General features: G+C 31.7%; 1 pseudogene; it reads right to left on the bottom strand.

Moving 5' to 3' along the window:
• Positions 1 to 46,869: 46,869 nt before the first annotated feature.
• LOC149528457 (CST complex subunit STN1-like) lies at positions 46,870 to 48,330 on the bottom strand (annotated as a pseudogene).
• Positions 48,331 to 72,089: the final 23,759 nt, after the last annotated feature.

Below are 72,089 nucleotides of genomic sequence, written 5' to 3'. Positions count from 1 at the left end.
AGAGAACACAAGACACCAAGATTTAACGTGGTTCACCCAATCCCTGGGTTACATCCACCAATAGCAAGTCTAATATTATTATTATCCAATTATTACAACTTGATTACAATCTGTAATCCCTTACAGCTTAATACCATTTCAAGAAGCGACAATATCACCATCACATTATGAAATTCCTAACCCTAAGCCTTTTTATACAAGCTTCTTTCGCTTACAAAATTAGGGCTAGAATAATAAAAAAATAGTAGCTGACACCTTTTACAATATAAGAGCATTTTTGGCTTCAAGGGCATTTCCCCTTGACCCCACCCTATGTTTCCCCAAGAACCCACAAGGATGCCACCCCTTGACCCCATCTTGGGGGTGTTACCCCCAAACCCTTGTAGAAATAATATAAGGAGAAAAACCCATGCCGACTAAACCTCTAAGTTTGATTAGGCTCCATATTACAACACTAGTCGCCACACCCCAATAGATTATCACAATAGTTTTGCATCTAGGGAAGATTCGTGGGCAGATTGAATAGCTTTTATGTACAACAATGAGTTATTAGTGACTTGGAGAAAAACCTCTGTATTGGTACTTTCATTGCCATTGATGGAGGAGAAGTTTAATGGAGTACATCGAGGAAAACCACTTGATCACCACTTCTAAGAGCACTAGGTTGTAGCATTTCTCAGCTTGAAACCATCCATACAGCTGCATGACTGTACACTTTCTTGCTTCGAATGGTTAACATGAAATGATCTGTGGGGTGTGCAGAATTCCCTCACGCAGTCTCATAAGTGTACCAATGTTCAGCATTGAAACCATGAATGCATGTATTTGTTGATTATCATTACTCAACCAAATGGCTTCTCCTTGCAAGTTAGAGATAGTGAGATAACCAAATTTAGATAGAAAGAAAAGGTGAGGTATGCTTTTTATGGGAGTTTGTTGCTTAGCCACCCAAATGGTGGTCCTGTCAGAGATTTGAAATGATGGTCTACTTTGCTCTCGTAAAAGCCCCAAAAAGAGGGTATCTACAATTATCAACAAATAAATTCCAATTATGTTGGAGAATAAGCAAGACAAGAGATAAAATGAAATGTTTTAGAGGATCTATTTTCTTTTACCTATGATTTGATACTGTTGGGAGTAATTCATCCACTATCCCAAAATTTGACAACTGAGATGGCACTACTCTTTATTAGTTTTTCTGAATTTGATAAAAGTTATAATGCCACCAAACCTAGGAGGCCCTCAATACTATGTCATAAAATTATGTACAATTCATTTAATGAGCTCCAAATAGGGACTATTGAAATGATATTTAGTTTTTATAATTTTATAAAAAAAATTCTTTTATAATGTTAATGTTATCTATTATTATGAATTAATGAATTTATAAATTAATAATAGAATATATTGTTAATTATACAATATAGATCATTATTTTTCTATTTAAAAAACAATTATTCTTTGATTTTCTAATTGCTAAATCTCTATTAGAGTGCAAATGTTGTCAACGAGTGATGATGCATCATAATGTTGTCAACTCTATGTTAGAATTCTTTTAGAATAACTGAGAGGGGGGGTGAATCAGTTATTCAAGGTCCAAATGCCCTATTAATACCTTTTTACTACTTTTAATGAATCCATTCTTAAATCAATCATATAGGTAAGTTACAGTAAATCAGCATGCAAAGATAAAACACTCAAGATCAACACATGACACAATGATTTACGTGGAAACCCAATTTGGGAAAAACCACCAGGAACATGCTACTTGATTCTCACTCTTCTGAAGTGATGCCCTGTTAAAAGCCTGCCCTGTTAAAGGCTTACAACACACTATTAAATGTGACCTTGTTAGAGGATTTCACCAAACTATTAGGAATGGGCCTAGTTAAAGGTCTTTAGAACATTCACTTGGAATGTCACCCTGTTAAAGGATTTTTCTAATGGCTGTTAAACCAACCTAAGTCCATAGGATTTAGACTTATAGTTACAATTTCTAGAAAGTAACAATAATGGTCTTTTTGATCTGATATAACTTACAACATACTTTGTAAATTTTAGATCACACTTTCAGTTCAATCCTTATGCTTGGCTTTAATCTCTTTAGTTTTGACTGCTTGTCTTCCCCTCAAGCTTTGTCTCCTTGAGTTCTCTAACTCATTCTGCAAATGCAATCATCTTTGTGGTCGTCTATACAAATAGAATTTCTGTGCTATCTTCTCCTAGGCACATTCTTCAGCATTTCATGCTTTTATGCTCTGACCACTGTCTCTTTTCCTTCTATCCCCTCTCGCTCTCTTTCTTTTATTAACTTATGTCTTCTTATATAGAAGTCTAATTTGCCTTTACTGCTCAATTATCCTTCTTTGATTTTAGGGTTTCAAAATTGATTAGGTAGGATACAATGTATCTAACCCATATCTTGTTTTCTTCTTGAAACTTCGCCAGTTGTATCTTAAAAATGTTCTACATGGTATTCTGTGCCACCAACTCATCATTCTTATCTTCTTTTTAATTCACAGATTTCTAGATAACAACCTTGTCGGCTTAGATCTGGTGAATCTTCGATTTCCTAAATAATGTAGCAACTCGGCATTATTGAGTTACTAGTGCTCGGCACCTCTGTGTTACTTGGCACCTATACCAACTTGGCACTTGAACTTGCTCGGCACTTGAACTTACTCGGCACTTGGACTTACTCGGCACTTGATTCTACTCGGCACCACTCGACATCTGAAGTTTACTTGGCATTAACTAGAACTTTCTCGGCTCTTACTAGCTTGCCCGACTCCTTCTCTCTAATGAACTTAGTTTGAGCTTTACAAAAGAATTAGTTAAAACCTTAAATCTTTGATATGTTTTAGTGTGCCCATTCTTTGTAGTATGTCATCAAATACATTCTTTCATCAATGGCTTAGCTGATCCTTGTACTTCATTCCAACATCATAACTTCAACATTTCTCTAGTTATTTTGGTTACATCTTATTAATTTCTTCCACCTTGACAATCAACTAATTGATAGTATTTGGATCACTAAAGCAGTTGTCATCCCTGCAAGTAGCAAGTTTGACATCAATGACAAAACATTAATTGAGGACATTCTTTACTAGTTCCATATTTTATTCTAGCAATCTCCCTCAACTTTTCTTATAATTATGTCAATCATTTCCAACAATCTCCCTCTTTGGCATTGATGGAAAACCAAACTAATCAAGTAATCAATTCAGTTACCACCAAGATTGTATATGTTGTCTTGCTGTATTTCACTACTGATCTCATATATCTCCCTCTTTCATATATATATCTCCCTTTTTCTTTGCATTGATCAGTTTCCCTGCATATTTCTCCCTCTTTGACATAAATGCCAAAGATGTAGCATTTTTATCATGCAAAATATAAGCTTTGGCTTCTTGTTGTTTTTCTCCCTCTGTCACCATGCTTGTGACTGATTTGGAGTTTTTGTACCTGCTGTCATCCTTTGCATCAACCTATTAATATTTCAATGATTTATTCCTGTTGATGCAAGGCAGCTTCCTTGTTGCCTTAAACTACTTGGGTTAGGGGTATGACCCCCAATTTGCCTCTAAGATATTCATAGGCATCCTTGGGCAATGGTTTGGTGAAGATATCTGCAATTTGTTCCTTTGTGTGAATGTATTCCAACTTCACTTGTTTGTCTTCTACCAATTCTCTGACATAATGATACTTGATTGCGATATGCTTGGTTTTTGCATGCATCATTGGATTTTTCGATATGTTTATAGCACTTGTATTGTCACAATACAATATCACCGGTTTTGTTACTTCTTCTTTCATTCCATTGAATAGATGTGTGAGCCATACAATGTTTGTACAATTGACTGCAACTGCCACATATTTTGATTCTGCAGTGGATTGGGATATACATGTTTGTTTCTTGCTAGTCCAGGTAACCAACCTTTTGCCTAGAAATAATGCACCTCCACTTGTGCTTTTTCTGTCATCAATGTTTCCTCCCCAGTTTGCGTTTGTATATGGATTGAGTTCAAATTTTCCATTCTTTTTGTAGTATAGACCAAAATCATTAGTCCCTTTGAGATATCTCATTATTCTTTTTACTGCTATGAGATGATTTTCTTTAGGATTAGCAGAAAACCTAGCCACTATTCCAACTGCTAATGCTATGTCTGGTCTACTATGCACAACATATTGTAGTTTTCCAATCATGGATCTGTACATTGTTAGATTGACTTCAGTTGACTCATCATTTTTGGACAGCTTATTTCTCGTGGCCATTGGTGTGCTTACTGGTTTGGATTCCTCCAATCCAAACATTTTAAGAATTTCTTTGATGTACTTTGATTGTGTAACAAATATTCCATGTTTAAGTTGGTGTACTTGCAATCCAACAAAAAATTTGGTTTCTCCAAACATAGACATTTCAAATTCATGTTTCATTTTGTCAGCAAAGCCTTTGCAAAGTACTTCCTTACCACCAAATACTATGTCATCCACAAAAAATTTAGATATAATAATGTCTTTACCTTCTTCAGCTTTGATGTACATGTTGCTGTTATCATCAGTTCTTTCAAATCCAATTTGCACTAGATACTTGTGAAGTCTCTCATACCATGCTCTAGGTGCTTGTTTCAAACCATAGAGTCCTTTATGTAGCTTACACACCATATCCTATTGTTCTCATCAAAAAATCCTTCTGGTTGTTCAATGTAGACTTCTTCTTCTAATATACCATTTAAGAAGGCAGATTTTACATCCATCTGATAGACTTTGAAATCTTTGTAGGCAGCATATGCAAGTAAAGTTCTTACTCCTTCCATTCTCGCAACAGGAGCGAATGTTTCTCCATAATCTATTCCTTCTTCTCGAGCATAACCCTTGCATACTAATCTAGCTTTATTTCTGGTAATCTCGCCATTCTCATCTAGTTTGTTTTTGAATACCCATTTGGTACCAATCACATTTTTGTCAGTTGGTCTAGGAACCAAACTCCAAGTTTTGTTTCTCCTTATTTGATTAATTTCTTCTTCCATAGCTTTATACCAGTCATCATCCTGTAATGCACCATATATTGTCTTGGGTTTAGATTTGTTGATCAGACATGATTCATGTCTTAGTCTATTCCTTGTCATTGGTCTTGCATCTTTGTCACCAATTATCTGTTTAGCAGGGTGATGTCTTTTTACATATTTGGATAATGTTGGCTCTGTTCTTGTTTCCAAGTTTGATCTTTCGGATTCAAGATCACTATGCACTTCATTTTCAGGTTGTTCTTCATTATGTGTACTGTCTTCAAAATCAGATTGTGCATTTTCTTCATTTTGTAACTCGGCTTCTAAATGCAACTCAGCATTCACTGGTTGTGAATCGGCTGAAACTGACACTTGTTGTTGATTTTCAATTTGATTTTCATCATCCGCATCACTAGTCATTCCTTTATAAGAATATACAAAGGTTCTGTATTCTTCCATTTTTTTTGGTTCTTCAGCTTGGACTTCTGTGTGCTCATCAAAATTTACATTTCCACTTTTCACAATTTTGTTAGTGTTAACATTCAAACACTTATATGCCTTACTTCTAGTGGAGTAACCAAGAAATATACCTTCATCACTTTTTTGCATCAAATTTTCCATTTCTAGTATCCTTTAGGATAAAACATTTGCAACCAAACACTTTGAAATGTTTTACATTGGGTGAGTAACCATATCATAATTCAAAAGGTGTTGTATTTATACCTTTCTTGACTTGTACTCAGTTCAGTGTATGAACAGCTACACTTACAGCTTCTCTCCAGCATTTTAGAGCAACATTCTTTTCCATCATTAATGTTCTGGCACAGTCAATCACAGATCTGTTTCTTCTCTCAGCAATTCCATTCTGTGGGGGAGTTCTAGGAGCTGACGTTTGTCTTTTGATTCCATTGTCATTACAGAATCTGGAATTCATTTGATGTAAATTCACCACCTCTATCTGATCTTAGGCATTTCAGGCTTTTTTCAGTTTCCTTTTCAACTCTGGCCACATACCATTTAAACATTTGAAAAGCATTAGATTTTTGTTTTAAAAACATGATAGTCATCATCTTGGAATAGTCATCAACAAATAGCATTATGTATTTATCTCCTCTATAGCTTTGTATTTCCATTGGGCCACATAAGTCAGTGTGAACTAACTCAAGTATCTCTTTAGATGTATAGTTCTTGCTTTTGAAACTTGACTTTGTCATCTTTCCTAGCTGACATTGTTTGCACATGATATTTTCAGGCTTTTTTAGTTTTGGTAGACCTCTGACTTTCTTCATTTTACTGATGTTGACTAGATTATCAAAATTGACATGACATAATCTTCTATGCCATAACCATTCATCGTCAAATTTTGCAAATAGACAAGAAGCATCATCCATATCAAGGTAAAACAAATTACTCTTTGTTTGATCTCCTTTTCCTATTAGTTTACCATCAGTATCATAGATTTTTGCAGTTTTGTTTCCAAATTCCACTTTGCAACCTATATTGCCTAACTGTGAGACACTCAGTAAATTGTAGTTTAATCCTTCAACATAGTATGCATTATCACATGAGATCTGTTCTGTAAGCTTAATGGAACCTTTTCCTTTGATTTGACATGGAGCATCATTACCAAATCTAACACTATTTCCATCATACTGAGTAAAGTTGAAAAACTTACTTTTGTCTCCTGTCATGTGATGTGAGCATCCACTGTCTATGATCCATCTGTCATTCTTGTTTATACATGTCACCAGTGTTGTGGTTTCTTCTTCATCAGATTTTTCCTTCATGGTGATATAAACAAATTCATCATCATTCTCATCAGAATTTTCTTCAACAATATAACACTTCTTACCTTTTTCTTTGTAATCTTTTTTGTCATCATCTCTTATGTTCTTGTATTTATTGCTTTCCTTGGAATCCTTTTTCTGTGGACATCTTGCAACAATATGAGCTACTTCATTACAATTGAAACAGATGATAGGCATCTTACCTTTGAATTTTCCTTTGCCCCTATGAAATCTTCTAGCGAGCAATGCTTCCAATTGTTCCACATCTTCCTCATCAGTGCTACTGTCACTAGATACATACTTCATTTTTCTTCCTTTCTTTGATTTTACCTGTTCGACATCTTTCAGTGATAACTTTGCCTTAAAAGTAGATTCAACATTTTTAGGTTTGTAGTTGTCAAAGTTAGATAACTCAAATGCTGTGAGTCTACCTATTATGCCTTCAAAGCTTAGATTATTTCCTGGTATACATCTTAGTTCTTGTATTGCTGATACTCTAATAGCATAGATAGGGAGCAGGGTTCTTAAGAACTTACTATTAACAGTATTCTCATCCAATTGACCATTCAGGCATCTTATTGCACTTACCACTTTCTTTATTCTTGCACCATACTGAGCAGCATTCTCATTTTCCTCCATTTTCATGTCATCAAACTTTCCTCTGAGACTTTCTCTTTTTGCTCTTTGTACATTCTGATCTCCTCCATAGATGTCTGATAGTGCTTTCCACATTTTGAATGCAGTATCACATCCTTTGATATCATCAAATTCAGCATAGCTGAGTGCAGATGCAATTTCCAGCATTGTCTGATTGTGTTCTTGTTTTTTTTCATGTCTTCTACAGTAGGAGCACCTGTTGGATCTACATGTCCAGTGACAATTGAATTTTGCGCATAATCTCCTATGGATCCAAGATGTAGCTTCATCAAACTTTGTCATGCAACAAAGTTGTCTTTGTTGAGCTTGGGAACTTCTCTTTTTGGCATTTTGATCTTTTCTGCTAGTAGTCCCTTTAAACTGAATCAGTAATCAGGCTCTGATACCAATTCTTAGAATTCTTTTAGAATAACTGAGAGGGGGGGTGAATTAGTTATTCAAGGTCCAAATGCACTATTAATACCTTTTTACTACTTTTAATAAATCCATTCTTAAATCAATCATATAAGCAAGTTACAGTAAAGTAGCATGCAAAGATAAAACACTCAAGATCAACACATGACACAATGATTTATGTGGAAACCCAATTTGGGAAAAACCACCAATAACATGCTACTTGATTCTCACTCTTCTGAAGTGATACCCTGTTAAAAGCCTTCCCTGTTAAAGGCTTACAACACACTGTTAAATGTGACCTTGTTAGAGGATTTCACCAAACTGTTAGGAATGACCCTGGTTAAAGGTCTTTAGAACATTCACTTGGAATGTCACCCTATTAAATGATTTTTCTAATGGCTGTTAAACCAACCTAAGTCCATAGGATTTAGACTTATAGTTATAATTTCTAGAAAGTAACAATAATGGTCCTTTTGATCTGATATAACTTACAACATACTTTGCAGATTTCATATCACACTTTTAGTTCAATCCTTATGCTTGGCTTTAATCTCTTTAGTTCTGACTGCTTGTCTTCCCCTCAATCTTCGTCTCCTTGAGTTCTCTAACTCATTCTGCCAATGCAATCATCTTTGTGGTCGTCTATACAAATAGAATTTATGTGCTATCTTCTCCTAGGCACATTCTTCAGCATTTCATACTTTTATCCTTTGACCACTATCTCTTTTCCTTCTATCCCCTCTCGCTCTCTTTCTTTTATTAACTTATGTCTTCTTATATAGAAGTCTGATTTGCCTTTACCACTCAATTCTCCCTCTTCGATTTTAGGGTTTCAAAATTGATTAGGTAGGATACAATGTATCTACCCCATATCTTGTTTTCTTCTTGAAACTTCGCCAGTTGTATCTTAAAAATGTTCTACATGGTGTTCTGTGCCACCAACTCATCATTCTTATCTTCCTTTTAATTCACAGATTTCTAGATAACAACCTTGTCAGCTTAGATCTAGCGAATCTTTGATTTCCTAAATAATGCAGCAACTCGGCATTATTGAGTTACTGGTGCTCGGCACCTCTGTGTTACTCAGCACCTATACTAGCTTGACACTTGAACTTGCTCGGCACTTGAACTTACTCAGCACTTGAACTTACTCAGCACTTGAACTTACTCGACACTTGAACTTACTTGGCACTTGATTCTACTTGGCACCGCTCGGCATTTGAAGTCTACTCGGCACCTTTACTAGCTCGACACTTGAACTTGCTTGGCACTTGAACTTACTCAGCACTTGAACTTACTCAGCACTTGAACTTACTCGACACTTGAACTTACTCGGCACTTGATTCTACTCGGCACCACTCGGCATTTGAAGTCTACTCGACATTAACTAGAACTTGCTCGACTCTTACTAGCTTTCCCGGCTCCTTCTCTCTAATGAACTTAGTTTGAGCTTTACAAAAGACTTAGTTAAAACCTTAAATCTTTGATATGTTTCAATGTGCCCATTCTTTGTAGTATGTCATCAAATACATTCTTTCATTAATGGCTTAGCTGATCCTTGTACTTCATTCCAACATCATAACTTCAACCTTTCTCTAGGTATTTTGGTTACATCTTATTAATTGCCTCCACCTTGACAATCAACTAATTGATAGTATTTGGATCACTAATGCAGTTGTCATCCCTGCAAGTAGCAAGTTTGACATTAATGACAAAACAATGATTGAGGACATTCTTTACTAGTTCCATATTTTATTCCAGCAATCTCCCTCAACTTTTCTTATAATTATTTTAATCATTTCCAAAACTCTATATTTAATTTATTATAAAATATTAAACAATATAAGTTAAATAGAATATTTTAAAATATATCTGATATAAATTTCTATTATTTTAATAATAAATTATAATTTAAAATCAAATATTAATTAAGTTTTTACTTTACTTTCATTGGTAATTTATTATCTTCTCAAAATATTAGAAAATATTAAATATTACACATACCTTATACATAAGATTTATATATTAATTTTAAAAAATAAAATTAAACATATAATTTATTTAAAGAAATATTTCACCTAACAAAAATATACTAATAATTATTGTTTCTAGATTTTTGACATCCCCAACTATTACAATCTAAGAATGTGAGTGTGATTGAGTAAGAGGTGTGAATTTAAGTAAGAGTTTATTAGAGGAACTAGAGGTCATTCATGGGTTAATACTTATTGTTGTTCACACAAAGAGTACAATATACTTGACAACTATTAGCAATAAATTTGACATCATGTTGCTTACTTATTTGAGTGACACACAACTAAAAGTTATTATGGAGGTCACTGTCAAGGTTTATGAATCAAAACAAAAATATAAATTTTGTATAAGAAAACATAGTTTCATAATGACATTAAAAATTGTGAGTAAGGGTGACAATTTTGGCAAGGGGTGGGGGAGTTATATGGGAGTGGAGTGAAACAACGAAATAATGAGATTGAAAAAAGGGGTTTATGGAAGAAGAAATGAGGTTAAAACAAGGATAGATTGGTGATAGATGGATCAAAATTGAATATCAAAGTAGGGGATCATTATGAAGGGAGAGATAAAGAGGAAGAAGTAGGAGAGGAGAGGAGGGAGCAAGAGATGAAGAGATAAACTGATTACGATATATGAGGGAATAGGTAGATAATAGTTAAATAGATTTAGATATATAGTTAAGGAAAAATATTTTGACATACATGGAAATCTTGAAAAGTGAAAAATAGGATAGGAATAAGACTTTGTGAGGGAGAAAGGGACATTAATGTAGGATAGATATTCAGATTGACGCTTAATATTATCAAAATAGAGAGGCAAGGAATGACAATTACAAGTGTGTCTAGATTAAAATCTCTGGATGGTGTCTATTTTCAACCCACTTGACAAGTACTCTAAAATACAAAATAATCCAAATAATCCATATACAATTTTATAGAAAATAATAGAAAATTGCCTAAATCAAATGACATTTGAAAGAAAATGTAATTTTCTTGTATGTATTGATAAAAAAGATGAAGTCAGCCCATCAAATCATTTAGTTTATAACAAAAATTATTACAAACAAACCTTCTATATCATCAATATAGTGAGTTTGTTTAATATATATAACACTATCAAATTAACCACAGTGGATACAACTTGTACTTGTAATTGACTGAGCTAGTAGCCACACCCCAATAGATTATCACAACAAAATTGGAGCTTTCATCTGATGTGGTAAAAAAAAAGTCACCTTTTTTCAACAGACCTACTCACAACTTCACTGTGTAGAATTTGTGGAGTATTCGATTGACTAGTTGAAAAGAGCAAAATTTGTGATTAAGGAAATCAAATCCTGGCTACGCAACACTAGCATAAAAATATAGTTGAAATAAAATATTATTGTTGAAAGTGTTTATCCATTAGTAAAATCTTAAAAAGATAATGGATTTGCTAGTGAACGTTATTAACTCTTATCTATTTAATAAAATTGAATGGAAGCTATTATTATTGACATGCTATGTTTTGTTTTGTGAGAATTATGGGAAATATAATCATATCAAAATTGGTGGTGTGTTGAGGATGCTGTGAAAGAGAAAAAAACATAGTTATTGAGTAGTGCTATAATTTGAAAATTAATAATATAGTGTAATGGGTAGGAAATCATTGATTGAAACATTAAATCAATTTTAGGTGCCCAACTTTTAAAATGATAAGACTAATGAAAAAAACACTATGGAAGCATTAATATTTGTTTGTCTCATTTTGTTGGGCAAAATATATGGTATATATTGCTTTTTAAAAGATATAGTTTTGAGCACTTTGAATATCCATGAATATCCATGAATATCGACTATACAAATGGGACCTTTCACCCTATTCTCACCATATTTTGATTAAAATTTATATTTTAATATTTAAAAAAATCAAAGACAACTTAAGATAGTAAGGAAGAAAAATAGTATAAAGTATTAAATATCATTCCAAAGTAGTTATGCTTAAAGATAATAGAGTGCTATTGTCTTCTTTTATTTTGGAAGAAGTTAAGAGTACAATTTTAACCCTCTCTAAACAAAGCCTCAGATTCAAATTTTTTTATGATAATATTTTATTAAAAATATTAAGATTTTGTTGGTAAAGGTATGTAGGTGCCCTTATAGGAATCATGTAGAAGTAGGACAATAGTAAAAGAGCTTGGTATCACCTATATTTCCCTCATACATAATAATTGGACTCCATCTAGCTTTATAGAGTTTACTCCTATATCTCTTTGTAACTATTTTAAAAACTGCTTACCGATAATTTTTCTACAATTGATGAGCCTAATTATAATTATCATATGATAAGCACAGACTAATTTTATTCTTGGAAAGGGGATAGTAACATTAGTAATCACACCTCAAAAAATTCTTCATTCCATTCTCGATGAAAAATCCTTAGAATGATTATAAAATTAGATAGGATGAAGTCTAGATGCTAATTTAATTTGGGAATGACACCTCAGACATCACCTTTTCTTTGGTTCTAGCTCTTGATCCTCAATAAATGGGCCATGATCCTAAAGTGGTCAGTTAAGAGTTGGGTCATGATTCAAACTAGGTTACTTATTGTTTTTACTAGTGATAAGACAACTACTCTGGGTAAAATTGAGTGACATGGTCTTGGCCCTATAATTCTATGTGAACCACAATAGTACACTTTATGTCTCCATAGCTCTACTTCTCTAAGGTTATCCCTCAATAGCAATTAAGAATTTATTTTTTTTAAAGTTTATAAATGTGACTTTCAACTATTAGTTCTATCCTACAAAGTTACATATTCACATTTGCTCCAAATAACCAAAAATAATTGCAATAGTATTTAGCCTATGGTAAATATTAAAAACAACACTACACATTGTGTAATGCCCCACTAAGGGATCCAAAAGAACTAAGCTAAAGTTTTAACTAAGTTTTCCAAACATATATTTTTAAAAAAATGAACAACATACACATAGAACATAAAGTAGTGGAAGCAATAACATACAATAATAATGAAGCAAACATCATAGATTGCATTCCTTAAGGATCCCAAGATGTTGAGTCATATTTAAATTTAATTAATACTAAGTCTAACAAATACCAAGTCCACGTGACAGAATAATTATAAGTCCAAGTATATTTAAATAATATTCATTTTTTCCAAATGCCACTTGGCAATAAAATTCAGAATGCACAATCATCCATTGTACATGTGATAGGGTATGATAGGTTGAAAGAATATACATTTATAAAAATAGATACATCATCCCTTTCCAATCCATGAAACAAAGATACAATACATTAAGTGAAATCATCCATCATAAAGATATAATCTTCCATCATAATACACAAGATTGAATGTAAGGAAATGTAGACAAGGAACTCTAGACATGGCATCAATAGATGGATCTTGAAGGTAAGAGTAAAAAGCACTACTACTCGACTACATCATAACCCAGAAAGGCCCACTCCCACTGCACTAAGGAGATAGTTTCAAGTCCCAAATAGGATATCAATCCAAAAATCAAAAGTAATATCTAAGTAAAGGAAACCCTAAAAGTAATCTAACTCAAAGGTTCCAAGATAAATCAACATCTAGACCCAGACGCAAACATAGACATGTAGGAAATCTATACTGCTAGTGGGCAAGTGTCATCACATGAACCAACTCTAGGGTTACCTAGCTAGTATTTTAATCCTCCTACCCCCTAATGACTCTATGCAACACTAGTATCCTTTCTTACTGATAAGACATACTAACGAGTCAACTCTAAGGTTACTCAACTAGTCTTTTAATCCTTCAACCCGTTAGTGACTTTCTATGGTACCAATATCTTATTAATTCATTTTAAACCCATTTAATGAAATGTTATCACGTATTAAACTACTTACAATGGGTTGCCCTGGTAGCCACTTTGTACCCCGACCTCCATTGCAAGCCACTTCCCAACTTAACATATAGATTACCTACCCTAAGCTCATAAAAGTACAAATAAAAGAATCACAATTTTCTCCTCAGTCCTATACAAGTGATTGGAAAGAATCAAAAGATAATTCACAATGACCCATCAGTTCTTTACAAAAACCTGGAAACATCCCAAAAATACTGATCAAAGACTCAAAAAGGTTAAGTCAAATATGTCATGTAACATCCATCTCATTATCCCATAAGGACATTGAAAGGAAGAACCAACAATATAACTAAACTCATCATAGAGCATACCAATCACATTACCATGGTTGAGTTTTAAAGATCAAGATCAAATAATCTTAACATCACAAATGCAAAATTCCCAAGCCTTTGGTAGACATCCTAACACTAGTCAACACTCTAGTCAACCCAAACCCAAAACATAGACAACTTACAAATAACAAAGTAGGTTTATAGTTGGTTTGATTTTGAAAACACATAGTTGAGTTAACAGTAAGGTAAAGTTTTTATTTCAATGTATGTTTCAAGTAGATGAGATTCACAGTTTATCCCTACAAATTAGCCCATTCTCTTTTTAGAACAATTTTCCCAAATCACCATAAAAATCATTTTCGTATAAAATTCATCTAAGAAAATTCCAAGTTCACCCATTAATCATTCACAACTTACAATTCTAATTTATTTTAATAATAATATAATTAATTACTCTAAATAAATATTAGTAAAATTCGATAATCATTTCTACTCCCCAATTATATTTTAATAATAAATGATTAAAAATTTTAATTAAATATCATTAACTTCTTTAATAACTTATTTTAAAATTATTAATGAAATAACCATTATTTTCTTAATAAAATTATAATAACATTAATAACAATTTAATTAATTAATTTAATTAAATAAATTTACAACTAAAAAGCTAAAACCTTTATTAATTATTAAAATTTAATAATTTTTAAATATATACAAAATTATATATATATATATATATAATATTATTAAAAAAATTTAATAACAATTTTTTTAAAAAGAATTAATTACAAGCACTTAAGGCTCGCATGGCCATATCAAATATGGCTACTATCCACGACAACCCCACTACCATGACAATAGATAACCCGGTTGTTCATGGCAGGGGCCTACCATAATAGTAGGTACTATTATTCATGGTAGGGGCCTACCATGACAGTAGGTACTGTTTTTCACAGTAGGGGCCAGTCATGACAACTGGTACCCTATTGTACATGGTAGCCCACTACCATGGTGAGAGGTGTGGGTTTAATGGCCTCACCTCCCCACCATTATTTTATTATTAAATTTTGTTATTTTTTTATTTTATTTTTTTTAAAGTCAATTTTGTTTGAAATAAATCCCCATGTTATATATATATATATATATATATAAGTCCTAGCCATTCTTTGATAGGAAAAATACGGTCAACCATACAAATTTTCAATATAAAAATTTCCATTCCATTCAAAACCCTTCTTAGTTTAATTTTCAACTTTAAATCTATTGAAAGAGGGTTCTAACAATATTTTAAATCTTCACATATACAGAACAAACCTATACACATTCTAATAAATCCAAAATATAATATTGAAAGATTCATCACAAGGAAATCTAGACAAACAATTCACAGACACAAAGAAGATAGAATATTTAAATAATGTAATTATCTGGGTGATCAAAACATGAGGATCTACCTAGTTTTGATGCTAAAATTGCAAACACCCAAAAGATTGTGAAAGAAATCTTTCTCTCAAAACCTTCTCTGAAAAATTCCTTCTTCGAAATTCCCCAGTCCCTTGAAAATGAACCCTCAATCATTGATAAGGAGTTGTCTCCTATATTTGGGGCACTAACTGTGCAATCACCTGAGAGGACTCCTTGCTCACAACTTTTTAACTCTTTATCTTTTTTGAAACTTCGTGCACACTTTATGCATTTTTAAATATCTTTATTTAAATTTACTCACCTTCTCTTTTTAAATTAATTTATTATATTTTAATCTCATGCATAATTTATGCAATTTTAAAACTCTTTAATAACTTAATATCTTTACCATTCTTTAATTTCTTTTCAAAGTATTAATTGAAAAAATATTTATTAACTTAAATAATAATAATATTTAGCATTTGTTTACAAATGACCTTCTAAATATATTATTATTAAATTAATTAAATATTATTATGCTCTAAAATAAAATTATAATTTTATCTTTGAATTTAATTATTATTTTTTAATTAATTTCCCAATTAATTAAATATAATTAAATATTAAAAATATCATAATAATGTTCCATTAAATTAAATTATTAATTATTCTTTTAATTATACTTAATTAATAGAAAAATACCAAAGAACTATAAGATGAAATTTGAAAACCTATCATAAATACCACATACAAAATCAAACTAAAGGCTTATAATCATAATTTTATGTCATACAACGAATTTGGAAGGGTAAACATCTCTGATACTTGTCCTAATTTTCTAGGAAAAATGGGTTTAAAGGGTTAGGATTTGGACTCAAGAATTTATCTCCTTTCTCTTACTAGTGAGATAATAAAATAGGGTACACTCATCCTAGCAATTCAGGGAAGTCGATACCCGGTACCTATAATCTGCATAAAATCCATGCATGTACAAACACAATATTCTAAACTAAACAAGCAATGGCAGGAAGTGGTGCATCATGTAGATCCTGACTAGCAGGTGACTATGTCTCCCTTCCTTAACCACATCAGAAATGTCATACATAAAGAAAAATATATATTCACACCATACACATGCAAGTATGGGGTAAGTATCTCTAGAAACCATATAAAAATCATTTATCTAACTAACATCATTCAATAACTGAAATAATTGGCACTAAGTACCTCAAAATACATACATACATACATACATACATACATACATACATACATACATACATACATACATACATACATACATACATACATACATACATACATACATATATATATATATATATATATATAGGGCGGGGGCCCTAGCTCGGTTGGCTAAATCTTCCCTGTTGTAGGGGGTTGGTCACGAGTTTTAGTCTCCCTCGTTCTCATGGTACCAGTGGGCGTGTCGCACCAGCGCTACCGGTCACGTTAAAAAGTTTACCAGGCGCACTGCAGTTTATAGGGGGGCCGTGTTGCACCGATTCCTGCAGTCTAATATATATATATATATATATATATATATATATCAACTGAATATGAAACACAACTAATCAATTCCGGTAACCCAACACTGCTAATCATAAAACATAATAATAGAATAGGCCTAAAAGAATCCAGTGAAAACAAATTAGAAAAGTCAAGTAGGGGTAGGCATTACATCCACTCCCCCTAGACTTAGGCTTACTTCTAGAAGCTTGCTACAATGACTATGGTAATTAAAAGTCCAAGAGTATTGTCTATAATGTCAAACAAAAAGCTCATTTAAGAAACTAATAAAATAAGTTAACTATGTATATACCTCTAGTCACTTAGAGCAATATGATTTTGGTTTAATAATAAATTGAAAGCCATATTGATCCAGCATTCATCTTTTTAACAAATACTGAAATAGATCCCCTAAAACACTCCAAACAAAAGATCAACATCTCTAATTCCATTGAAAAACATAAAGGTTATAATGCATAGACATAAATCAAAAGTCAAGAACATAAATGTTATGAGTTTCCAAGTTTCATGTTAAAATGTTCCATTGCTTATAATTTTTTTCCTTGTTTAAACTATTTAGGTTCAAGTTTGTAACTTCACTGAAGACACCCAAACAAGAACAACACAATGTTTGCAAAAATAATCAAAGGTTGCATACTATATTAAAGCATAATCATAAGAAAGTATGTTTGAAATCCAACTCATGAGTTTTGCCTTTTTCTATGTTTCAAGTATCAAGTCTAAAGTTTCAAGTTTCAAGTGTTCAAGTTTGAAGTTTCCAAGTGTTAAAGTTGCAAAAGATACATAACACTATTTACATTTCATTTCAGTTTGGAGTTCAAGTTTGTAAAAGATACTTATAATATTTCAAGTTTTGATTTTGGTTAACTAGTTCAAGTATTCAAGTTTGTAATAAATACATATCATAGTTTAGGTTTTGTTTTAGTTCAACTAGTTACCAACTAGTGGCATTCCAATATACCCAGAGCTCCCAATGTAGAAACTTGGGCTCTGATACGTTAAGTGAATTTTGGTAAAAAATTTCAATCATTTGAATCATAAGAGTAATGTTCGCATTAGCCAATGTTCTTATTTCATTCATTTCTCTCTAAATACACTTAAGAATTCATTTTTGCAGTCAATGACATGATTTTAAATTTGTGAAGAATGAATTTATGAAAAATCAAAAGGTAATAATAATTTTTAATTTTAATGATAATTATAAAATTGTTTCTGACTTTACATTATGTTTTAGAGATTACTTGAAACTTCTCATGAATAAATTAGGAATTTTACACTTATTTCTATGTGTATGTAAGGTACTCCCTTCAACACTACATAATTTGCATATTGTATTATTTATTCTAATTAATCAAGTATTAGTATTTTACTAAAATTTCTTAATAAAACATGAAAAATAATTTTTTGACAAAAAACCATAGTCTCACCATGACCTTAAGAGTGATGCATAAAGGTGATGATTATCTAGAGAGAGAGAGAGAGAGAGAGAGAGAGAGAGAGAGAGAGAGAGAGAGAGAGAGAGAATGGGGAGATGAAGAGATAGAACTATATATATGGGGGGATAGCTAGATAATTTAATATTTAATATAGATAACACTATCAATGTAATCCTTGCACCCTTCAAAAGTGCAAGTGCTAGTATATGTTATCACTAGTTCTAGGGGACATGGGACAAGGAATTGGGTTTTTTGAGGATGGACTTTTCCCTCAAAGGAAGGGACCACACTAGAGATAGATATATAAAAATAATGCCAATTTAAATTATAAAGAGACAATTTAAGAGTTCACATAAAAATGAAAGGCAAACAAATTATTAAAATTTAAACATTAATTTCCAAAAAAAAAAGTCAAAAAATATATAAATATACATCATAATATTTATGATGTAATATTATTGAACATGAGATTTAGGAAATGATCATAATCATGGATGATAATTTCTATAACATGTGTTATTCTGTAAGGAGCAGCCACCATTTTTCCTATGGCAATAATTGTGCTAAAAAGAAAATGGAAATTATAAGATGCATCTATTTCTATAATTGGAAAATTTCATCTTTGACATATAAAACCAAACCAATTGACCAGATTTTAAGTGAAAGCATACATCGCCCATGCACCACTGCCTTCACTGCATCACTCTGGAATTTCCACTCATGAAGGCATGGATTGGTCATGCATTGAATGCATTCTCAATGGAGCTCTAGTTCAACATTGTTTGAATCATTTTCTTAATTTAGTTTATTTTATTTATTTTATGCTTAATAAAACTGCATGTTGCAGTAAGCTTTGTAGGCATTGTTTTTATTTTTATTTTTAATTTGTTTGCATACTATGCAAAACTATTGTTTTCATGCAATCTATTTGCATGTTATTGTTTAGGATTTTTTATTAGCTTCTTTGATCAGCAGTCAAGGTTAAGTGTTTTAGTTTTTCTTTATAATGTATTCTGTATTTTTAGAATCGTAACACATTCAATAAAAAATAATGTTTTTATTCTAATTTTAGTTTTTCGTTGTTTATGCTTTGTTTTTTAATTTGTTTGGTTATTAATATAACATAAGAGCCTTTATTTTAAGATCTTCATTAACTTCATTGTCAACACTATATGGAACCATTATGCATTTTAAATACTTGATCTCTCTGTGTCAGTGATAAGTTCTTCAGGATTAGCCAAAAAAATGTTTCCCAATTAGCAATGTCTTCCATAAGAATCCAATCATTCAAACCCTAGAGAATTCAAGAAATCAATAAAGCACATTTCTTGTTTCCTTTTATTTCAACATATACAATTGTAGAGTTTTATTAAACTGGAGAGGTGTTTCTTCAAAACTGAATTTTGAAGTTTAGTGTTGAAGGTTTGGGATGTTAGGTATTTTGAAGAGGAATCAGTGATTTCAATAGATTTATTAACCCAAATAATTGAAGAACCAGTTATGCTCCTTGAGGTAATTGATACGGGGAATTATTTTTCCTAGTTGAAATGGTTTGATTTGGAAGGGCATGAGAATGCCACAAAGAAGGTACAAAAAGAAATTATATTTGTATTTGCAAAAAAATGTGGAGAAACAATTTAAAGATAAGGAAACATAGGAGAATTGGTTGATATGATGATCTCATAGGCATAAAGTATGGTGAAGTAATTCCTAATAAAGATGCCACAACCATTGTAAGAGTTTTGACTTGAATTTTTTTGATATTTTTGGTTTATAAATTCTTGAGCATATGCTGCTAGGATAGTCTAGAGACTAGATTATTTGACCTATAATAGAACTCATAGAAGTGTTCGTAATGCACCTTATAAATTAGTCAACAACTTAATACAGGTGACATGAGGTTTGTATTGACAATTATCAATGGGGCATTTTTAACTAAGGGCCCATTTGTTTTGTGGAAGATGATAGGAATTGGCTTTTTCATAACCCAGATTTGAAAATTTTTGCATTTGTTTCAAAATTGGCAAATTGGAATTAGAATTTGTGACTTCCAATTTTTTCTCAAAACTAAGTTTTCTGACTTCCTATTAGCAAGTAGGAATTGAAAATCATAGCTTGGTTATGTTTTTTGAGGAGTGTAAAAACAATAGATTGCACTACATTTTGAAGTCTACCTTCAACTCCAAGTTTACACATAAAAATGTATCTTCACACATATCTTCCGAGTGAAACAAATAGTTCAAGTAAAATCCCAAAAATAAGAATGAAGGTTTGCAAAACCTTGATTTGACAAAACCAAGATTTGAAGAAATCTTGATTCCTACAATTCCACAAACCAAATGGACCCTAAGAGAAATTTTGTATGCTTGATTTGCCTTTTATTTTTCAAGTTTTTCAACTTATTTTGTAGAAATATCTATCACATATGATGATTGAATGAGTAGAAAAGATCATTATTCATGAATTTCCTAAGTAATAAAGGGTTGGAAGTATTTGTACAGAAATATATTTCTTGCGCTAAAACATCTAGTATTTAGCATCAAAGATATGCAATTGGCTTGACTTATAGGTCAAGATAAAGATAACAATTTAGCCCAAATGATAGGTCTATATAGAGATAGCATTTAGGCACTCAAGAAGAAAATATTTAACTATTATTAATAATCTAGCATTGTGGGCTATGTTTGCTTAAGGGTTGATACATCTTTAATTGCCCTCATTAAAAATATTTTTGTTCATGCATATAGAATAAATTTTCCTTGTCTTAGGTGTACTCAGTATGTCAAATGGATACAATATAGTCAGTATTTAAAAAAAAGAAAAATATTGAACAAAGAAAATAAAGTAATTACAAACAAGAGCTCTTTGAGAGCTGGAGTCCCTACCTTCTAGGGTCACACTTAGGGTTGTATTTGTTAGCATAATTTGTAATCTAGTAATAAAAATTTTTAAGTTGAAGATTTTGTTGGAGAGATCTATGAGAGTCAGTGTGGAAAGAATATATGGATAGTAAATAGGTAGATGGTAATGGCGCTGAGAGAGAGAGGAGGTGATAAATGTAGACGGCTGTGGAAGAGATAGTCAATGTTGAACTTGAACTACCGCGCTAATGGGTTGTCTAGTGCAACGAAGTTGCGCTTGGATTGTAAGGACAAATAAGAATCAATATTTTATAAATTTTATCAAGTATTTCAAAGGTATGTCAAATCATTATCTTTTAATTTGTTGGCCCATTATGAATGGCTTAATATTTTGGAGGATGGCTCTCCACAATTGTTCGAAGAACGACACCCATTTTTATTCGTTGAGAGAACGGGGTCGAGTCAATTCTTCACACCATGGCTTGCGAAATTTAAGACGCGTTCGATTCGAAGCTTCACTAATAAAAGAGATCAGGCTGTATTTCTTGATTCTTTCATTGTTGAACTGGTAAAGTGAGACAAATTTATGGTCCATATTTCTTGTTACATTGCTTCTGGAGGGAGTCGACTTTCCACTTATTACGGCATGACTTTGAAAGTCGGGATTTGTTTGATTAATATAGTTGGCCATCACTGTTAATCTGTGGTGGCCATGACTTGTGAAAGTCACGAATACTTGGACCAACTGTTCTAGCAAAGAAGATTCACGTTAAGTTGTTTTAAGATAATATTTTGAAATGGAAATATATTACTGTCGTAATTTTGCATTTTCTTGTTACTCTCTGTCTCAATGGCGGGGACTAATGTTTTCACCTCTCTTTTGCAATTAGTTTGTGCCTGAGAACTTGTGCTACCTCTAATATATTCCTTCTAAGATCTTCATTATTTGCAAATTAAACAAAAACTAATAATTTACTTCTCTCCTCTGTGCTTGGACGTCCCGATAGTCTTTTTGATTTACTTGTTCAAAAAAATTGGAAAAAAAGGTCAAGTCTTGTTAGGTCATTGTGGTGTTATGCACTAAAAATGCTCGCCCTAGCTATGAAAGCGTGGCACTATGCGTGTCATCTAATAGTATAGTCTTGTGTCACCCTGTATGAACATTCGGCCAGAAGCTGGGTTTACACTATTTTGTTTGTGTTGGATTTACAATTTATGTACATGGTTACAAGACTTTGATTACAAAATATTTAAGAATGAAACAGAGCTCAGTGGTTACAAAATTTTGCTTAAATTATTTGATGACATTTAGAGGCCACAAAAAAATGTTGGGATCAGGTAATTTGGATCTTAATGAATCAATCGTTTTCTTTCAATGTTTTAAATAACAGATTCCCCAGTTGTTTGATGTAGCAATTCTTAAAATTGTGTCTATCTAGCGAGGCACATTTATTGGTGTTGGATGTATTAAAAAGAATGCAGAATGGAGAATGGAGATTGGGTTGCAATTCTTTCAAGTTATCATACTAGTGTAGTGCAAGGGAGTGTAGTGCAAGGGAGCCTCTTGAGTCGGTAAGGCATTTTTTTGGAGAAAATTTGAAAAGTTCCGTATTGTGTTTTTGTTGGTTGTCTCACTATGAACATCCACGTCAATTGGTGATTATGTAATCATGCTTGCACTTTCTGGAAAATTCTCAAACTGAATTTTTGTTGGAACTTTATTGCATTGTCATCAATCTCCTTCAATTTTCTATATTTTTTGATGTTAGGATTTTCTAATTCATTACTTTAGCACTGTGGCAGTTATTTCAGTTGTCCAAGGTATTAGAGTGAAGGTCCCTAGTCTATTTGAATGAACTTAAATTATTTTTTGGGATTTTCAAATTGTAGGAAGCTTGATCTTTTCAGGATCCTTGAGAACATGGAAGGTTTTAATTTATTCAATTTTAGTTTTGAAAAATTTAGGTGATAATTTTGGGACCCACTTGATTTTGATAGGTATTGAAATTGTTTTCGAGTTTTTGAAAATTGAAATTGACTATTTCAGGATCCAAATTCTGATAATTCCTTGGATCAATTCGAATTTTGATAGCTTGCCTTAAATGATTATTAAACTATAAAAAATTGTGATATAGCGTATGTTAATTTTGACTTTGAAATTTGTGGTTATTGTTTATGTGTGAACCTCTTGAGGTTTTTTACAAATCTTCGTTTAAATTTTTAATGACTTGTCTATTTCTTGAATATGGGGATTTGATTTGGGAAAGTCACTATGTCAAATACTTTATTGAGTGGTGATTATTGAATTGGAAGATGGTGTATGGTAGTCAATTTGAATATTGATAGGAGATACATTAATGCTATGTAAGGAAACATAATTTCTACCATTCAAACTGAAATTACTTTGCATGCAAAAATATGCAAGAGTCATGCATGGAAGTTAACATTAATATTTCCTAGAATAAGGAAGAATTTATGTGAAGATTATTTTCATCATGCATATATTTTGGAATTGCACTTACGAGTTTAACTCGAGCATTAACAATAATTTCAGAATTAGAGTTCAGCTTAAAGCATGTTCTATTTTTGAAAAACATTTTTTTTTTTGTAGTCTTCCATGTAAAGAAAGCCTCTAGAATCTAGAACATTGTAGACTCCTCCTAGCTATGGTGTTTTACAAATAAATTGTAATTGATTTATATTTGTATTGAATAACATGAATATATTTTCCTCTAAATTATTTGTTGCAATAGTTCTACTTTTTTTGGATTTTAATTTGAACTCTTACTAATGAATAGTAATTGATTCAATAATTTCAATTGAAATTTATATAACCGATTGCATATATAGAAGAAATTCTCTATACATGAAGGACAAGTGGAGTAACTACTGCAAATATGTAGGGTAAAAATTCCTTTATTCTAACATCCACAATGGTTAACCAAGAAAAGAGGCAAAAAATTCCTAGAGCCCTTCTAATTCTATCTACTTTCATTGCAATAACATTAAGATAACCATTTCCCCAAACACTAAGAAAATCATCTTTCGAAACATTGATATTTACATTACACTTCAAGAAAAAAGTCTTCATGGAGAGCTCAGTTACTTCGCTCCCTATGAACATCATGACTATATGTTGTTTTTAAGTTTCAATCATCCCCTTTACAACTAAGATAAGTATCTATGCAAAAATCAATCTTAAATTAGAAAGTTGTGAGCAAAATTTATTTATTTTCCACATCTTGTGTCCTTATTTTCATTTTACAATTTTCTTCCATGTAGGGAATAAACTATTTCAGGCTTGCAAGCCTATTATGATACCACCTATAGGTAGCCTACATGAGTTAGCCATCTCACAAGCAATCTATGTTTCCCAGGCCAGATCAATACAATCTACTACACCCTTACCTCTCCTAATCAAGGCATGGACTGATGCTATGTGCAAAACTTGTTTATTTTATTAATTTCATTTTTATTTTATTTTGCCTCTCCTCATACTTAATTATAGATTTGCATATACTAATTTATAGATTCTTTCATACCAAGCTCTAGGAGCTTTCTTGAGACCATATAATGCCTTGTGTAATTTTAAGACCATGTCTCTTTTGCTAGAATCTAGAAAACCTTTTGGTTGTTCAATGTAGACTTTCTCATCAAGAATTCCATTCAAGAATGTAGATTTTACATCCATTTGATAAACATTAAAACCTCTATGACCTACATATGCTAGTAAAGTTCTAACACCTTCCAATCTTGCAAAAGGGGTAAAATTTGCACCATAATCAATTATATCTTCTTCTTGAGAATAGCTTTTACATACTAACCTTGCTTTGTTTCTGGAAACTTTTCCATCTTCATTTAGTTTGTTTCTAAACACCCACTTTGTGCCAATTACATTTTTATCCTTGGATCTAGGAGCAAGAGTCTAGGTTTTGTTCTTCTCTATTTGTTCTATTCCTTTATTCATTGCTTCAATCCAAATTTCATTTTCCAAAGTATCTTTAACATTTCTAGGTTCAAATTCAGCAAGTAAGCATGTACCTTTTAATTTTCTTCTTGTCATTATTCCATCTAATTTGTTTCCAATGATCTTATCAGGTGTATGATGCCTTCTAACATATCTTGTTAATACTAGCTCTTTGGATACAAAATGACTTTCATTAATTTCATCATGAATTTTAGTGTCAAGCTCGGGTCCCATTTTCTGTGACTCAGGTCCTTCAAACTTGGCTTGCACTTGAAGTAGCTCAGTGGCCTCTGACTATGACTTGAGTCCTTCAGACTATGACTTGGGTTGTACTATCTGCAACTCGATAATTGTTTGAGATTTTGGAGATTTTGGGGGTGAGGCCTCCTTTGTTTCAAATAGATTTGGCTAGGTATCAGGTTCATAGTAAACAAATCTTCTGTAATCCTCTAGCTCTTTGTTACTTTCTTCTTCACTCTTTTTTTCAATCTCATCAATTCTCACATGTGCACTCTCTATGATTTTATGAGTAGATAGATTGAAACATTTGTATGCTTTACTTCTACTAGAGTATCCTAAGAATATGCCTTCATCAAATTTTACATCACATTTTCCTTTTCTAGATTCTTTCAAGATATAACATTTACTACCAAATACTTTCAAGTAACTTACATTAGGTTTGTAGCCATACCATAGTTCATAAGGATTTTGATTTGAGTCTTTCTTCAACTGTAGTTTTTTCAAGGTATGAATTGTACTTCAAATTGCTTCCTTCTAGCATTTGATAGCAAAATTCTTTTTTATCATTAGTGTCCTTGCATAATCTATGATGGATCTATTCCTCCTTTTAGTTATACCATTCTGCTAAGGTGTACCATGAGCTAATACTTGTCTTTTAATTCCTCTTTCAATGTAAAATTCATTGAATTCATTAGAGATGAATTCACCATCTCTGTCTAATCTTAAGAATTTTAACTTCTTTCTAGTTTCTTTCTCTACTCTTGCTAAGTACCACTTGAAATTTTGAAAAGTTTCAAATTTTTCTTTTAGATACATTACAATCATCATTCTAGAATAATCATCAACAAAAAGAATGAAAAACATATCTCCACTATAACTTTCTATTCCGATAGGTCCACATAAGTATATATGCATAAGCTCTAAGACTTCTTTAGAATGATAGTTTTTTCTTTTGAAACTAATCTTTCCCAATTTTCCAATTTGACAATTCTTGCATAAACCCATATCAGGTTTCCTCAAGATAGGAATACCTCTTACCCTTTTATGTTTTATAATCTTAACTAAATTATCAAAGTTTACATGACATAATCTTTTCTACCATAACTAGATTTCTTCTACTTGAGCAATAAAACATCAACTTCCACTTAGATCAAGATAAAATAGATTACCTTTTGTTTGTTTTCCAGACCCAACTAGATTTCCTTTTCCATCCAGCAATTTGGCCTTTCCATCCATGAATTCTACCTTGAATCCAATGTTATTCAGCTGTGCCACACTCAGTAGATTATACTTTAGTCCTTCAACCCAATAAGCATTATCACATACAAGTTAATTGGTTAATAAGATACAACCTTTTCCTTTATGCAACAAGGTTCATTGTTTCCAAATCTTACACTACCTCCATTATAATGTTCCATCTGTTCAAATTTTATTTTATCTCTAGTCATATGTTGTAAACAACCACTCTCAATAATCCATGTATCATTTTTGCTAACATGAAAGATAAGTGCCATCTTATCTCCTTCATCATCAGATTCATCTTTTACAACAATATATACCATTTCATCTTCACTGTTATCATAATCTTTAGCCATAAAATAAGATTTCTTACCTTTGTCCTTGTAGTCATTGTGGTTTTTGAATTCCTTCTTGCCTTTGTACTTATTACTTTTTTTTTCATCCTTGTTTTCTCTTTTTGGACATCTTGCAGCCATATGACCAATTTCTTAATAGGAGAAGCAGATTAGAGGCATCTTTCCTTTGTACTTTCTTTTACCTTTCGAATATTTTCTTACAAGTAGGGCTTCAACAACTTCAAGATCACTATCAGAAATTTCCTCTATTTCTTGTTCACTTCCTGATTGAGTGGCTTTTGATTTCTTTTTCTTTTCTTTGAGTGAGAGTTTGGATTCAAATGCAGGCTCAATATTTTTGGAGCTAGAAACATAGTTATCATAGTTATCCAACCCAAAAGTTGTCAACCTTCCAACTAGAGCATCTAAAGATATTTTATTATTTGGATCACATCTCATCTCTTAAATAGCTAACACTCTAATTGCTTCACAATAGTTTTGTCATCAATGTCTCCGGTAGATGCTTTAATTGCACTCACATTTTCTTTGATTCTTTCAACATATTTTGTAGTGTTTTCATCTTGTCTCATCTTTATCTAATAAAAATGAGCTTTGAGACTTTGTGCTTTAGGTCTTCTTACAATTTCATCTCCTCCAGAGATATATTTCAGTTTGGTACACATAGAATGACTTGTTTTGTAGTCTTTTACTTCATCAAATTCAACATAGCTAAGAGCAGATGCAATATCAATCATCAGGATGTTATGATTCTTCTTTTCAGTAATGTCTTCCACTAATAATGTTATAGTAGGAGTCTTGTATTCAGAATCAAGATATTTATAGCCTGAATCATTGATAGTTACCAGATGTAATCTCATAAGTCTTTTCCATGCTGCAAAGTTGTTTCTATTTAACTTGGAAATCTCTCTTATGTAAGGCATCCTGATCTTTAGCTTAGGTCCTTGAAACCTTCTTTGCAAGCACCAAGAGCTATGATACCAATTATCAAAAATATAAGAGGAGTAACTAAGAGGGGAGGGATGAATTAGTTACCATAAAAATAAATCCCAGATCCCTTAGATGTCAGTACAAAACAAAGCTTTGAAAACTGTACACTGTTGATGCTCAGCAAACATATAGAAAATTTTGTAACTCGGTAGATACTGAGAATGCTCAGTGACTACTTAACATATAAATCTTTATATGTGATTGTCTTAGTTTGCAAGAATAGAAAGGAAATAGCATGAACACATTTGACACCAAAATTTAACATGGAAATCCAATTTGGGAAAAACCACCAATTGTAACTAGCTATTTTTTTCACTCTTCTAAAGTGAGCCCTATTAGGAGCTAACCTTGTTAAAGGTTACTAAACACACTGTTAGGTGTGACCCTGTTAAATATTTAATCACCTTGTTAGGAGTGGCCTTTTTAGAGGTCTTTAGACAATTCAAATAGAACTGCGACCTTGTTAGAGGATTTACAAATGGCTGTTAAGCCAACTTTGTTAAGAGATTTAGATCATTGCTACAATGGTTAGAGAGTAACAATGAGATGACCTTATTTGGATGCAACTAAATTTTTTATTATAGATCTCTATTCTTGCTTTTATAATTGATCAAATATATCTTTTCAGCTCTATAAGGATATTCTATTTATCCTTTTGATTCACTTCCTTTTTTCATCATCAAATCACACATACACTTCTCATACTTCCACACTTTCAAATCCTCAACTTCACCTTTTACTTATATCTGTCATATTGTCAAGTCAGTTGGAATACAACTTAGAATAACCAATATTCATTTCCTCATCCAACTGGAACCATCAAATAAATCAATTAAACTCAATATGACAAAATAAGAAAATCCTTCGTTAGCCTACCTAGCTTGGTAGATACTAACTCAGAAATGATTTTCCTATGTTAACCAAGTGAACTCAGTTAACATTGCATACTTGTAAAGTTCCTTTGGTAAGCAAGTGAACTTGGTTATCATTAGTTCTATCCAACATTTCCTTCATTAGCTAAGTGAGCTCGGTTAACACTCATCTTCTACAAACTTCCTTTGTCTCCCAAGTGAACTTAGTAGACACTGTCTTCTAAACTTGGAAAACTCTAGAATTCTCGATAGACATAGAAAACTATCTTCAATGCCTGAGTGAGATCTCCATACACTGACTGGTAATGTTATGAAATTTTGTGTAACATCAAGGAAAATACATAATAAATCAATTTTTCCAACACTTGCCACTTGAATATCTTTCTATACATGTAATATTATGATGAGTGAACTTAGCCATGTCATCACCAACATGTCTTCTTAATATACTCAACCTTGATTCTTATAATAACAACTCTGCTAAGAAATATAACAAGTTTACTAAAACATGCCTCTGTAACTCTATCTTATAATAGACATCACCAAAACTTACATAACTTCTTCCAGACTTATCATTTCTTTATCTGACATTAATTGCATATACTAGATACTCAGAAGTATCTCCCATAACCTTGAATAATGAGATTACTCAACTAGCTATCTATACCAACTTGATCTTTTCGTTGTTCTTCTATTAGATACCACATAAGACTACTATGTTGACATCAATGAAAAACACAGTCATGAATGTAACATATCTACAATACTCCCCCATAGGAATATCATCAACATTCATGCTTCCAACAAGAGGTACACCATTGGATCTACAATAATCTTAGATATCTCACCTCAATTGATGTCACAAGTTCTGAAGCTTTCTCCCAACTAGACCTCCTTGTCCTTTTATAATACCAACATGAAAACATAAATATGAATTCTAGTGATAAGATAGTGATGGATGCATTTCCATGGCCTCCAAATTTGGTGGTGGTGGCATTGATAGGCTATGCTGATTCCTAAGATTGTTGAGACTGGGAAGGCTTAGTTAACATTCACCTTGGTTGAACTTAACATATGATATGCAAATGAGCCCATGTTGGTATAGGAATGATTAATAAGAGGGGGGTGGAGGGTGAATTAGTAATCACCAAATACAATCTTAATTCTTATTTTTATTCCTATCTCCTAATTTACCGATAAGTAACAATTATACCTATAGGGTTTTTATCAATTATAAGAACAGTAAAATCAAAACATAGAGAAACAAACAAGAAATTTATGTAACACTAGAATTTATCTCATGGAAACTAAATTATGGTGAAAACCACAATGTGAGAACTATTCTCACAAAAAAAGTACTCTTCTAGAATACACTCTATTCGGAGCTTGCCCAGTTAATGGTTACAAAACATTGTTATGTGTATCTCATTATAAGATTTCCCTTTAGATATGTTAGGATCTTTACTCTGCTAAGACTAACCTTGTTAAATGATTTTAACACTCTAATCTAATAATACCACCTTTTTAGAGGCTTTATAGTAGACTAATTAGAGCCACCCTTTTCAAGGGATTAGACATTAACTGCTTCTTCTTTCCTTCTTGCTTTGCCCCAAAAACTCTAATAACTAATTTAGTTGCTATCCACTCTCTTTCCCTTTCCTCCATCTTCTCCTTTTTATCTTTGCATTTACCCTAAACCTAAACTTTACGATTCTCAAAGATATCTCTTCCATTAATGTAGAAAGTTACCGAACAATCTCAAAATACTTAACCTAGAAACTTCTTATTTCAACTTAACTGATAATTCATCACCAAAAACTATTTCCACTTACCATCCCATCTGTTACCCGATAAAGTGCTTTTTAAATCCTTCTTAGTTCCTTCAACTAATAAACTCCTTATGATATAGTAACAACATGAAATGATATGTCAATTGTTTGACATCAATAACAAATAGTATAATGATGAATAAGATAATTCATTACTCTAGCTCTCCTTGAGTTTATCAACAACTTGTGAATTAGTTGTGCCAACAATCTCCCCCTTTGGCATTGATGGAAAACTAGTTAGCAATGTATAGGTGTGTTGATCTTCCTATTCAATATGATCCATCTACAACTCTTTACTAAACTTCCTTTCATCTAATATTTGTCTTTTTTCCCTTCCTTTCATCTAATCTTTTTATTTTCCCCCATACCTTTGCTATATCTATTGTTGTTCTTTTTAGCTTTATGTTCTTTCTTTTCTTCACTACTCTGCTCTAGAGAAGCTTCATATTACAGCAGTTTATATAAAAATCATCTTTTGATTTCAATATGAATTGATGCATACTACATCCTCCTAGTTAACTCCCAATAGGGGTAGAACCCCCAATCTACTCCTCAAGTTCTCAAAACTCTTTCTCAATAGTGGCTTGGTAAAGATATCAACAACTTGTTCCTTAGTTGGTATGTATTCCAATTCAACTTCTTTTTTCTATACCTACTCTCTTAGAAAATGATACTTGATGGCTATATGTTTTGTTTTAGAATGCATTACTAGATTTTTTGAAATGTCAATGACACTAGTATTATTATAGTGTATAACAATAGGTTCTTCAACTCGTTCTTGTATACCCTCTAGAATTTGTTTCATCCATACAATCTACTAATAATTGATTTTAGTTACCACATATTCTACTTCTTCTATTGATTATGATATACAATTTTTCTTCTTGTTGATCCATGCAACTAATGTTTCTTTAAGAAAAAATGCTTCCCCACTTGTACTTTTTTTATTGTCAATGTTGCCTTCCCAATCTACATCAGTAAATACTTTCAAATTAAAATTTCCTTTCTTTTCATACCATAAGCCAAAATCTAATGTACCCTTAAGATACCAGAATATCCTTTTAAAAACTATTAAATATGACTCCTTATGTTGTGAAAAACATGTTTCCATGATTCCTATAGCTTGATCTATATCTTGTCTAGTGTGAACAACATATTGGATTTTCATAGTTATTAACCTACACATGGTTTCCTTCACCTCTTAGAACTCATCTTCTTTTGATAGTTTACAATTGATAACCATCGGTGTGTCGACAGGCTTGGATTCTTCCATGCCAGATGTCCTCAATATCTATTTTATGTATTTTGATTGTGTAATATAAATACCCTTGTTCATATATTGTACTTGGAGTCCAATGAAATTTTTTCTCTCTCCAATCATGGACATTTCAAATTCATTCTTCATTTTCTCTACAAATGACTTACTTTGTATGTCATCACCTCCAAATATTATGTCATCTATTTCAGCAATTAGAATCTTGTCTCTACTTTCAGTTGTGAGATATAGATTACATTGTCACCTATTCTAATAAATCCTATTCTGATTAGATATGTGTGGAGTCTCTCTTACTATGCTCTTGGTGCTTGTTTTAATCTATATAAGGATTTATGTAATCTACATACTAGATCCTTTCCATATTTGGCACCAAAATCTTTAGGTTTCTCAACATACACTTCCTCTTCAAATATTTCCTCTAGACATTTTTTCATCTTCTAAGATGAATTTTCGTTTTTGTCTTCATCAAGTTTGCTAATGGTGAAGTGGGCATCTCTAAAATTGCCACCATAATCTTACACATCTTCTTAGCTTTCTAACAATATTAAATTTACTATTTTTGGTCAACATTAACATGGTAAACTTTAATTACTTTTACCAATTGTCTACCATTTCTTTAATAACTAATTCTGATATACTTCAAAAAATTTAAAGTAAACTATTATTATTGTTCTACACTTGATTTTGTACACATTTTTAAAAAAATAGTTTCCATTTTTTATTGTTTTGGTGTTAGTTATACTCAACACATGAGTAAGTAACAAAGTTTGAGGATGTAATTAGTTCAAAAATTTCATAAAAAAATAAACTACTCATTAGAGAATTAAAAGAAAAATAAAAAATCCTAGATATGAATCTTAACTATCATCCTACCAAAGGGATGTGCAAAATAGTGAATATAATTATTTCTTTTGTGCTACACACGAAAATAACTATATTATATTTTTTTCTTAAAAATCAGGAATAGTTTTTCATGTGCACAGAGTTTGACCTTCCTAATCTTATCCATTTTTCAAAAAATATAGTAGTTTAAAAAGTAGATTTATAGTACTACAATTTATATGTTTTACACATCTTTTCATTTTGAGTGGATGACCCTTAAACTTCTCATCCAATTTTAGGTTTACCTAATTTTAGGAAAAAAAAGTCCACTTATACCCCCTTTTGTACACCATCTTGGTGCACTCACCAAAAAATCTTCTATGGTGTCAAACTCAACTTTACCAACCTCTCTCTCTTCTTCTTCCTTTTCATCTTTCTCAATTAGAATTAAGCTATATATCTTTTTCCACATAACTTTACTAGCTTCCACAACATTCTCTAGCTTTGTTTTTCAAACCTAGGTAAACTCTCGTCTTTGCTAAAAAATTAGTTGTGTACTCCCTCAAGGAAAAAATGATATGTAATTTATTTAATTTAGGCATTAATTTAGCCAATGTGGCTTCCCTTATCTTCATTTTAGTGGTTAGAACATGCTTCACTTATTATCTAACTTATTATATAATTCCTCTAGAATTTGCTTTCATAGCTCTATAGGAATATACTTCATTTATCAACATATCTATTATTGCCTCTTCCACTTTTTCCTTGTCTTCTTTACTCAATTTTTCATATTTAATAAAATGAAAAACATGAGAAACCTATATTTTTCCTAAGGTCATCAAACTTGATCCTTTCTGCTTCTTCTTCTTCTTCATCCTTCTTCACTACAAAACTTCTTGGTTTCTTCCTTTGTATTCTCTGCTCTAATTCTCTAGATGTTTCCTTTCTCTTTGATATAATTTTTGCTAGTGTATGCTTGGTTATTTTCATAACTCCTTTCTTTAATGGTTTAGAAGCTATAGGACTAGCTACCTTGGATCTCTATCTAGTAACGCTTAATGGTGTGAATGTTGGCTTAGTAGCATCTTTCTTCAGTTCCTTCTTCACTTTGAGTTCAATTGAAACAATCCATTTTCCTTTGGTTTCCCTAGGCTCAAAAAAAATATTTCATTACCTTTTCCTTCTTGTTCTTCATCATTATCACCTTATTCTTCATCTTCATTGCTAAGGTCTTTTCCTTTTCCTTTTGCAATCTATAGTGGTGACTCACCAAATGCACCTTCCAAACTTTATATCATCTTCTTTCTTTTCCTATCCATCTTAGGAACCTTATTTTGCATTAACATCTTGATTTTGGCTATCTCATACATACCAAAAGGTTCAAAATTCTTATTAGTCTCCTTGGGCAATAATGCACTAATGTCTACTGAAACTTCATCAACATTAACCTTAAAATGAAGATGTCTTAACCATGAAACTAAAGGAATAACATCTTGAACATATGTATAGTTAGTATCCACTAAGAAACACATGTCATCATAATATTGATCAACAATGACTTAGTTATTTAGAACTTGTTCTTCATCTTTTGATTAAAGTTTTCAAAATATTCATCCATAATTGTTTCAAAATTGTCACCTATTCGGCTGATAAACTCATTGATTTTCTTGATGACTGGTTTCTTATTATCTCATACCACATCTCCTATTGTGGCAAAAAAAATTTGTACATAAAATAATATACAAACCATGAGTGAACCAAACTTACATGAGCATTTCTTCCCTTTTCTTATTGCTCCTAGGTTCTCTGCTAACTAAATAAGTTGTAGCTCAACTAGATCATAGCTATGGAATTTCTTAACAATTTTTTAATCCATGGACCTAAAACAACACATGATACACTATTAAGTCGACTCGACTGGTAGAACTTGTGCGCTATGACTTGAATCTTTGGATCTTTAATGGTAGAAATTGACATGACTTTGTTGTTCCATTTTTCCTTAGTGTTGTTCTCAATTACATCTCTCCCTTGACAAAAAATAGTCTTTGCCCTATCAAGAATAGGATATCTAGTGACATGATAAATGATGGATTTCATTATCTTTACTAGTTCGTTCTCCAACCAAAGTTTCATGTCATGAATTTGGCTCAACACAATCTTGATCCATTCTACTTTGAAAACCTTTAGGAAACCTAGGGCAATAGTTAACTCTTTCTTGACCAGTCCCTTATGTTCATTTTTTAACTTGTCATTATCACATAATTTTTCATACGTGCTCCTCAACTCAAAATCATCAATTTCTCTAATATTACACATATAAACATGATATGACATCATGAACCATGATAATCCTTGGTGGAATAGTTAGAAATGCTGCTAAAGAATCTTAATTTAATGCAACTTTTGGACATTCCTTGAATTTTGGTGGAAGGCATGCTTCGTTATGAAAAATCTAAGAATTTCTACCCTTCAACACATTCTTCTTCTTGCTTGGAGATGTGTTTGAAGCCATCTATTCATATTGGGGTTTAAAATACAAAAAATTTCACAACTCAGTTTAAATGCAACTATGCACAACTTACTTAGGATGCCAATGGAATACACTAGATCTTCAGGAACTTCACAAAAATTTAACTCTACAATCACTTGAACACTTTTCTCTATAAATTCTTGAAAACCTATGAGTAAAATGAGCTTCAAAATCCACAAAATAGGTTCAAATGGTAAAATTAGGTTTCCATAAATGCTTCATACATGTATTAGGTGCATAAAAACTATCTCACCCAACCAAGTAAAACACGGCAAACAAACTTCTTTCAACTTTGCTTAGTCAATACCACAGCTTGGTTCATATGAACCAAACTTCAATAATGGAACTTGATCTTTACCAAAAATTTAACTTGGTACCAATGATTATTTTTCTTTTCAAACCTTAAACTTGTCCTTGTACATCTACTATGATGTTGATATGGACTTACACACATATATTGTTAGTAACTAATGTATGATTTATCAGTTTGAAACATGGTTCCATACATGCCTTATCATTTAGTTTGAGGTGGGGGAATCACATAATCCATTGAATTTAGTGATCACAACTTCACCATTTCAACTATTGCCTCAATTTTTTTCCATTCATTCGGGTTCTCACTTTCTTTGCATTGATCTCTTCATTATTATGTACTGGTGCTTGGTTCCTACACTCTTTTCTTAGATGACCAACTTTTTGACAACGAAAACATACAGGACCAAAAATTTTCTAGTTCTTTCCTCTGAAATGTACCTTTACATAATTTTTTACAATATGTCCATTCTTTCCACAAAATTGACAAATGACCCAAGTGTTGTAATCCCAACCTATAGTATGGCCTTGTCTAGGTGCATTCACTTGATTCCTAGCTGTCCAATTAGGTTTAGTATTAGATTTTTCATCTTTTTCCTTGTTAGCATACTTTTGACATGCATAATAATTACCTTCAAATCTAGATCATTTACTAACCTTTGATCTACACTAATGTTCTTGGTATCCATGCTTGTTGCAATTACAACAATTTCTATTGAATTTAGTTTTAGGGTTTGACTTACCAATTTTTCTGCTACAAACATCTTCTATATGGCCTATTTTTTCACAATGATAGAAAGTAGGCTTCTTGTTCTTTTATTTTCCATTAACATTCCTTTGTTCTCCTTGCTTATCACCAAATAGGAACTCAAATAGCCTAATCAAGAAGTGTCATGAGGTCTTCTTGGTGTATTTATCTATTTATTAAGTAATCTCATGAACTCTTTAGGTTTGTTCAGCTTCTCAATGAATTCCTTTTCAGTTCTTAACTCATTCACCAATCTATCATTATGAAATTTTACATTTGCAAATTCTAGTTCCTTTCTTACAATCTCATGATTTTCATTTAGTAAATAATTAACCTTGTCAAACTGATTATGGGTCAATCCATGAATTTCATTGATCCTCTCATCAAGTATTATAGATATTTTTCTTTTTGACTTCCTCATACATTGCCTTCTCATCTTCAACTTTCACTAGTACATTTGACCTCATTTTTTGACCAATATTGGTCAAAATTTGGACCCAGGTTGGTCAAAATTTGGACCAACCAATTGGTTGAATTTTTTCTTGTTGAAATTTCAACCAACTTACTGGTTGGTCAAAATTTTGACCAATCTATTGGTTGAAAACTTTCTAGAGCCCTAGTGCAATTTCTACAAGCATTGGTCAAAATTTTGACCAATGTGTGGTCTAAAACTACCAAGCATTGGTCAAAATTTTGACCAATGCTTGGTAGAAAACTTCCAAGCATTGGTCAAAATTTGGACCAATGCTTGGTTGAAAACTTCTAGGCATTGGTCAAAATTTTGATCAATGCTTGCTCGAAAACTTCCAAGGATTGGTCAAAATTTTGACCAATGCTTGGTCAAATTTTTTTTTGAGGCTTTCTATAAAATAGTTCACATGCCTTGCCTATGATTTGACATTTTGCATGCATCCTACACTCTCTCATCCTGATGATGCTAAAAAATACACACAATCAAATCCAAAATGAACTTGCATTACAAATGGATTGTGGAGATATGATATTGTTAATTTTGCATGCATGTCTACCAGGACAATCACAAATTAAACATATATATAATAGATTTGATGAGATTATATATATGTTTAAGTTGTGATTGTCCTGGTAGACATGTATGCAAAATTAACAATATCAGATTTCCATAATCCATTTGTAATGCAAGTTCATTTTGGATTTGATTGTGTGTATTTTTTAGCATCATCATTTCAGATCACTCTCTGTAATCCATCATCAGGATGAGAAAGTACAAGATGCATGCAAAATGCCAAACCATATAGGTAAGGCATGTGAACTATTTTATAGAATGCCTCAAAGAAATGTGGTCTCTTTGCAAGCCATGATTGTAGGATACACAAAAAATGGATTAAGAACTCCTCCTCCTCACTGATTAACTTGCATCACAGATTAACAATCTTCATCTTTGTTGTGAGCTCATGTGAGTGCTAATGTAGAATCTGAAGTGGAAAAATAAGTGAAAGTGTGTTGAATAAGATTTCTAATCTCAACTTGGTCAACATTGTTTATTTAAGGGCTATGGACTGGGCAATTCTTCAATGTCCAATTAGGGGTAGCATTGCATCCTCTTTAACTATTACATGTATAGTCCTAGGAGGAAATATGTTGTTGGCTCCTTCTTCTGGCCTTGCACTTTCTTCTATGCAGGTTTTCCTTAAACATAGCTCTACATCCATCCCAAGTTTTAAGCAATGTGGTAATGCATCTATTTTCTGCAAAAAAATAATACCCATTTCTTGTTTTACTTTATGATAGGTCTTGCTCAAATCTTTCATTTGTAGAGAAGGTTTTTTTCATGGTAGCAACACATCAAGCATCTCAAGGAAAAACTAACGATGAAAATGAGTACAAGCATACAATTAACTTACCTCAGACAAGCTTCACCCTTAGAGCCAATTCAATAGCACGTGAACTAGAAATATAGAAGTTGTGGGATGAGAAATAGATATAAAATAGGGTTGCAAACAAGAATAGGGGGATATTTTTACTCTTCATGATGGTCTGCCTTATGCCAATGAAAATTTTCATATTGGACATGAGTTGAACAAGATACTAAAAGATTTTATCAACAGATATAAGCTGCTTGAAGGGTATAAGGTGCACCATGTGCCTAGTCCCCCTATTTGACACTTTATCTAGAGTATATATGAAGCTGCACAGATTGAAGTATTTGGGAAAATTGGAGTCCCTCATCTAGCATGGCTTTGGTTGAGGCTAAGTTGGAGTATCTAGAGGGACACATACAAAGAACTGCTTATGTTATTTTCAAAGTGGTTAATGTAGTAGACACAACTCCTAATTTTCTCAAAGGACTTCTACCCAGTTTGATTTGGCTATCTCGACTACAACACCATGGAAAATTCCTACAAATGTTTCTATTGTAGTCAATAGTCAGCTTCTTTATGCAATGGTCTAGGTAGGAAAAAAGTCATATGTAGATACTACTACATAAGGTGTTAAAAAGCCTAATTTTGAAAGCAGCCAACATATTTTTATTGCAATAGATTTAGTTAGTACTCAATGATTGAAGTAGGGGGTACTTGAGCTTGATGTGTGGGAACATTTTGTGGTTCAGATCTTGAAAATTGTAGTTATATCCATCCCTTAGAAAATAGGGAATGCCCTATTGTTGTGGGTGGAGATTACATAACGATGGAATCTAGAATACGGTTGGTTCATACTACCCCAGGGCATGGCTAAGAAGATTTTTTGACTAGCATGAAATATAAGCTTCCAGTATCGTCTCTTGTAGATGATAATGGAAAGTTTACTAAAGAAAGTGGGGAGTTTTCTAGTTTTGATGTCTTGTGTGATGAAAATGTGCCAATTTTCAAGAGCTTAGATGAACACTTATGTCTTATCATGGAAGAAGTATACAAGCATAAATATCCTTATGATTGGAGGAAAAAAAAGCCTACAATATTTAGAGCAATAGAAAAATGGTTTTCCTCTATTGAGGGATTTAGGAAAGTTGTTTTGGATGCTATCAAGAATGTGAAATGGGTTCCTCCATAGGCTAAGAACCAAATAACATCCATGACAGTTAGCTAATCTCTTGAACTATAGCAATGCATCTATTTGCTACAAAAAACAATGGTACTCTAATAGAACAAAACAATTACAACACCTTAGAGTTATAAGGAAAATAAAATTTTGATATGAGAATTAGTAAAAATCATCAATGCATTTAGCATTGAGATTAAATATATTTAAAATGCACAACATGAATTTCAACTTACCTAAATAAATTTTTGAATTGCCTCGTGTTGGCTATTTGATACAATCTCTTGGATTAGGTCAATTTTGTTCTGTAGAATATAATAATATGCTCTAGACATATTATTTCTACAGCAACAAGGTGCTCTGAAGTCTGAGGTTGAGGACGGCTCTCATTACTTGCAATCAAATGTAATGCACCATCCATAATAGCAACACCATTTAGCATGGTAGCCATAAGAATATCATGACCCTACAATAAAGTAATTCAAAAGATGTAAATCAATTCATTATTTAAAAAAACATCATTTATTATCTAAGTTGAAAAACTATAATCAACTAAAAATAATGACATATTGTAAAAGTTTCATGTGTGAATTTTCAAATCTAGGGACATCACACAAAGGACTGTCTTCCTTTCCACTACCATATGCCCTGCAATAGAATTGAATGATGTTAGTTATTTACCATGCTCCAAACCAAAGAGAAAATAATCATTCCAATTTCATAAACCTTTCAATTTTCCATTATGAATAAGAAATAGTACTTATCCAAACCATCCTTGTTTACAATGTCCTCTATACATATGCATGAGAGCCTAAAGATTTAGAAAAATTTAGATAGAACCCAAGTAGGAAACAATAACTTATTGGAACAAAATGATGTGTCAAGCTTAGCATACAGTTGAATTACCTCAAACAAGTTTCACCTTCAAAGCCAATTGAAGATGAAGATGATGATTTCTATTTCCTACAAAATTAAGAGAACAACTAAAAAACACATTAATAATAAAGGAAATAAGGTATGCAATGCAAGTAATGCAAATAAGGAAATAATATCATATTTCCACTATCCATTTGTAATGCAAGTTCATTTTGGATTTGATTGTGTGTTTTTTTTAGCATCATCATTACTGTTAAAGCAGAAGAGGCAAATAGCAATAAGTGGAACTTAGTACCATGTTCAAGAAACAAGCACATTAAGCATACAAAATAATTTCATTATGAAACCACTAACAAAGGAAAAATATAACAATTAAATTCAAAGAAGTTTTCTGCAAAGTTAAAATGAAAACTTATCTTACTTCTCTAGGTTGCAGGAGAAGAGAGATCTCCTACAGATGACCCAGAAAAATAGATAACATAGCATTAAAAGTAGGCCTTCTTGAAGATTTGAACTGTGGACATTCACCAATCATCTTCCACATCTCTCTTGGGATGCCCACACCAACTACACTGGCATATTGTGGTAGTTAGCTATGTGCCTTGACAACAGCCCTATAGATCTCTTCTGAACTTAATCCTACCCACCTATAGAAAGAACCCAATTAGTCATGTAGCACAATTCTCCAAAAACAAGGCCACTATGGTCAATATGAAAAGTAGTTCAAAATTAAGATCTAAAACAACCAATGACTAAAAAAATAATGTAATGACTTACAGAATTGCTCCAGTGCACATTTCAACCAATGTGTAGCCAAAACTCCAGGCATTAGACTCTACAAAAATCCCACTTTCATCATCCCAAAAGATGTTCAAATATGATTTTTTTAGTGGTTCCCATGCTTTAGGGACTATATAGTGAGGATCCAACATAGTATAGTCAACACATGAATGTGACCTTGCAGTTTCATCCTTTGGCAATGAACAAGCCTTTCTACATTGAGGTTTCTTAAGAGTTTCTGGTAGACCAAAATTAGAAACAACTGCTTGTCCTTTTGCATCCAAAAGAAACTTTGATGGTTTCAAATTCATGCATGCCACACTAGTTGCATGAAGTTTTACAACACCACACAAAATATCTACACCATATATGCATGAGAGTAAATAAGATTAATAAATTAATATTAACCAAAGGAAAACGTAAATGATTCATTTACAAAGAAATCTGTAAAATTATCTTTCTCACTTCTGCAACAACCTTATTAGACAAATTCATCCATAAAATTTTACTAAAACTGTAGTTTAAATGACCAATCACTAAAAATTTTATAAACAAACTTAAAGTATTAGAACATTTCAAGCTATGGATGAAAAGTAGAGCAAAAGAAGCAATTAGAGGATTTTATTCCTCTTAACATATTCTATTTTCTAAATATTGTCAACCAAGAGAAGTAAGATGATAGTGCCCTAGAAAAAGATGTAGTTTGCAATATTTCCTGATAAAAGCTAGTATAATTGTCAATCAAGAGTTTATTTCCTAATTATTTGGCCAGCCATTTCTTATGCATTGTAATTGGTAATTTCCCTTTGGTTTCCATCTAGTATATACTAACAAGTGGTCATCTTAACTACCATTGGCCTACTATGTATTGAATCGTTGATTCATAGTTGAGGACTCATGGCCTACTAGTAGACTAACAAATGAATATTGTAATCATTGTATATCAGTTAATAATAAGAATGTCAAAGACTGATAATGGTGTATCTATCAAGTACTATTGTAAACGTATAATTGAATTGTTTTTGTAATTCCATTTGCTTCAGTAGTTGGTAGAGTTAGGCAATAAACATTTGGTGCCCTTGCTGATATGAATGCTAGGAAATATCAAAAACATGAAGCATGGAGATGTAATGGGCTGACCTTTATAAGAATCAAAAGCAACTGAAACCAAATAAAAGAAATACACAACTAGATATGATCTAACACAAGACATGGTTTACTTTTGGGAAGTTTCTATAAACTCATACATTAGAACAAATGCTCTCCAAAAGAGGTTCCAAATAGTGCCATACAAGTAACCTAACAATAACAAACAAAGTTGGGAATCTCCTATTGTAGTAGCAAAACACATAGTTACACCACCTTAGGGGATAGAAGGATGGAAGGACCACAATTTGGGGATGACAAGGATGGGAGGGGGGAAGGGGTGTATATACTATATACTATACAAGTGGCACTTAAAATGATAGTTATGAAAAGATATATATAAATATAAGACATAAAGATGTAAAATACTAATTTACTATAATTTAGAGACTTGAACATTGCATTGAACATAAAAGTGGAACACTAAACAATAAATATTAAAATTTGAAATACTTGAATAAGAAAATGGAAGAGTTCTAACTACTATTATATAAATATTAAATAATAATGGACATAGTCATAGATATCAAAACTATGAGTATCTCATCATAGATACAATTACTCTCAGCAACATGATATGAAATTAAATACGACCAATAGAATACTAAAAAAAATTTCTAGTTTTTGTAAACAAACTTAATTTTGTTAGAAGGGAACAATGAACTTGTTCCAGCCCCTCAATTTTTCACCACATCCCATAGCTTGTTAAAACTCCTCCTTCACAACATAACATCTATTTGCACTTCCCTTGAATCCCTCAAAAGGGCAAGTCATGAAATTGCTTCTTTTTCTCTTGACAACACTTTTGTTGTTGATTGCTCCTAGTTGGTCACTACCTAGCTCACGTAGGGCTTTGTCAAATAAATATCTACACTTGTTTTCTGGGCCCCTACTTGCATAGTCTTACAAGTTATGGTTTTTAGTCTTGGAATCCAAAGAACTATGGTTTTCCCATAGTGGAAACAAGAACTACAACCCATTTTCCATTAAACACCCCAAAACTGCCAATGAATAGTCAAGTTTGAAAGAATCAAATAAAACACTCACAAAAACTAAAAGAACCAAATCTAATACATATACAATGGAGAAAAATTACAAAAAAATTTACAAACTATTCCATCCAACAAGATCATAACCACACTATTATTTGCTTCCAAACAAGGCAAAAACCAGTAACTATTATTGTAGAATCATGCACAGTCTGTTGCAACCATACTATGGCTATACAATAATGAAAGTGAAACCTTGGTTAGGGTTTCTCAAGACTTAAATATCCTTCATCAAGGTTGGTGTGTTGTGTTAGGGCCTTTTTAATCACCTAACTTAGTGCAAACCTTTACAAAGGAAAAGTTTCTTATATGTAACTATGATCCAAACTCAAAAGTCAAGAACAACATTTCCAAAAACAAAATATAGATATCACACGTGACATTTCCAACTAGAAAAGGAAACTCCAAAGTAAGTAACCTTAATATAGACTACTAGTTCTCTGTAGGGCTATCATGATATGCAAAGAATGATCCTTTTGTGGCCTTGCAATGCTCGTAGTATTCCTCCTTTCAGAGTCATATAAAACTACAAATTGGTAATGGGAGTGTGGTATTTGCAGATTAAACTCATCCTTGAGTAGATTGAAATACAACTTGTTAGTAAAAAACAAAAATCTAAGAACATTGAATGGAAGCAATAAATATTTAACAAACTTTTCCCTCAAACCCTCATAGGCATCAGATTTATCAATTGTTAGAAAAATTTTCTCCAACCACTTTGAGGGAAAATAATTGATTATATTTAGAAACATTTTTGAAAGCTCCCTCATGATTACTAGCAATATCACATCATATAAATTGAGTTATATCCAACACAAAGTCACTAGTATACATTGTAAACCTTGGGGTTTTCTTAGTTGATCACACATTGCCAAATTGTTTAGAATCTAAGATTTCCTTGTTCAAGAGAGAATAGGATGCTTGGTATTTTACTCTACCTGTTGGAGTGGTCATAAAACATAGACAAATAGTAATCAAATTTTCCCAACCAGGATTTGTTGACATGTTGAAAGAGATGCAATTAGAGTACCGAAAATCAACACATGCAATGTCTATATATTCACACACCTCCCTATTACACCCCTCCAATTATAGTTGTGCTTTTTCTGGGCACAAAATAACAATGCAAAAGCATATGTTGGTGCATAACTTGAAGTAGAAGTGGTGCCCATGGTGGTGATAGATGTGTTTGGATACATGGGCCACAAAGATAGCCTATTGTGCTTTGAATTTCATCATCATCTGATTCAAGGTTGAGTAGAGCACCTTGAGAATCAGTTATGGATGTTGCCATGGTTTGCCTTGCCCTCTCATTTTGCAAATTTTTCTCTTCTGCAGCTCCAAGTCTAGCCTTTGTTTCTTTGTTTATTTCCTCAGTGGTTCCATCACAACCCTTGGCATTGTGATAGTAGATGTGTACAAGGTGGTACTTGAGGTGGATTATGCCAATATTTTTCACTTTTTCACATTCAATGCAAAAAATTGACCTGAGTTCTAGTCCTTGATAGGAATCCTTTCAAGCAAGGTCTCTAGCTCTTGGAGAATGAGTGCTTATAGATGATGGTTGAAGTTGACACTAATGGGGTAGAACTCTGAATTTGATTTGGTTATAGAACCTTCTCTATTGTCCTTAGTACAAAGTTGTTGCAAATGGACCTGAAGAAGTTTGGGAGGGCTTTATTTTTCTAGAGAAACAACTAAGAGTAAGAAAAATGAAATTTAAATGAACTTTTTCTCTGTGGGACTTTAGTAAATTACTGTGGCCCAATTTTTCCCTTGGACTTGCCCAAAAACTTGGTGAGTTTTAATGGTGATTTTTAAGCTGAAAAAACTTGTCAAAGCACTCTCTGAGTTTTACATCTATGATGGAGAATGGTTGACAATAGTATATTGCTGAATCAAATAACATGCAAAAGAGGCTATGGAGTGCCTAAGGTAAACAAAACAAAGCTAATAATGATAAAAATATAATTTATGACTAAGCGTTTCAAAGGTTCCCCATAACACAATCATCCTATGGCTCAAATACTGAGGTTATACTCATGATATTCTAAGCAAAATTCATATTCTTGATCTCAAACAATGTCTAGGTATTCTTCCTATTTCCTTAATGGTGGTAAACATAGAATATCAAAAGTTAATATTTTGAACTTTGAAATTGAAAATAATCTCATTTGGAAATATCAAGATTAGACAATAACCAAAAATAATGATCATCATTAGCTTCAAACAAAATGCAAAAACATTAAGAAAAGACAACCCTATTGCTGAAATTTCAACCCGCTTGAGGCCAACATGCACAATTAAAGAATGTGATTAATAAAATAATGTATGTGACAACAAGAATATTTCTCAATCGCTGGCGATTATAAAGATATTTTTGCCATAATAACACTGAGTAATACATGGGAAGAGGGACAAATATTATTGATGGAGTATAAACTCTTCAATCACTTTACCTCAAAATTATCAACCATAACTTTGAGTTCCCAAGAAGCCTTACCAATGATGTAGTGATTGGATACATATATTCAATAATCATTGGAAGTGCCAAAGTGGTGCATAGGAAAGATACTCCTTGTAAAGACCTAAATGTTTCTGTGTGATATCCCAATAAGGGTCATATTATTCCTCAGACTTGGCAATTAAAGGCCTATGAGACCTAAGGTGGGAAGTAGTAGATTGCAAACAGTACATTGAGGACAGACAATGGGAGAAAGTTCACCTCAATGGTATTCACCAACTTTTCAAATGAATAGGGAATCCATCAGTTGTGTACGACACCATGCACTCCATGATAGAATGGAGTGGTCAAACACATAAATAGGAAAATTGTTGACATGGCTAAGTGTATAATACATATTCAAAAAGTAGCATACCACTGCTAGGTAGAAGTACTACAAACTACTATATGCATTCTTAATTGATGTCCTAGTGAGTGCTTACAAAATACTACTCCTAAAGAGTTTGGAGAGGTCTTAAGCCTACCATTGATTATTTTTGTATTTTTGGGTCTGTTTCTTTTGCACTAGTTAAACATAACACTGAAGATAAACCAGATGTAAAAAGTTATAATTTCAACTTTGGTGTCTACAGTGAAAAATAAAAAGCATATTCCTTAATTGATGTAACTACTGACAAATTAGTTGTTATCAGAGATGTAATTGTTCATTAAAGAAAAGACATCTTACTTTGCAGGGTAGGCACCAAAATTTGAATTTCATGTATTTAAGGATGTTTATCATAAGGGTGACTGAAATACTCTATAAGAATATTATGATATATGAGCAAGCCTAACTTTTGAAAATACAATGAACACAAGTTATCAATTGCCAAAATAGAAATCACCTTTAGATTACCCTCACGACTTTAAAAAAAAAATTTGTTAAAAAATATATCAAAATAGTTGCTAATGCATAGAAAAATACCATAAACATTCTAATGCAAAATTTACTAGTCAATCACAGACAAATACCCAAACATCAACTTCATTCCATTTGGGTCATAAAGCATTGTGCTTAGGAGGAAAAGAAGTAGGTAAGTCATAGCACTACACTACAAGCTAAATGGAATCCATCTAGTAATAAATCTCAGCATTGGGTTCTCTCTCAACCAGAATAGATTTCACTATTATCTGCAATCATAAAAAAATTGTAAGTGGTGGAAATCTTCATTCCTCACAATTAAAAGGTTTGCATATTTTGCATTAAAAGAATGTGCATTGGGATTTTTTAAAGGGAAAATATAGTATTTACTTCTAAAACATATATGTTTTAGCATATATGTTTTGTTATATGAAACTCATTGTATAATGATATTAGGTGGGCATGGGAAAAAAAATTACTATTATAGCCCGCTTCATGAAATCCTAAACTACATAAAACATGGGTGTGTTCATTTTAGTTTTAAACACTTCCATCTAAATCAATCAGGCATCTCCTTTTGAGAATTCCAATAGACATTCCAACAAAGAGCTTAAAATTTATCTCTTTCAATTCTACTTCGTCTTTTATTATCTACTATGTCATTAATATGTTAATGATTTGTTACTTCCTATAACATTGTACGAAAGCTAGAGATTATTTAAGATTGAAGATTTTGATGAAAAGAAATGAAAGATTTATATTTTTCATGGGAATAATTATCCTCAACTAGCTAAGTTTTGAACAAAACTTTCAAAAGTGAGATTTTCCATTCGATAAATTCTTGAAAAGGTATTCACTGGCAGTTCCTACGAAGTGTAGGTAATATCATATAATGATTGATATAGTTTAAGTTACTAACATTATGTTTTTCTCAAAATTGGCCTCCAACACATTACTCATTGTACGTTCAACTGAAGTAATGGGATACAATTTCACACAGACTTTTTTTATTGCTAATAATTTTTCAGTGAGGCTAAATAAGAAATATTTTGTCAATAAACTTGAGTAGATCTTGCAAGAAAGTTTATTTTAGGTATCATTAAAAGTTGACAATGTTCTTAATCAATATATCTAATGTTAAAAACAAGGCATAATAGCCACTTGATCTTTAAAACCCCATAAAAGTACCATACCTACAATTGCTTGTTGTAAATAGTAACCCTACCCTATAGCCTCACCAATCAACCCAATTGCACATGTTCAGATTGTTCAAGAGCCAATGCAACAAAACATTCTAACTGAGGCTTCTAAACCCTTAAATAATATTTGGAAGTAAGATGATTGAGCTAGAGAATGCAAGGGACACAAGCAGTGCCAGCATCTACCAAAAATTTAAGAAACTTTTTTTTTATTTCCTTGCTAACAACCACACCCACCATCTCCACATTCTTAACAAGCCAATGCTTTCTTTAGAAAGTGTTTGGGCCTCCAAATGAAGTAGGGTTTTGGAAGAAAAAGAGATCAAATGCCAAAATCTTCACATGTGAGAGACGCGTAGGGTCTAAGCCTAATTCCCACATTGATCTACCTTCACCCATCAAAATCCAGTTTACTAAGATGGATAGTCATAAAATTTCATACACTAGCACTTCCAACAATGAGGTGCAATGTCTATGCTGATAGTAGCATATGCTATATGATATATTTTGACATTTTGAAAAAGGGTAGTCTGTACTTGAAATTCAAAAGAATCGGATATTCATATGCAAGCTAAATTGAAAAATGTGTAATCAAATACTCCATACACTTATAATGAATTGATGCCTTTTAGCATCTCTGATTGAGTCCTTATCACAATCTATAGTGAAAAACATCACAACATGAGAAATCTATCCATTACTATATAATATAAAACATGCGTGTCCTTTAAAAAATAATATAATACTTTGCATACAATAGCTAAAGTGAACTAAAATTATTGTTGAAAGCATCATGATGGTATTAATAACACCAAAATCTCCTATACAAGTAGTAGGCTATTAGAAAAATGAATTCTAAGCTGATGAGGGAATCTATCAATAATTAATATAGATGAAAACAAACTCTAAGTTGGATACATAGGCAGTCAAGCTAGTTGTAGACCAAATCAATTTACTTATGGAAGTTTAATCAAATATTGGGCCATTTGTACAACTATCATGATGAAATCAAGAATCAAAACAATTTTGTGACATTATTTTCTAGCCATGAAATAATCTAACCAGTCTATTGTAAACTTTAAATGTCATAGCTTAATGGAGATAGGAAATTCAAAGCAAGAATTGAATAAAATCTTCTAACCCCCCAAGAGAATAGATAGTCGATTACTACTATAGCTCTTCTTTATGACTCCACTCCCTTTAACTATTTCTTTCCTTTATTTTCTATAGTTGTCATCATAAAACTTTAAATTTTTTAAAATTTCTTAAGCTAAAATCAAGAACGAGATGATTGAAGTAAATTATATATGTAAATGAATTTTGCATATTAAAATATGCAATATGCGATCTCTTATACCATATTTCTAGCTAGGTTTAATGAAATTGAGAATTGTACCAAATTTTAGGCAGGCATACGGATGTACATACAACACCTTTGAGAGCCTTATAGTAACCATAGACCAAACTACCTTACATCCATTCATATTCAGCTTAACATTTATTCTCCAACCTAAGGGTTTGTCAATGAACAATGATCACTTATTTTTCTGTTAAAACTAATTGAAAACCAGTGCCACCAAACCAAGATGCTTTTGATTTACTATCTTAACATATTCAAGATAATGGATCTTAGAATCATTAGTACATAGAATAGATACAACAAAATTAACTATCAAAAAATATGAATATGACATATTTCACCATATTTAAAGCATTTTTTACATAATCTCTTTATAGTATATTTGAATTATTTATAAAGATTCATTTGCATAGCATGAAAGAGCATTGAGTCCTCACCATTGTGGTTTTTGTGGGATTAGATTTCATTAATAAAGAGGAAGATATCTATGTTTTGTGTAAGATTTTTGAAACCCTTGCTAGGTAACTAGACAAAAATTCTAATATTATGGAATCTAATAGTAAACTCAATAATCTTTCATTTGGTTTTGAATTTGCATTTGGAAGTGGTTCCATGTGAGAATGTCATGATGCCTTAGTGGCTTAAAATAGTAAGATCCATGTATTCTAGTTGTAACATGTCTTATTAGTCAAAAGAATACCATATAAGAGTTTGTGAAAAATGACAATAGGTTAATAAGGAAGATGAAAATTTAATGGGTGCTCTATACTCTTGGGTGGATGTTCCAATGAAGATAAACAATATAATTTACATGAAAACTTCAGCTTAGTTGTCTAAATATTGACAATAATTTTGGACCATTATTCTTCTATGAAGTTTGATTCACCAATTCATTAATGATTATGAATTGGAAGGACTAAGGTTTCCTTATGTTGAATATTCCAAAAGTTGGGTTTAAATGAAATCTCATTAACATACTTTGAATGTTAATAGTGAATATTTATTCCTTGTTATAATTTATAGACAATATTATGTTATTGTACTTGACTATTGATTTCTCAAGGATATTGTAAGAGTTTGATAGTGCTTGATGCCCAAAGATATCTAATTCAACATTGGAGGTATTATATAATGAAGATTATAATGTCATTATGATAATGAGTTCACTGATTGGTTTTTGATAGCAATGTAAGAATCTTGTTGTTAGAATGGGTATTTGGACAAGGTATGTTAATAATGAAACTTGGCAATGGAGTAAAGGTTTTGTGTGTGTAGGTTGTATGGACATTGGACAAGGTTCTTGGATTGATAAATATGTTTGAAACCTTGAATGGAAAGAATGAGATTTTATTGATAAGGTAAGATTTATTGATGATTAAGTTGATGACCCTTTGAATTAATGCTCTTGAGAAACATTGCAGCATAGTGAATGATGATCTTGTGAATATGGTAATTCAATAAGGGCAATAAACTTTGAAGGTTATCAATTGAGTAAGGATAGGATTGGGGGACCTATCATAAGTGTCTTGAACAGAATGATCTCATGATGTCGCATCTAGAATAATGATTTTATATCGTAAAATTTTGTATGGAACAACAAGATCTTAGTATGATGTTGGTTGTTAAAGATACAAAAATGTAATCAACAAGGAATATTATAGCATTAGTAATCAAGCACTACCTATAATGAGCACTAAATATCTTATATCTTATGCATAGCATTAGTATTTGGTTAAAGTCAAGATACTATTGTTTGTTATACATGGGAATTGAGAGAGTTAAAATGTATTGTATTCATCAAAGAGGAAACTTTCATGACAAAAATCCATGAAAGCATCAATCTAATCAACAAGTAAGTGCAAAAATAATGCACTCACAAGTTCAAATCTGATCAAGATCATTAATATATAACATAGAACAAGAGAGAAGAACATAATCAAATGAACAAGGGCATTTGATTCTAGTAAGGCAATAAGTAATCAACATTTAGAGACAATATAATCATCCAAAGGTAATCAATGTGAAGGAACCTTGAAACTTGGAGATGTTTTTCTTTGCCAAGGAGAATGATGTATCCAACAAGTATATGGAGTGATGCAATTAAGAGTAAAGTTCTACAGATCATGGCTTGTCTTGAAACCTAATGTATGTAGATTGAGATATTAATAAAGTCATATTTTTCCATATTGATGAATCTCTTCACTATCATTATAGTTTTTAATGGTTAGATTTGTGTTGTTAATGTCAAAATTTTAAAGTTCCATGCACTATATAAGCTAAATCATGAACTTAAGTGTATTTTTACATCCATTGTATTTCATTTGGTTAAGTAGTTGTAGAGCTTTCCTATTTTATTGAAACAAAAAACACTTGGATTTGGGAATCTCGAGGCCATTCTAAATGTAATATTTCCATAGGTTGAGGCCCTAATTACAGAGAAAGTGTAGGGGGGTGGGAATAATGTGTTTTTGTATGGAGGGTTGTAGATGACCATGTGTTGTTGTCAAGATTATGAAACCCTAAAAATAACAAAAAATGCATGATTTAGAGCATGGGTTACTTTCATGAAATAGATAACACTTCAAAATCTTAGGTGGGTCTAACACATTTTCATCTAAACAATGAACTCTTGAACATACAAATTAAAAACTCACCTAGAGAAGAAATCTTGTAATTGCTCTGTTAGGATACTAGAAAAACCCATTTGCTCGAACCCCAAACAGTAGGAAATTTCTTCATTCAATTGGTTGAACTAGTGTAAGATTAGTCTAGAGTTTGGATCCATGTATGTCAGCACTCTTAAGGAATTGCTCATACACTTGAGATGGTAGTCCTTAATTTTTTATTGGAGGTTGCTCATTTCTTCCACGAAAATAGATGCCTTTTAAGTTTTTGAGTTTGTACACATAGATAAACCATATATATCATTGTGATTGCATATAACAAATGTATGTTTGATAAAATTAATAGAATGACATAACTCTTCTTCTTTTTTAAAAACTCTAATAAAACTTCAGGATCTAAATTTCTAGATTCTAATTCTTTGGGGGTTTCATCAACTAGTCACAAGTCAGGGATCACTCACGAAGTTGGATTTGGGTGAAACATGCTTCATGGGATTACTAGATAGCATTGGTCAATAGACCAAATTGGAGGAGTTGATAATAAACAACTATTTGTTGAATTCCTTACTAGAAACACTTGTACAACTTACTGAAGTTCAATATCTAAATATTGAAGGGTGCCCTTTGATTGAGTTGACATTTCTTTTAGGGTCCTTTTCTTCATCATTGTGTAGCCTCAAATGTATATCGCTGGTGGGTTTATCTCTTGAGAATTTATCAATCTCTTAGCAATGTTTCCCTGGGCTCGAATATCTAGATGTGGGCTATAATCACCAATTAGAAGAGATCAAAACCCCTAAAACTAGGAAAGCATGTATGAATATTTAATAGAGCTAATGTTTAATGAAACCCCTAAATTATATTATTTTTCTCTCTTTCAAATGAAAACTAATGTTTAATGAAACACTCAAGACCAAGAAAGAAAAGATAATAAAAGACAATGACTTAAAGGGCTCCTTCGAACATTTTTTGCATTTTAAGCTACCTGATAATAATCTTAGCTTCTTCTATATGAAATTCATTACCATCTTTGACCCACTTATTAATTGTAGTAGGAACATCTTTGTAAATAAACTTAAAAATATCTTCAAGCAAGCTTTTACATGGTCCATCTCCTTCACCTTCAACTCTTGGTAAAGAAGAATCAACTTGAGCTTCTCCTTTTGAGACCTCACCTTCTGTATCCCATAGCAACCATCTGATAGAAAGATCCATTAAATGTTGTCTCATTAAACAATCCAAGACCTCCTCCCATAGTGTTTAAGGGTTGATTCAACTCAAAAGGCACCATAAAGAAAACAAGCCTATCTCCAAAATGGCTTTGATTATGATTTCTCCTACCAACAATGAATTAGAAATCAATAGAGAAATTGTCTAGAGCTTGAGATTTGTTTTCCCAAAGTTGAACCCCTTTATTGTAAAGGAAATTTTCCTTTTTTTTTTGTTATGAACCTAAGTTGGTCGAAATTTCAACCAACTTAGGCATAAAACCCTAGTTTGGTCGAATTTTCAACCAACATGGGGATAAGATTTTTAAAAACATGAAATCATAGGCCAATATGGCCTTTGGTCAAAAATTTTGGTAGAAAATCCAAGGGAAATGTACCAGTGTTTCTTCTTTTGTTCCATGACTTCACATAGCCCTATTGAGTGCATCCCATTTTCTCACTTTAGTGATTTGACATATTCATTTAAAGTATTATTTCTCTCCAGTAGATCTACTATTATTGCATACAATTCACTGGAACTACCTTCATCAAGTAGTTCTTTAATGGTTTGTTTCTTATATTGTGTGTCACCCAATTGAATCGATATATCTTTCCTTCTCTTCAAGGATTTCCTCAATGTCTCATTTGTAGACTTGACTTGTTAAAATTCAAGATGAATATAAGCTTCTAATTCTTAATGATCTCTTTTAGTTTATAGATTTTCATTTCCTTGACTCCCAAGTGGTTCAACATCAATTAAAAAAATGAAGTTGTGATACCAATTGTTGGAAATCTAATATGGAAAGTAAAATACTAAGGGTTGAGGGGTGAATTAGAATCTATTTTATATCATCACATAAACTCTTATTGTAACATTAAACTCATATCAATGAAATCATTCACTTCAACATAATATCAGATCTAATTTCTAACTACATGAATGAAAACTCATAAACATATAACACATTAATATAATGATTTGGTAATGTATTAACCCTCCAAGATAAAGGTAAAACTATGGTGTGGATTACACCCACAACATCTTCACTATGACAAAAATAAAGTTGTGCCTAATAAGGCTACAATATTTTGATCACTTCTAATGGTATACCCTATGAGGGGTCTTCCCTATTAAAGGATAAAAGAACTATTAAGACCTACCTTGATTAAAGGATTTTTACATTAAAAAAAAGTGAGTACTCTATAAGGAGATTTACAAAAGCCTGTTAAAGATACTTTGTTAAGAGATTTAAACCTTGAAACACCTACTAGAATTTCTAGTACCCAATCCTTCAGTTTGCACTTACAATGTCGATATTAGATCTACTCTATACAATATATTATTACCTTAATATGATTTATCTTTTATATCTCTACTCAATACTTTTCAGTGCACTACTCAATCTCTTCTACCCTAATTCACCTTTATAATTTGAATGCAACTAGATTCTTAATCACATCTACGAACTCTCTTCACATATTCTCTCACATACGTGAACTAGGTCACATACCCTCCTTAAATAGTTGTTTGTGTGAACCTTCTAGATCCCAATCAACTATCTAGATCCATTTCTAGTGTCATTTAGTCCATGCAATTTTTTGATTGATGAATTTCCTTACCTATGGATTAATGATCCTCTATTAGATGCATAATTAGTTTCTTGATTACCTCTTTTATTTGTAAAATATGCCTCCAAGTTAGCAAAAATGGTTTACATAAGATTATGTGTCATTCTAAACAAAAATGCAAAATTTTCTTGCTCAACACTTATATCATATTAGTGCTTGTTATAAACTATTTCATCATGTTGTCCCTCATCCTTAACTTTTGTCTTCATATACTAAATTACCTAGCCTCTGTAGCACTCAACTTTTACTACTTTCCCTGAAAAATACAACAATCACTAGAGTACTCAGTGAGCTCAAGCTTGCTTAGCAGTAACTACTGCTTGACATATAACTTAATATATACAAGTCTTCAATACATGACTTGACCTTGTATAAGGTGGTTCAGTCATAGTCATGAATAAATGACTTTGCCTTGTGAATGACTAGAAGTGTTTGACAGTAATAGATGATTGGCCTAAGGGATCAACAAATTTCTCTTCTTATTTATTTTAGCTACATCAAGGGTTAGTTGAGCTTGGAAAGAAGATTCAACACTTTTAGGTGAATAATTATCAAAATTTGACAATTGATATATACCGAATCTACCAACTAGACTATCCAAGGATAGATCATTACTAGATGTACATCTCAACTCTTGTATTGTAAAAACTCTAATAACATAAATAGGAAGTAAAGTTCTCAATACATTGCTTATCACAGTCTCTTCAAATATAATTCCTCCACAACTTTAATAACATTCACCACCTCTTTAATTTGGCCACAATATTGTAATGGTCTTATGTTATTTCATTCTTATATGATCAAATTTGACTCTCAAGATTTCTTCCTTAGCTCTCAATATATTTTTGTCTCCTTCATGGATTTGTGATAACTTATCCCACATTTTTTTGTAATAGTGCAAGCCTTCACATCATCAAATTCAACATAACTTAGGGTTGTTGCTAGTTGAATCATTATTTGGTTGTGCTCTACTTGTCTTTCATTTGTTCAACTATCATAGGTCTAGGTACCTTAATATATTAATTATCTAGGTAGTATGATGTAGAATATCGAACACCAGATAAGTGTATTCTCATCAAGTGTTTCCATTCTAGAAAGTTCTCCTTGTTCAATTGGGTACCTCTCTCTTGTAAATCTTGATCTTTAGCTATAAGTTATTTCAAACTTTCTTTACAAACACATGAAGAGGTATTTTATATTTTAGATTATTGTGATGCAAGTTATGCCCAACACATGAAGAGGTATCAAAACTTTAGAATTGAGTCACTTCAAAATAAAAAATCATAGAAAATAACTACTTACAAAATTATTAAAAAATACAAAACTTCTTGATATCACTCTTGCCTATCATCCTACCAAAGGCTCTTTCAAAATATTAAATGCACCTATATGTTTATTGAGCACACAAAAACAACTATGTTATATTTTCCAATAAAAAACAAGAATAATTTTTTATGCGTATAGGGTTTTACCCTCTTAGTCTTAACCAATTTTGGATAGCCTTGGTAGTTTAGAAACTAGATTCAAAGTACTAAAATTTTTGTATTTGACACATGTTCTCATTTTGAGTGCATGACCCTCAAATTGGTCTTCCAAGACCAATTTTACCTAATTTTAGAAAAAAAAGTCTACTTATACCCCCCTTTTTGTACACCTTCTTTGTGCACATACCTAAGTATGGTGTTAGTGAGGTCCAACATTTTAGTGGTGATATCTTTTGGTTCCCCAAAAATATTTTAGAGAATGCAGGGATCTTAGGTTAGGGTCTTTTGGGTGTTCTTCCTCTTTCAATTACTATAGATGAAAAAGAGAATTTAATAATCTTTGAGAAGAATATCTCCAATTGGGAACTATTATTGGGTTTTCTTTGAAACCCTAAATCTCCTTTGTATAAAGATGGAGTTTTGTTAGAAAAGATGTCTATATTTTCTTTTGAAACTAGAATCCCCTTTAGATTATTAAAATTTAATAAAAATCTACTCCAAAATGAAGAAAAATTGTCTTTAGATGAGGGGATGTCAAAAAAGAAGGAACTTTCATTTGGAGCTCAAAGAGGTTGAATTTTTGGAAAGAGGGGAACAAGAACTTTGGATACATCAATGTTAAGAAGAGAGAAAGTTATGAAATCTTATTTCTTGCATTAGAACTCAAAAAGGTGCACTTAGCTTTAAAGCTAGATATTTGCATTGGCATGCATGCGGGTTTAAATTTTATTCCAAACTTTTAAAAGTCTCTTTTCATTTTTCCTTGAAGCTCTCTTTTTTACCCATGTTTAATCAAATTCACAATCTTCTTCAAAGTCCTTATTTAGACATTATTGTCATATTTAATTCTTTCTTCCAAGATCCATTTTATAATAGAAGCAATACCATGTTGTTATCATTATCACCAAAAAAATATAAAAGTGAATGACATAGAGCCTAAAAAATAAATTATTCCCTTTTTGTAGAGGTAATGAGCCTCAAAAACATGAACCTCTTGTTGCCTATTACTGTAATGCTATATTAATTTTGATCTCAAGTTTACTTCTAAATAAATCAAAGCCTCAAATATCTCTATATTAATAAAAGGTTCTACAATAAAAGAATTTAATAGGCCTTGTGTAATATTTTTGAAGGTTATTTAAATATGTGAATGAACAATGGCTAAAGATCCCTGCAAAGGAATAAATTTAAAAAAACAAAAAACAAGAAATGTTCAACTAGTTTCCTTGATGAAGTGTAGCTAGAAAAGGTACACACTTACTTACATGACCTTGATTTAATTTTGTCCAAATAAGAGACAAAATAAGTTCCATAAGTAGAGGAGTCAAAATAAATAAAATAAGATATATATCAATTTTAGAATTGGTGAATGCAATTCAAAATTTCTTTATTTTGTAACCCTACTTTGTAGATAATCCTTGCATTGTGGCTGAATCAAATACATATTATAGAGTTAGAATTCAACATTTTTCATTGATTCATATAACTCTAACCATTTTATCAATAAGAAAATAAAAATAATTATTTAGTTTTTAATTTGAGACTATTTCCTTGTATAGTTTTCTAATGGTTCAATACAATTTTCCAATGGTTCAATCCTCAATTGAAATGTAATTTTGAGCTATGAGAGTGTGTGAATAGCTTGTTCCAAATCCCTAATATGAAAAAATGTTAGAATAAGCTTGTAAATAAAAATAATTCTTCAATATAAATGTTTTCCTTATTGTTGGAGAATTCAATTATAAGTTCACATGTTATATTTATTTTTGAAAATGAAGACAGGGAGAGGGCCTTGAACCTGGAGAACCAATACAAAATGACAACACTACACTAGGCCATTACAACCAAGTAGTAGGATAAACCATCACAAACAAATGAAGTAACTAAAATATTCAATAAAATTTAGCAAAAGCAACATGTTATATTTTTTGCTGGCTTTAGCTGCTAATGAGCTCTACGGTTCTACAGTTTTAGCAAAATGATATGGAAATATTAATAGGAAAATGGTATAATTAACTTTTTAACATTGCGTGAGGAAAAATGGGTCTTATACTCCAATAGAAGATTAATTAATTTTAGAGAGATAAATTAAAGACCATAAATATATTCTTATTTTAATGGATAGAAGGTTGGGTAACTTGGGCAAAACTAGTTGAATATGCATATGAAGTATGAGTTTGATTTGGATGATTTCCATTTGTAACCATAATGTCATCTTAACTAAAGTATCATATCTACAACTTTGTATGCATGACATGAAAGTTTGAGACTTGAGTAAAAAGGAACATCCTTTGCATATGATCATTTGAGAGTCAAAGAAAGGTTACAAGAAAATTTTAGTAAGTATTATCAGTATGCTCTTTGTTGTAATTTTGTTGTTTTGTTGAAAAAAATTATTTACATTAACCTTCCTTATTATGCATAAACACATATATCATATAAATAAGAAATATATTAGTATAGATTAAAAAAAGATACATTTTTTTGAATTTTTTTTTTGAATAAATGCATTTGAGTTTGGAATAAAAAGGGAAGGATTATGACTAGGTCAAATAAATAGAAATGAGTAACCCTTCCAATCTGGATGTCATAGAATAGAAACATTGCAGCAAGAGGAATCGCAATAAAAAAAATTTATGTGCCTTGAATTGGATCTATTGAATATTTTGAATAAAAAAAAACTTAACTCAATAAAAAAAATTATGTGCCCTAAATTTGATCTACTAGATCTTGTGAACAAAAAATAGATTTAACACATCTTATGCTAGAAACTAATGTGTGAATATGGAAAAGGAGAAGAGTAATTGAAAATAGTCTAGAATTTATTCAACTTTAGAGACAATGTTGGCTTATTAGTTGTCTTAGCTCCACTTAATGGTCTCCTACACTAGGTTTTACTTTGCTTTACATCTCTTTCCACCATATCTTAATTAGTGGTGGTTGTGTTTGAGTGGTATTCTTGGACTTATTACTAGTTTTGCAATCATTCTTTGTTTCTATTGATAGTTAGACCCTTCTTTACTTATGGAAGTATCTAGAAAAATGGGAAATAGAGAAATAAGATAATAACCTTTTATAAACATGGGTGATACTAATTATTGTTTATGGTTATATTTTATTTCTTTGAACATGGTGGGATTAAAGAGAGCCAATTACTTTTCTCATTAAGATCTTATAGTAATTTAGAGTAGTTTAGCACCAGTTCATTATTGCCCACTAGATCTAGGATTCCTCATTCCTAGTGTAGGCCTTGCTCCTATTAGTTATTTGTTGAGATCGCCCATTAAATTTCTTAATTAAGTGAATAATATTTTTAATCTTTGTTAATAATAAGAATGGAAAGAAACATGAGAATAATTTTTATTATATAGATTTTTTAGAAAACACTACTAGGGAAATTGGACAATCATTCCTAACATAAGTAGGCTAAATGCAAATTTCTAATAATTAAAATATTTAATTATTTACATATCTCACTCAGTTCCATGGAATTTTTAAGTTTTCAAAAAATTATTCCTCATATAGCTCCGTTTATTGAGATTTAAGATTTTCATGATAGAGTTATAAATTTCTCAATTACAAGTGCTCAAGTATTTTATAATTGGGTTCTGTTAACAATAATTTAAAGAGATATTTTATATTGTTGTTATGATGAATTTTAATTCTGGATGTAAGATTAAACCTCCTCTAGACATTCATGAAGAACGATCTCCATTTTATTGAGGAAAATTCAAATGAATATTAACACTATAATAGAAGCATTTTATATATTTCACTCTAGATTTTCATCCTTTATCAGGTATCTTTTGTAGCAAACTATTGTATCCTTTTTTGCATAGATTTCTTTAGCATTTTATGCTTCTCAAATGGGAAACAGTTCTGACATCATCCATGCTTTGTGATTTCATCTCCTTTCTATGAACTATGGATTTCTCTATTTAGTTTAAGTTACTTATGAATTGATTTATCTCTATTTAAAAAGTATATGAAATGTATTCTTGCCTATTTATCTCACAAAAGGATACATTTTCTCTTATAATACTATTTTATTAAAATAACTTTACCATATAATTGATCTAATTACTATTAGTGATGTATTCCATAGTTACAACATGAAATATCATTCCATGTAAACAAATAAATTGACATCTTAGCTCGCACTACGTAAAAGTTGTGTTTGACATCAATTTGTTGTTGGAAATATAAGAGGAGTAATTGAGAGGGGAGGGGTGAATTAGTTACCACAAAATTAATTCCAAATCCCTTAGATGTCAATACAATTCAAAACATAAACTCAGCTAAAGTTGTATTTTGTTGTAACTTGATAAACACACATGCACTCAATTAACACTAGCAAAATGTTGTAACTCAGCAAGCATTGAAATATCAACTATAACTCGATAATAACTCAATATTCAGATCTTAAGATGTTTAGTGTGGTTAACCTTAAGTAACTTAGTTCCATACACATGAAAGACATAGCATGAACACAAGTGACACCAAGATTTAATGTGGAAACCCAATTTGGGAAAAACCACCAATTGCAACTAGTTACTATTTTTCACTCTTCTGAAGTGAGTCCTATTAGGAGCCAACCCTATTAAAGGTCACAAAATAAAATGTTAGGTGTGACTCTACTATAGGATTTAATTACCACGTTAGGAGTGGCCTTAATAGAGGCCTTCAAGACACTTCAAGTATAAATACCACCTTGTTAGAGGATTTACAAATAGCTGTTAAGCTAACTCTGTTACGAGATTTTGTTCACTACTAAAATGGTTAGAGAGTAACAATAATATGACCTAATTTTTGATGCAACTGTCTTTTTGATTTTAGATCTCAATTTTGGCATGAATGCTCAATCCTTCTTGATCAAATAAATCTTTGCAGCCCAACAAGGATATTCTTATTATCCTTCCAATTTGCTTCCTTTAAGCATCTTCTTATCTTCACACTTGTTCACATTCAATCCCATAATCTTGACTTTATACTTATATCATATACATTATTAAGTTGGCTCAAATACAACTTTAAAAAATTAACAGTCATCTCCTCAGTCGACTAGAACCATCAAACAAATCCATTAAACTCAAAATGCCAAGACTAGAAAATCCTTTGTTAGCCAACCCTACTCGGTAAACACTAACCAAAATAAAATTTCCTTCATTAACCTAGTGAGCTTGGTTAGTAATAGTTTCATGCCAACATACTTTGTCTCCCAAGTGAACTTAGTAGACACTTTCTTCTATGAATTCTCTTTGGTAACCGAGTGAGTTTGGTTAACACTCGTTACCTTCCAACTTTCCTTTGTCTCCCGAGTGAACTTAGTAGACATTGTGTTTCAAACTTGGAAAATATTGGAATACTCAATAGACATAGGAAACTATCCTCATCACCTGACTGAGCTCACCAGATACTTACTGGTGAATGTGTGATGTTTTTTGTAACATCAAAGACAATATACAATTGATCAATTGCTTTTAACATTTATGTCATCCAAGATAATCTTTGTAATAGCTTCTATAGATACAAAACACTAGATAGTGAATCGATCAACTATAAATAATAACAATTTTCTTTTTCTTTTAAATCCATGTTAGCGGTGTGGATTTTTAATGCATTAAATAATCTGTGCCCCTACATTTGAGGAAATGACTAAGTGTCACTATAGATTAATTTTTGGGTTTAATGTGTTATTATTTGACTTGTTACTAGAGTTTCACTAATTATTTGTCACCATTTATAGTTCAACCCTTATTTACTATAGCAAGTATCTAGAAAAAAAGGGAAAGAGAGAAATAAGATAATAACCCTTTATAAACATGAGTGATACTAAATATTATTAGTTCTTGTTGTAGGCATACTAATGGATCCATTAAGTGATATAATTAATTTTAACCAATAGTATTTTAGAATTAATTCATCATTATAGTCTTTTCTAGATAGTCTTCTCTATATTTTGATATTATTTGATAATTTAAAAAATTTTAAATTGTTATTTATTTGAACTTCTATTGACTCTAACTTAAGAATGCGAGGACAAAAAAACTCTGAAAACAACATTAAAAAATTACTAAAAAAAATGAAATGATAACACTATACTTTAAGCATTAAATATGAATTATTAAATGTGTTTTCCTTTTCTCTAGATCATTCAGTACTTTTGGCAAAAATAAGTATATTTTCTTAGCTAGATCATTTTTTACTTTTCCTTTTACAAATTTTATGCTTTTCTTTTCTTTTATCACCGCTAATCTACATTCTGCAATTTCTATTCCTATTTTTTCTCTTGCATGTTATGATTTTTGCAAGTTATTTTTTGAGAGATACCAAGCTTGTTCTTTGAACCAGACACATAGATAATGAGCTCAGTGAATTTCTTAGAGGTGTAGAGGGTTTTTTATGTTTCTTCATTCTGGGCAGTTAATTCTAGAAAACTCTGAAGAGCATTGTATAGGAAATATATTGATATGCCCTTGGATGTTTAAGATATTGTTTTTTCTATTATATTGCTAATGGTTTTTCTTGGGTACATTGTTTGGGTGGTTGATCTTGGTAAAGTTTATCCAACATTATACTATTAGACACTAAGGATTTTTTGGAGTTTGTACACAGGCACTAATTTTTGGTATATCAATTAATATTTTTAACAACATATTTTTTAACTTTTAATAAGCTTGGTTTCTGCCCTTTCTAGTTCTGTATCGAGTGATTCCTCATTATGCTAGTGTAGTAGAGATTGTTTAGTTTTACATTTATCTTCAATACAAATATGACTCTTTTTCTTCTTGAGTGAATCTAAAGTTGCCTACGAAGTTAATTTTTTATGACATTTCTAGTTTTTGATAGCACATTCTTAATTCAATGGGTAAATCCAACCTATTTATAATGCAACAAACTATCTTAAATGCATCCTCACCACCATTCTTTGGTTGTTTATGTATTACTAAAGTACTAAAGGGAAAAGAGAGCATCCTAAAAATTCATCTGAGATTAGTTTGCACATCTTGTACACAATAGTTACTTGAACAACTTCTAATAAGAAAATACAAGTGCATACTAGTATGCCATAAAAATGGAAACATACATAGTTGATTTACCACAATTAAAACCTTAAATGAAAGTGATTGCAGCTTACCAATCTAAATAAATTTCAGCAGTATTATGACATACATATTATTATTCTATCATCATAGAACTAGAAAAATGAGACAGAATAAAGAACACAACTATACGTGGGGGAAACCTTTCCAGGTAAACAATCCCACCCTCCAAATCATCAAGCTAATGTATTATTTAGCAACATGTTACAATACATTCTCAGCCTTCACATAGAGATTTAAATCTTGCTCCATTCTAGAGGAAATCTGATAGCATAACCCTGTTCAAATAACTTCTCATCTCTCTCTCTATTCTCTACAAAAATGCTTTGTACTTATAGAGTTTTCATACAAGAGGAAACAATTTCTAAAGCTTCTACATTGAATGCATCTACAAATTATTTTGAATGTATCTACAATTTCTGAAGCTTCTACATTGAATGCAAGGGTTGTACATAAGGAAGTTTCTACAACAATGCTTTGTACTTTAGAGTTTTCATACAAGAGGAAACAATTTCTGAAGCTTCTACATTGAATGCATCTACAAATTATTTTGGAAACTTCCTTATGCACAACCCTTGCATAAAAGCAGAGCATAAGACAATAAATCGCCAAAAAATAGAATCTTTGTATTTTTCTACTCCAAGTCTTTTCTTGTGGAAGAATTCAGCTTCATTTAGCACCTTTCCAAGAAAGCATAAATAAAGCTATAAATCATGGTAAGGTTGAGTCACCTTATCCCAACAATATCCCACTTGATGAAGACATTACAAGATTCAAATTGATGAAACTATATCATCACAGCCATCCATGAAACAACATAAATCATAACATATGCTCGCGTGCTCCAACTAGACACCTATCCAAATAACACAAGCATAAGATCCATGTGATAACAAAGGCTACACAACCTGCCACCACTCCACTATGCTCATGAGCTACATAGAAGCATCAAAAACATTAACTTCTTAGCCCAACAAAACTATGAAGTCATCCTATAGAAAACAAGATAAAATATTAGCTAGAACAACAACCAAACTGATTGGTCCAATCCAATTGATAAACCCATGAGATTGAAAATAGCATCGATATTAAATGCTAATTCATCCAATCACCCATACCTCAAAGGTATCGAAAACTAGAAAACTCATGCTAGCAACATAACCAACCCATAAACTGCAACCTCAAGCTCTATCTTCAAACTAGTTGATGAAGATGAAACACATACAAGAACTCCCACTACATGGGTAATGTCAGATCTAAAAAATCAACAGCATATTGAGTCTACTAATAATAACACAAAGAAAGTGAAACCATGTAATACCAAGGACCATCCATAAAGATATGCAAATCCTATAGTAGAAACACTGCATGAAACATCTGTCTCATCTAGTCTCCACAACTCTCCCATGTTCTCCACATCCAACAAAGAAAAGAAATAAAGGAGCCACCATGTCATCACCAAAAAGAAATGAAGTACCAGTGATAAAAAATGACCATAAAAGAGTGACCACATAGCTCCAAAAAATCTCAGAAAACAATGTTATGTGAACCTAAACATCCAAGAAGATAACCAAGGCCAAAGAGTGAAAGTGAAAATCATAAGCATGTAGCATGTCCTTCTACAAACACTTCTAAATGTCAATTTTGCCAAGTATGATCTCCTTCACAACCCAAAGAGAAAAGCCACAACAACATCAAAAAATGTTCAACCTCAGGAGATCAAACATAACATGATATCATGAATCTACATGGATGTAAGCCTCTCAAAGAAGATAAAACAACCCCATTTCCTATTTTAGGAAATCATCCCACTACCATATCCTATTTTCACCATAAATGAAAGTACACCTCAAGGAGATAATAATGTTATCCATTTCCCACAATGAATCCTCCAGAACCATCTAACTATAGCTCAAGATCTACGAATATGAAAGAAAATATAAAGCACCTAAAACTAACATTGGGCAATATCTTTCAAGTGATAAATTTCTGAGTAGACCAAGAGTGGGGAATGAGAATGCTCCTCCAAGATATGCAAGTCACCTTGTGAATTATCCAAGAAAAATCTCCTCATAGGTCTATATTGAACTCATGTCCAACAAAGGTGTAGGCTCTTCGAAATTTCTGTTGAAATCTCATCAAGAGTATACATCTCAACAACATGTCTCTCATATCAAGAGTACTCTAGCCTTTCCTTAGTCTCCAAGTATCCACAAGCACCTATAATTAATCACTCCATGCAAAACTCCATTGCAACATAGCACTATCATGAAGTATCAAACAAATGATCAAACTACTCAATACCAAGAAACTAAAACAAGATCAATGTCAAAGCTCCGACCATGGAATCAAGAACATAAACATGACATTATGATCTAAACCATCTCCTCCAAAGAGATAACATTCCTCATCTAATCATATCAAATAATTGTATCATGTCACTACTCTAAACTGGTAATAAAGAGAGAACCATGAGATAAAAGCCACCATGATAACATATCAAATAAAAGCATAAACAACATCTCTACCAAGGACCCTTGAATCCTAAAGATATCAACATCTCCAATCAAATGAAGATACCATCTCCAACTAGTGCACCAACAAATGTGAAAGACCCTTCTGCAGCAACAAGATCTAAGGCATCCTCCAACATCTACAACACTAAAGAATATCATCCACCACCATAAAATGGAAACATATAGTTACTACCAAAGCTCCCACTGAAATGTGATACCAAGCTCTCCAAGCATATGACACAACATCCTCCAAATCTAAAAATCATCTAGGCTCACACATCACACTGGGTGAAATCAAGATCTCCACACTAAGGAAATTCACCATACTTAAGGACTCCATAACTAACTACCCAAGTACTCAAATATCATCCATCCTCTCATCTCAAAGAAACCACATAAATGCACAAGTGACCATAAACAAGGCCAGCTAAAAAGCCTGCACCAACACTAAATCAAATTTGGTGGATATAGATAGTCCACATCCAAGTTGTCCCACTGCAATTAGATGGGTGGCCTACCCACCTAATTGCATAACTTGTAGATCCAATCATTGCAACATGCAAACCCACTATCACATTAGTGACATATACAAATGAGATCAAAGAGAATAATCATGTAGACAACATGACTTAAACACTAGATCAAGCACAAATCAGATTTGCCAATTATGTCCACATCAAGCACCATAGTCCAGGAATCCAACAAAGCATCGCCACAGAAATGCTGAGTGACTAATCACATACCAACATCTCCATGCAGAGAAAGAAAAAAACCTCCTCTCACCATGCACAAAGAATGCATGCATTGAGAACTACAACTATCTCATCTAGTACCACTCTAAAGGAACAAGAGTCTAGAAAATAGCTCTTCAGTAAATCCACAAAATACCACAAGTTTTTTATTTCAGCATGCAAAACTTGAAAAAACATTGTGTTTAAGAACACCCATTCACATCCACACCCACTACTCATTTAGAAGACTCAAAGTCTGAAAACAAATACCAAACAACTAAACCAAGAATAATGGATTATCATAGATGAACATCACCATAAATTTTTAATAAGGAAAATCTATAAACCCCTTAGATCCAACGGACAAGAATCCAAGCCATGCATGTATAAACATCCAAGAGGAGAACATAGCATTGGAAGTCTAGACCACTTGTAGACCAATCCCACAACCACTACTAGTACATGCATCTGAGAGAGATAGGCTATCCAAAAGCATCCAGATCATCCAATGATCAACTCCATAGAGTCTATGCATTCCAGGTAACAAAATAGACACCTTCAAATGCCCATGCATCAAGAGTTATTCTATTGTCAACCAAGAGCTCTAGATCAATGCCATTTCAACATGACCAACTCTATTTTCTCTGTCTTCACTATCTTTTAAGAAATGTTTGTTGTCTCCTAAAAGAATAAATCAACTGCAAGACTTCCACTTATCAAATGATTAATTATCATTCAATTTCTTCAAAACAAACGTCTTCAAGCTTTTGAAGCTAATAAATCTTAATAGAGAAATACCTAGAACCATAAACTTTATGAATCTTCACATGCAAGAAACATGCAATTCACAAAACTAAGCTCTGATACCAATTGAAGGGAAAAGAAAGCATCCTGGAAATTCAACTGAGATTAGTATGCACATCCTATACATAATAGTTCCTTGAACAACTTCTAATAAAAATATACAAGTGCATACTACTATGCCATAAAAGCGGAAATAGACACAGTTGATTTCCCATGATTAAAACCTTAAAAGAAAGTGATTTCAATTTACTGATCTAAATGAATTTCAGTAGCATTATGACATATAGATTATTATTCTATCATCATAGAACTACAAGAGTGCGACATAATAAAGAACACATATATACGTGGGGGAAACCTTTCTAGGTAAAAAACCCCACCTTCCAAATTATCAAGCTAATGTATTATTCAGCAACAACTTACAATACATTTTTAGCCTTCACATTGAGATTTACATCTTACTCCATTCTAGAGAAAATCTAGCAGCATAATCCTGTGTAAATAACTTCTCATCTCTCTCTCTCTCTCTCTCTCTCTCTCTCTCTCTCTCTTCTCTACAACAATGCTTTGTACTTATAGAGTTTTCATACGAGAGGAAACAATTTCTAAAGCATCTACATTCAATGCATCTACAAATTATTTTAGAAACTTCTTTATTCACAACCCTTGCATAAAAACAAAACATAAGAGAATAAATCGCCAAAAAATAGATGTTTTCTATTTTTCTACTCCAAGTCTTTTCTTGTGGAAGAATTTAGCTTCATTTAGCAACTTTCCAAGAAAGTATAAATAAAGCAATAAATTGTGGTAAGGCTGAGTCACCTTATCCCAACAAGTACTATGTTGATTTTATTTAGTTTGAGAAGGGAAAATTGTAGAAGAATCCAAAATCTTTTGAGGACATGATATATATTTTCTTCCATTGAATCGATTTTCAAACATCTAATTGGTATCAATATAGCCATTAGGAATTGGATGGTATATAATGACCCCTGCATAAATTTTTCCACAAAGGAGCTTGAATAACCACTCTTGGGTTCTAATAAAATATATTAGGAAAAATGAAAGTACCAAATTTGCAAGCATGGGATATGAGATACACACGAAAATTAGAAGACCTCAGAAAAATTAAGTATAACTACCTCAAAAATCAGCTGAATTAGGAACTACTGCATTATTCATTTTCTTGTGTACCCCTACATTTATATCAGATATGACATTTTTTGTGGCATACTTCATCGGATTCCCTTTGACAAGCAACAGAGTTTTGTCAACATTGGACACTTTTAGACTACTTCAAGACTGTATTTATACTCTTCCAGATCTCTTTGCAAACATTGCACAAGCTAAAGTGTCATTCGTATCTTCAAGAGGATGCACTTGATTCAAATGGGAAATATCAAACATAACATCTTCTTTGAAGCAATTTTTATAATGATTAATATGAAAAGGATTGTTAAAGAATGCACTTTAAATTAAGCTTTAGAGCTCCTCCCCCATGGAGACCAAACATAGCTGGAGGAAAGAGGGACCAATTTGAGTGGTACAAAAAAAACTCAATTTCACAGCATTTCTCTCTCATTTTAAAATAAATAGATCAAGATAGTACACCATTGGAATCATGGGAAGAATTCATGTAGATGTGCCCATAAATCATTTTTAAACCAAGAAAGACAGAGCTCTGAAAAATACCTTATGTTGTAGACCGCCTTAATGCCATATAGAAGACTAAGAGACATAGTTTGAGTAGGTTAAAATCTATACAGCTTGAACTTACAATTGTAGAGTGAGTAAATTAGGAAATTTATCCTCACCTCCTTCTCGCTGACAGATAATAGTTGCGAACACCATAGCACTTTAAGCCACAATGTTATAAGGAAATTCTCTGTAATATTTGTCTTGTCCTTAAGACCTAGCCTTTTCAGTACATAGAACGTTTGTAGTGTTTACTGCGCTCGGCTCAGGAAATTGTGTATTATATTAATGATCAATAACGTTTAACATCTTTTTAAAATATTTTGTCTGCATTTTCGTGCTTGTAAGCTATGTGTCTAAAAGTGAAAGCACTGACAGGGCACGCGGATAGTCTTGCGAAATTCCTCAAAGAACTCGTGGTCTTTTGGACAAGTGTAAAAGCCACACTTAAATTTTTTGTATCGAAATATTTAAATTCGTGCATTTTTTTTTTTTTTAATAGTATTATTTAAAATATTTGATAAAATATGATATTTGTATTTGGTATAAATTGATAGATTTTAAGACCTTTTTGCAATAAAATCTTGAGTATATAATATGAGATTAAAATAAAATAATAACTAAAAATTCTTTCCTTACGTTAATTTTTAATACCGTCAAAACAATGTTTCCTTGCAATCCCAATTTATAGTTTCAATAGTTCTTAGTAAGAAGATTTTTTATTGCATCTAACCAAGTTCCACATTTCATTTTTCTATGAATCAATGTTCTCCTTGGTTTTTGCATCATCAAGATACACTTGATGTTTTTTTCTCGTTATCTATTGGATATCCATCTCTTTTAATTTTGATTTTTATCTTACATTTATTGGTAATTGCTTCAATCAGTCACAATGCTAACTTACTAGTATTTAACTTCATTCTCATTCTTATCAATTATTAACAACATTTTTTTTCACCTTAACTTAGATTTTTCCACTCCAATACAATTCTTTAATCATTAGGGAGGAATTATGACGCGTTGCATCTCTTGTTTATGGTATAGTTTCTTTATTTGAACATGGTGAGTAGTTAGCCATTGGCATTAGAGAAAGCCAATTAGTTTTTTTTATTTAGATCTCAAAGTAATTTAGGATAGAAGATAGAAAAAAATATTGCTCACTTGATCTAGGACACATCATGCCTAGTGTATGGTTCATTCCTATTAGTTATAAGTTGAGACTACCCATTATTATCCTTAAGGAAATATGCTTTGTAATCTTTGTTGACAACAAGAATGGAAACAATGAAGATAGTAATCTGACTATTTAGAAAATGCTACTAGGGAAACTGGGGCATCATTCCTCGCATAAGTAGGAAAATTTATGATAGATATAATATTTATTATTTACATATCTCAAGTTGGGTTTCATGTAAATTTAGAGTCTTCACAAATTTGTTCCTTGTGTAGCTCCATTTGTTGAGTTTTTTAATTTTCATAGTAGATTCATGAATTTCTCAATTGTAAGTGCTCTTCTTTTATATTTGGATTCTCTTAACATTTCTTTAAAGACATATATTTGTGAATGTTGTTATGAGGAATTCAATTCTAGTTATAAGCCTCACTCCCCTCTATTCTAATGAAGACAAGTATCTAATTGTATGAAGACATTTCTAGGATAATAAATATGAATTCTAGAATAGAAGGATTTTATTTTCCACTCTAACTAGATTTTCTTCTTTTCATTAGGTATCTTTTGTAGCAAACTATTGTCTCAATTTTTGCATAGATTTTTCATAACATTTTCTACTTCTTGAATGGTAAATAATATTGATATCATCCATGCTTTGTGATTGCATCTCCATTCTATGAACTATGTCTCCTCTTTGTAGTTTAAGTTTCATAAGAATGGATTTATCTCTATTAGAAATACAAAATGTATTCTTATGTATTTATCTGGAAAAAGGATATATTTTATTTCATAATCAAAATTATTAAAATATTTTTTTTTTCCATATAATTGATTTGATCACTTCAATGTGGATATCTTCTACAATGATAACATGGATGGATATTATATGTAAGTAAAAAATTTGACATTTGAATTAACATATTAGCTAGTTGTTTGCTTGTCCTAGTAATAGTTACATTTAACATTGATTTGTATCCTCCATGAACATCTTTTTAATGATTCCAAAGATACCAAACTAGAAGAGAACACTAGATGATGCATCAATTATAAATAATGACAATTTTCTTTATCATCGAATCCATATTTGCAATATGGGTTCTTAATGTATTAAATAGAGTATGTGCCCCTACCTTTGAGGAAATGGTGAAGAAATAAATAAGTTTAGTCTATTGATCTATAGATTGAACAATGTGTCAAAGATAACATCAAGTGGACAAATCACAAGTCATTGAGAAGGATTCCTCACTAGAAGGGGAGTGTTAGTAATTTTGTAGCTATTGTTGGATTCCTTCAACCTAACATAGACAACATAAATATTGTGATAATATAATTATATTAAAAATAATTGTATCAAATATTATTATATCATCTAATTATTATATTGATAATTATAATTTAATTATATTGATCAAATAAAATTATATTATATTTTTTTGATTGGCAAGAGGCCAAAGCCAAGATTAATTATTTTGTTGTAATTAATTGTTATTATTATTTATTAACCTCAATTAGCTACTTATTTTCTTGTGCTAATAGTAATTACATTTGACATTGATTTGTATCATCCATGAACATCTTTGTAAAGCTTCCAAGGATACCAAACTAGAAGAGAACACTAGATGATGCATCAAATATAAATAATGACAATTTTCTTTATCGTTTGAATCCATATCTCTAGCATGGGTTCTTAATGTATTAAATAGAGTATGTGCACCTATATTTGAGGAAATGATGAAGAAATGAATAAGTTTAGTCTATTGATCTATGGATTGAACAATGTGTTGAAAATAACATCAAGTGGACGAACCACAAGTCATCGAAAAGGATTCCTCA

Source organism: Cupressus sempervirens, chromosome 11, assembly GCF_028749045.1.
Source record: "Cupressus sempervirens isolate cs-2001-9-10 chromosome 11, ASM2874904v1, whole genome shotgun sequence".
NCBI classification, from domain to species: Eukaryota; Viridiplantae; Streptophyta; class Pinopsida; order Cupressales; family Cupressaceae; genus Cupressus; species Cupressus sempervirens.
This window is presented reverse-complemented; position numbering and strand designations above follow the sequence as displayed.